Genomic DNA, 62,938 nt, shown 5'->3' with positions numbered 1-62,938 from the left:
CAAATCGAGAAATCGAATAAACTATAAAAAAAATATATAAATTTTAAACTAAATCGTAATTAATTTATTACTATTAATATATAAATATAATAAAATAGTATGATTATTTTATAATTTAATTTAAATTATATAATTTATTAGAATTTTAAATTTTATTATGGCATATTTAAGGTTTTTTATTATAGTGTATTTAAGGTTTAATACTAATTAGAATTTATTATTATATAAAAGATAAAATAATTTTTTATGGTATTTATTGAAATATAAAATAAATACAAATTAATACAAATTAATATTTTAATTATTTTATTATTTTATTTTATTTTATTTTATTTTATTTTTTGAAATAAAATTTGTTAATAACAATCATAAGTGAAATGTTATGTGTGCTTACATCCTTGAGATTCAATTCAAAAGTTTATATTTTTTAAAGTAAATATTGGTGGATTCTAGTCGCATCAAACCGTTCGATCGAAACTGGATCAATCAGATCACATTTAATCAAATCAGTTTGAACGGTTTTGAAGACCATGTTCAGTGAGGGACATGGCATGTGTACACAGTCTGAAGACCTATTGGGTATGGCAGCGAAGTGTTGGGTAAGACCATATGTTGAGGTCCTCAAAAGACTAATGTAGTAGGAAGATGAATTATTTTAGAATATATATTGAAGAGGAAAGACAAAATAAATAAATAAATATGATATTATGATATTGGGATAAATTGGAGACTCCTAAGTATTGATTATGATCTTTCTATTTCACGCTCGATGCCGATTGAGGTCGTCTAAGGGTCGGGTGTGACACTCATCCCGGATCAAGCCCCCTACACATGCTTTGTCAGGGTTCCCTTTACACGCTCTATCTGAGTTAAGTTTAACCCACCCCGAATCTGACGGCTTCCAACTAACCCAGATAACTTGCTTCGAGGTGAGAGAATTAGTATGTGGATTGTTGAAGGCATTGTGACACTCCATAAACTTCTCTCGAAGGAACAACACTTTATCCCTACCAAATCGAATGTCGTTGAATACGAAGTCATTTCGCCATTTCCATATCCACCACAACGTAATGGCAAAACAAAGAGTTCAATCAAAACTATTATACCTTGAGCCAATATGAAGGTTAATGTCGATCCAAAGTTCCCAGTTCATGGTAAAGAAAGGCTGCTGGAAAGTTTGAGGGATAATCTGACACCACACTTCCACTGTGTTTTGATTGTTACGGAGAACATGTGAGATTGATTCAACCCTTCCACATATGACATATGTAGCAGGATTGCTCAAATGATGTGCAACCCTTAATTTATTGCAAAGGATCCGGTTATGATTTGCTAACCAGGGAAAAAAGCGAATTCGTTCAGGCACTTTAATTTTCCAGATGGTGGACCAAATCTTTTGAGCAGCACCAAGCTGTTCGAATAAGAGCAGCTCATATCCTGACGCAATTGTAGACGAACTTGGGGCAGATTTCATCCAAAAAACTGAATCTGATTCATCACTATCTGGAAATAGGATAAATGTTGTCATGCGAAAAATACATTCTTGAGGTAGCAGCGAAGCTAACTCATTCCATTTCCAACCACCCTCCGAATTCCAGTAGTCCGCAACTGAGCTCTGAATATTCATGTCGAGTGAACGTGAGATCATATGCCAATGCAAAGGATCCTCCCCACACCAGCGATCCAACCAGAATTTGGTTTGCTACCCATTAGTAACCAAGTTACCCAGTCCTTGATGCAACACATGGCTCCCCTTCACTATACTTTTCCAAGTCGAAGAGTTGTCATTCGAATAGTGAAAAATGTCCAAGCCTTGTTGCTTTCTCCCATATTTCTCTTTGAAAACCCGAGCCCAAAGAGTTTCTGGTTCCACCAGTATTCGCCAGACAAGTTTGGCTAAAAACGCCTCATTCATCTCCTTAATTCGTTTGACACCAAGCCCCCCACGCTCTTTTGGTGAACAAACCTTATTCCAATTGACATAGTATATTCTTCTTGCGGTAGTGGTGGGACCCCATAAAAAAATCCTGATTACATGCTTCAATTTTTTTGCAAATGGAGATAAGGAGCATGACCGACTGCATTACATAACTGGAGATTGTTGAAGTTACCACTTTAACTAAGGTTAGTCTTCCCACTGTGAAGAGGCTTGAATTTGTTTTTCTTTGTTTTGTAAGTATAGTGTGGTTTTAAATATTTGAACCCAAAAATTTGATATAAATTTGGTATAGTTTTATATAAAAAGTTAACATTAATATTATGCAAAAAAAAAAAAAAAAATATTGATAAAATATATGAAAAATATTTATTTTCAAATTACTAATAAAATATATATAAAAAGTTAACGGTAATATTATATAAAAAATAATAAATTTCAATCATTCTTAATATTATTCAAATGGATTTTCATGATAAATACAATTAATATTATTTTTACGTTGTAAATTTTTAAAATACCGATAATACAAATCCCGATCCCAGATTTTTATAATTTTTAAAATTATCTAATCCAACTTATTTCACATAATTTTCAATATGACCCTCATAGATTTTTTATTCAATTAATATTGTTATTACAAAATAGGTTAATTGATTAAAAGTAAAGAAATAACAATATTATATGATGTATGAGACCCATTAAATAGTATGATTTGACTAACCACTATAGATGATTTTTTGGTGTGAGCGACTATATACCGCCCCCTAATTCTGTTTTACCGCACCCTGTTCACCATATTGCCCTTCTCATTATTTCAAACAAGAAATTTGAAAATTCCAAATCCTCTCTACTTTCTTTCCGTTTTCAAAAAACCGACCTAAAACGACATGGCACCAAAAGTAGGCAAGGGCAAAGGATACATGGGTATTACGGTAAGTTTTTCCGTTCAAATAATTAACGAATTCATGATTTTTGGCTCCGAAATCGGAAAAAAAAAAAACCAGAAATCGCACCAGGCGGGTGCGATTTACTTGTTCCGCCTACGGTGGAACGCACGAACTGTGCGTTCCACCGTAGGTGGAACAAGTACGCGTCGCGCGATCCACCTTATGGTGGAGCGCGCGGCGCACGCGCTCCACCGTAAGGAGGATCGCGCGGCGCACGCGTTCCACCTACGGTGGAACGCATATGAGCCGCGCCCGTTTGGCCTACGGGCCAAACGTTTACGGCGCACCAGTTTGGCCCGTAGGCCAGGTGGTGTAAGCCACCCGCCCAGGCCAAAAAGGGCCAAATTTTGTTTTTTTTAAAAAAAAATTGTACGGACCGGGCGTAGGCAGACCCGAACACATAAAAAATAAAAAAAATTATGGTAAATTGAATATAATAAATAAATAATATTACAGGATGAGGCGGGATCTGACCCCAGACACACGTCTTCACGTCCTGTTACTACATCTGCTCGGAGGGAGCGGACGGAGCAGCAGCGGTTCATGGCGGACGCCCAGAGGGCACATGCAGCACAAGCGGAGCATGCTGAGGGACAGAATGAGGCGGCTGATATAGAGATGGACGGAGATGACTCTATGCCTCGTCCTAGTTCTGATACTATCCCCATACATCGTGGCGTCGTGACGAGGGGTCGAGACGGACGATTTTCTTCTATCGCAGGATCGTCTTCTAGTAAGAGAAATTTAAAAATCTGCTTATTTTTATTTGTTTTAATCGTGATTATTGGAAAATATACCAAAAATTTAATGTAAACCGTTCACTGTAATTTCAGGTAGCAGCAAGCGATCGAGGAGTGCTACAGAGGATGACTGGGTTGTGAAGGACCCCGTACCCGGGGGTCCATTTGATGGTGCTGTGATCCCGAGCTTTTTGGGACATGTTGCATGTGCTATCTGGGCCGGTCAGGATAGGGGCGTCCTTAGGTGTCATACCAGATCAGGGTATTGCTCGAAGCTGAGATTATGGTACAGTGGTTCTTCCAGGACGATTCAGTCGCGTATCAAGTCATCTGGCATGTTCCATTTACCTGGTATTATGCACAGTCACATAGATGCTGCTCTGATCACGGCATTTGTAGAGCGGTGGCAGCCAGACACGTCATCATTTCACATGCCGTTTGGCGAGATGACCATTTTGATGCATGATGTGTGGGAGATATTGCGCATCCCCGTAGATGGTGCCATGGTGACTGCTGATGCGAGTATTGATGAGCTTAAGGAGTGCGTCATCGATTTGTTTGGGATGACTCGGGTTGAGTTAGATGCCCGTCACTATTCTTCTGGTGGTATACGAGCCGCTTCCGTCATGGAGCACTATAGAGGTGATCGGATTCCTGAGACCCAGGCTATAGCTTGGACGTGGCTGATGCTCGGTTCCACCTTGTTCGTAGATAAGAGTGGTGACCGCATCCGACCTTCTTGTCTGTTAGAGGTGCAGGACTCGGTAGCTGGAGCCGTTGGACTTTCTTGGGGACATGTGCAAACCATTCCTAGACCGATATTGCAGCCTTCTAAGGTTGTGCGTCCGTGGACTAGTTTGAAGTATCGTGTAGAGGTGCCAGCTGTGATTCAATCTGCTTGTGAACCTTCTGCCATACCGTGTTAAGGGAGCCAGTTGCCGTATTGAGCCATTGCTTTAGACTAGCATGTTCGCTCTCCACTGGACAAGTAGTTGTGTTGCCAAAATGTAGGAACTCCTTTGTCCAAGCAACAACAAACTTCTCCTTATGCACCAACCACGTTTCCTCAACATACGAGATAATATTTTTGTACCTGCTCATCTTATCCTTGATCATCATAAGATTGGTCTCGTACTCCTCAATGGTTAATGATTGTAATATTGTTCTCTATCTGCCATTCTTGAATTTAGAGGCAAGGCCTTTATCTCCCAAAATTCTATACACACGATCTTCCACATCCTTATTTATATGCCAAGTGCATAGCAAGTGCGCTGCTTGTGGAAAAACTTCTTGGATCGGCTTTAATAACCCAAGCTCCATGTCACTAACAACAACGGTCGGGTTAAGATCATCCACAATCAAAATCTTCAGCCTTTGCAAAATCCAACGATAGCTCCCTTCGGTCTCGTCTTTAACAATAGCATACGCTATCTTGAAGTTATTATTGCATGGCGTCATCCCCACAATCTCAACAAACGGCATTTTGTACTTGTTTGTTTTGTACATTGAATCAATGTCGATGTACCAGTGGTAAGTCCTGAACATATCAACTGACTCTGGATGTGCCATGAACACATGCGTTATCACACCTGAATCAGCCTGTGTGTAATTGACATATTTGTTCTCCACAGCAATATGGTAGAATTGACTAGTCAGGTCTCTACCTTCAAACCCGTCCCTCCTCATTTTGTCCCTGTAATTATATATGTGTTTAATTACTGAGTTGTCCTCTGTGTGTTTTTCTTTAACTGCTGCTAAAATAGCACAAGGCTTTGCTTGAGCTGAAGTCATATCACGCACAATTTGTTTAGATGCGATACTGAGTCCGCTCATTTACCGACTTCCCTCTGGATACATACGCATTGTATGGTTATGCATTCCAGTTAACCCAGCCTTAGCCTGTATCCCCCATCCAGAAAGGTCTGCATGTTGATAGGCTTTAATCTGAAATTTACAGCGGCACGCTTTAGTTTTACTTTTCCTAATTGCAGGATCTTCATCAATTTTCACAACACCTCTATATCGTTCACCCCGTGAACATCGCAACAGCTTCTGTTTTCCCCCATGTTTGTGCGAAGATATTACAATCTCAAACCCATTCTGAATAGCTATCTTTTTTGCCCAATCAATAGCATCCTGACTTGAGGGGAAAACGGTATCCGTTATGAAACGCGAACTATAATCAATGTTATCGGGGTTCCAATCTTCTATCGGTACCTGAATATACGAAAAATTGACATTAAAATTAAAAAAAAAATACTTCGGGGCTATTTTTCCCGTGCAAAAATAGTTCGGGGCAATTTCTGCCCAATTTTGCCTGAACGGGCAGGCTGCCCGTTTCACCATAGGTGGAAACGGGCAGCGCGTACTGCCCGTTCTGTAGGTGGAACGGGCAGCGCGTACCACCCGTTCCATGGGTGGAGCGGGTGGCGCATACCACCCGTTCCATGGGTGGAGCGGGTGGCGCATACCACCCATTCCGTAGGCCGAACGGGTAGTTCATCCGTTCGGCCTAGGGAACGGGTGGTATGCGCCACCCGCCCAGGCAAAAACCAAAAAAAAAAATTCGTAAATACCTAAATAACGTTTTTAATAATCGTAATATTACCTCGTGTTCGAACTCATTATCTTCGGGAATGCTTTGATCCATTTTTGTAAAATCCGGGATTTGTGCTCGGGAGAGAAAAGTAGAGAGAGTTTTTAAGGTTTTGGAAAAAAAATGAGAAGGGCAATATGGTCAAAAGGGTGCGGTGAACCGGAATTTAGGGGTGGTATATAGCAATGCCCTTTTTTTGGTAGAGGGTGTTTTGGAGTAAATTACACCAATAGTACCTGAATTTTACCCTAATTCACACTTTGGTACCTAGATTACATTTTGTCCCGAAAATATACCTGAACTAACGATGACCGGACAATTTAGTACATTTTACCGGTTAATAACCGGTCAATGCGGGTTTGATGAGTAAATACACTAATGGTACCTAAACTTTATCCTAATTCACACTTTGGTACCTAAATTTCATTTTGTCCAAAAAATACACTTCAAGTAAAGATGAATCGATAATTTAGTATATCTGACCAGTCAACGTGAGTTTAACCATTTTAAATTAGAAATTTAGACCCATCATACACTCAATTAACATATACAATACTACTCTTTAGCTCTACATATATATTAAATGGTAGTATTATAATTTTATGTTAATTGAGTGAATTGTAGGTCCTAATTTTTAATTCAAAATGGTCAAACTCTCGTTGATTGGTCACTAACCGATCAGATGTACTAAATTATCCGGCCACCTTCACTTGAGTTATATTTTTAGGATAAAAAAATCCAGGTACCAAAGTGTGAATTAGGAAAAGTTCAAGTACCATTGATGTAATTTATTCAGTCAAACTTGCATTGACCGGTAATTTACCGGTAAAATTTACTAAACTGTCCGGTCATCGTTACTTCGGGTATATTTTTGGGACAAAATATAATCTATATACCAAAGTGTAAAATAGGTAAAGTTCAGGTACTATTGGTGTAAGTTATCCGGGTGTTTTGAGAAGAGAGTTGTTAGAAATGAGTGATATGGAATGGTTGGAGGGTGTGCAACCCTCCAACCATTAGAGTTGCTTTTATGGAGAGTGTTTGTGAAAAGTGTTTGGTGATATGGAAGGTACTTGGATGAGTGCCTTGCATTTGGAGAGAGCCTTGCTTATTTTTTTATGGTAATATTTGGCACCCTTGCTATCTTATTTTTTTTATAAAAAAATATATAATTAAACATTAAATTTTCTACTATTATTTTACGTAGTGACAACTTTTTTTAAGTTGCTTAGCATTAGAGAATTTTTTTTACAAAAAAATGTCAAAAATGATGTGGATGAGAGAGAAAATAAAAATTATATTAAAATAATGTGTTAAGTTTTCACAACTTTTTGAGTTGCTTCTAGGGGTGCAAGCGAGCCTTGGTAGTTCGTAAACTATTCGAACTCGGCTCGGTGAAAACTCGATCAAAGCTCGGCTCGATATGGCTCGACTCGAGTTTGGGATCGGCTTGAGCACTAACGAGCTAAGTCCGAGCTTCCTCAAGTTCGGCTTGAAAGCTCGCGAGCAGGCTCGATTATTTTTAATTACTATATATATTTCATTATATATATTTAATATATATTTCATTAGTTATTATTAGTTTTCATCACAATTCACAAATCAAATAAGATTTTACCCATACAAAAAGTGACACAAAAAAAAAACTTAGACATTTGAGTCTTTAGCGAGACAATTAGGTTTTGATAAGGAATAAAATACATTACAAAGTTTTATATATATGTCATTGTTTGAAATTTTTCTTCTAACTTGTGTTTTCCGATCACAAGTACCATATACTGTTTTGGAATCTCGACAATAACATGCTTGTTTTTCTTTATAAATATTTTAAACTCATATGGAGTATGTTATAAGGCTTTTCTATTTTTTACGCTACTTATTCTATGCATGTATGATGAATTTGGTTAAAGCTCGTTAGAAGCTCGATAAAAGCTCGGCTCGGTCAGTCAGATTCGGTCAAAGCTCGGCTCGGTCAAAGCTCGTCAAAGCTCAATTCGAGAGGGCTCGGCTCGAGATATTAACGAGCCAATACCGAGCCTACCTAGGGTTCGGCTACGTTCGGCTCGGTTGCACCCCTAGTTGCTTCCATAGAGATGCTCTTATCCGTTGAAAATGTGACAAAGAGACCATAAGGCATCTTCAATTGAAATTGATTTAAAAAATGTTAAAACTTAACACATAATACTAAAATAATAATATTTTATTTCCTCACTTATCTATATCATTTTTTTTACAACTTTTGTTAAAAAATGCTCCAATAATAAGTAACTTCAAAAGTTGACATAATGACCTATAAATCATTACTTTATATATTATTATTTTTTAATTATAAATATTGTTATAAATGTGTACCAATAATAAACAAATAAAATCATTTTTTTATATTAAAAAAATTTGATAACCTTTATGTAATAAGTGGCAACATTGTTTAAAAAATTTAAACAAATCACTCTCAAAATTTCAAAATTGCCAATGTCATTGACTCTGCTTGGTAAAGAACTTTTTAGAGGTAAAAGTAGAGATTTGAGTCACTTTATCAGCTTTTTCAATTAGCTTTTTGCTCAATCTATTTTGAGTGACTTTTTTACCTTTAATTACTACTCTTTAACCTCAAATAAAGGCTTTATCATGTTCTTATTTGTCATTTTACAAAAACATCTATTAACAATCAGCTAAGTTTTACTAAACAAGTTTACATAATCAGCTAACAGTTACAAATTGTCATCTCACCAAGCATTCAATTAAGTACTTTCTAATAGAGATGCTCTCCAATGCAAGCAATCTTAAAAATTGTCAAAACTTAACACATCGTCTAAACGTATAATATTTTGTTTTCTCTCTCATGCACATCACTTTTGACAAAAAAAAAATTAAAAATGCTCCAAATGCTAAGTAACTCAAAAAAAAAATTGTCACTATGATCTCACAAATTATTGAATAATAGAATATTTTAATGTTTAATTGTAACTTTTTATTAAAAAAAAGATAGCAAGAGTTTCAAAGATGTGCCAAATAGTGGCGACATTGCCATAAAAAGGAAAGCAACTATTATCGTTTTAATGTAAGTCACTTTTCTAAGCACCCTCTATTTTATCGGCACTCTTCCAAGCACTTCCGTTAAAGATAGGGGTGTGCATAGATTCAGTTTAAACCGTATATCGAACAAACCCGATTAAATTCGGCTTTTGGTTGGATTTTTTGACATTTCGGTTTGGTATTGGTTTTATTTTTAGGTGTATTTCATTATTCGGTTTGGTTTGGCCAACAAATGTAAAAAACCAAACCGCACCAAATTACACATATTACACATCATTATATATATATATATATATATTTGATTGTACAATTTTTTTTATAGTTGATGAGATAATAAATCAACAGTAGTTTTCACCTGGTCAGTGACTGACCAAGTGAATTTAGTCAGTCACCGTTAGATCTAGGCTTGTTAAAATCATAAGGTGGAGATTAAAACAATCGTATGGCTTAAATTTAACAAGCCTAGATCTAACGGTGACTGACCAAATTCACTTAGTCAGTCACTGACCAGGTAAAAATCACTGATAAACCAATATAAATCCGTTTTGAAAGTATTTCAAATTGTTTTTATTGTTGATATAAATTTAATGAAGAAACATAGTGATTTTTATTTTTTTAACTAAATTCGGTTTTTCGGTTTAAAACCAAACCACGTCTGTTAGTTTGCCGCTGTCCGGAACTATCTCTAATGTCAAAAGTCTGAAAAATACAAATTTAACGTCAAAACAATAATATCGGTCGTCAAAACAAAAATCATGCAAAAAAAATTGCACATGGCCTCCTGTAAAGGGAGGCGGGAGTTTCACCCACATGCCCCATATATGAGCAGGCGATGAACTACCCGCTTGCCCTTTGGGCGGGCGGGTGAACATCCCGCCCGCCCTATGGGAAGGCGGATGAACTATGGGCGGGCGGGTCTTCATCAGCCTTCCCTTCGGGCAAGTGGGTGATGCACTCGTCCAGGCAAAATTTAACGAGTTTCGTCCCCAATTAGAAGACGGAACTCGTGTTTTCAATTAATATTTAGCAAAAAAGACTTACCATTGGGACCATTAGTCCTTTTCCTGACCGCCAACCATGATTGTTTTCGTGTTTGTGATTTTTGAAGAAATTAGGGAGAGAATAAGAATTTTTGTTAGAAATAAATTACAATGAAAAAAAATCCAAAAGGGAACGGTATTTAGCAATCCACTAAATTATAACTCGAATTTAAGCAAATCTAATTTTATTTAGAATAATAGGAATATATCTTAAGTAAAATTCATGTCAAATTAAAATTATACATTAGTTCTAGTAAATTATATTTTGAATATAATTCGACATTTCATATGGATACCCATCAAAGTACGATAAACCAGTTTTAATGGCACAATTATTCTCAAAAAATCATTTCCGAAATAACATCATGTATCCCAAATAATTTATGAATCATTTGAATATTGAGTAAAATTGGTTAAAATTTAAAAATTGGCTGACAAAATGAGGATCTACACTAGGTCTAAACTTTCCACTACTACTAGAATAAGTTCTATTGATGTAAATCTCAAAACGGGAGAGAAAAGGTTTCCTCGAAATATGAAATTTGTTTTAAGAGTCGTAATATGAATTTTTATAAGTTAAAGCATATGTTATTCTCCTTTTTTTACAAGAGAAATTGTAGGTCTCCAAGCTCTAGGTCGAATGGATCTAGCTAGTTCTTCTTTGGTATTAAGAACCAATTTTTAAGTATTAATGTAGTCTTTTTTTTTTTTTTGTATATATACGTGTTATAATTTGAATGGTCAGGAACCAATTTTTAAGTATTAATGTATAATTTCTCAAAATTAAACTAAATTTCGTTTAAGAGTCCTAACATGTAAAAAAATGGATTTAGAGAGGGCTGAACAGGTAAAAAAATTAAAAATTTTGATTTGAGAGGGCCTACCAGGCCAAAAAAATTAATAATTTGGATTTAAGGAGAGCCTAACAGGCCAAAAAAATAGAAATTTGGATTTAGGGAGGTTTAACATGTAAAAAAAATAGAAATTTAGATTTAGAGAGACCTAACAGACCCAAAAAAATAGAAATTTGGATTTAGAGAGACCTAACATGCTCAAAAAAATTAGAAATTTAGATTTAGGAAGTACCTAATAGGTCCAAAATATTGAAATTTTGAATTTTGGACAAGTCTAACACTTAATAGGCTATTTTAGGAAGCTAATTCAACACTCCGATATTTTTTTTAAGACGGGGATGCCGAAACTACCCGGGATCAAGGTGGTTCCTGCGGCCGGGGCCCCAGGCCCCTCTGTCTACGCCCCTGGACACATGCCCGAGAATTTATCATCTTCATTGTCTTAGCCCACCTTTTGACGTATGTGAATTTTATATCCTCTCTCACATATCCAATTTTTCTATTATTTACGTAAAGGTTCTGATATCCGTCATGTTTTTTTTATGAAGTCGGTTCCTGCCAGTAATTGGAATGCCAAATTTGTTCTCAAGTTGATGATGTTTTAACTCCTTCAATTAGCTTCGGATAGAGCATGAACTTGATTCTCTCTAGATTGGTATTCGCAAATTCGGGCAGGGCAATTGGGAAGAAATGCTAAAAGCACTTCTCTTTGTATTTCTCGAAGCTTAAAACTAAAGAAGATTTGGTACAAAGGTGGAAGATGGAGAGACTCAAAATCGTCGACTCATCAGAAGATAACTTTGTTTCTACTAAAGTGAGATTGAACTCTATGCCTTCTTTTGAGGATCAGCTGCTAGCTAGGGGTGTGTATCGGTTCGGTTTAAACCGCATACCGAATCGAACCAAGTGAATTCGGTTTTTTGGTTTGGTTTTTTTAACAATTCAGTTCGACATCGGTTTTAATTTTAAGTGTATTTCAGTATTTGGTTTGGTTCGGTTCGGTTTGACAGAAAATGTAAAAAACCGAACCGCACCGAATTACACATATTTTACATTTATATATATATATATATATATATATATATATATATATACACATATATTTGATTATGCAAGTTTAATTTTTTATTATTATTGTTGAGATAATAACCCAATATAGATATATTTTGGAAAATTTTCAATTTTTTTTATTATTGTAGAGGTAAATTTAATGAGAAAAATAATGTGATTTTTATTTGTTATTTTTAACTTAATTCGGTTTGTTCGGTTTAAACCAAACCGAACCGTATATTTTGGTACGGTTTTAATTCGGTTTTACCTATTATTCGGTTCGGTATCGGTGTGAATTATTTTGATCATTTCGGTATTCGGTTTTTTCGGTTCGGTCTGGTTTTGTACCGATGCACACCCCTACTGCCAGCAACCCAACACCTTCTCGGTGGGCAGATCGACATTCGCAAGCTGAATATAATGAAGAAGTAATCCCACTTTATCTTTTGTGCCTTTTTAAAATTTATGTATTTTTTTAAGTAAACATGTCTAAAATCAAACCGGACTAAACCGTTTAACCAGCACTAGGTCAACTGATTCGCCGTTGAACCAGTCGGTTTGAGTGATTCAGACAGTTTTCAAAGATTTAAAAACCAGACAACATTCGGTCCGAAACTGTGATCGGTTCTTATCGAACTTGATTGAACCAACCAGTCCGGTCTGGATTTGATAACCTTTGTAATAAACACCGTATGCTTATTGTCACAAGCCACTATAGAGGTAATTTTCATTTGTTGTCCCTAAATTATGCATTAAGTAACAATATTGTCTTAAAATCTTCATATTTAAAAAAAAGATATTTTATTTCTTATTCTGCACCAACTGCACATGTGTTGATTGTAATAAAAATTCATATTTTTTTTATGATTTAATAATAGAATTGAAAATTAAAATTTTTAAATTAGGTGAAATATTTGAATTTTTTGTCCATCTCATACAAAATGCAGTATATTTTTTTATTTTATTTTTTTCTCGTTTAATCATATGTTTGTAACTTGTTACTAATTATTGATAAAATGACGAACATGTGAACTGTAGATGATAAAATTCATGACCGAAAAAGACAATTTGATGAATTATTTCTTAAATTTATCTAACGTGTCAATATTAGAAGTAAAATTGCTCTTGGCTACCCACGGTAGGAGTAAAATTGCATCATTTTAAACATTAGGAGTAAAATTGCTCCTATCAATAAACATTAGGAGTATTTTTATACCTCATCCCATTGTATTTTAAACAAGCTGAAAAGACTATCAAAACATTTTAAACAAGTTGAGAAAATTATCGTAACACCTTAAAAAAGATCAAAGGTTTCAAATTATGGACCCTAACTATTAACACATACAACAAAATTGAGAATCACGAAGGAGAACTCTGCCACCAAATATCAGAAATCACAAGAAAAAAAAAATCCAAATCTTATTGCTCTATAATTATGAATTCCAAATCCCTAAACTATATTAATGGTAAGAGATTAAATGCAATGTCGGTCACTAAACTTTCATGGTTGTATTAAAATAGTCACTCAATTTTAATTTGTTTCAATAATATCATTCAATCTCTACTTTTGTCTCAATAAAATTACTTTGGCATCTTCAAACAGTGAAAAGACACGGAAAAATAACGTAATTATCACATCAGCAATAGTCAACTTTCACCGCTAAACGAAACATGTGGCAGCCACCAAGCTTATTGAAACAACACATGTCACCTAGCAGTGTTCGCTAACCGAAACGACACGTAACTACCACCTATGTCGTAATGCCTTGAACCAGAATAACACACCGACAGGAAGCAACGAGGGACATCGTGGGTTCCAAGTCGGATTAGGTTAGATTGAGTACTATAAATACTCTATTGTGCAAACCTAATTTGTAATCTGTTTTTTTTGCCTCCTTAATAAAACTATTCTCCTTCTACCCGTGGACTAGCCAACACAACGTTGGTGAACCACGTAAATCTGTGTTATCGATTTCCGTTTATTTATCTTTCGTTAAATCCGCACAACAACCTAGATGACACATGGCTGCCACGTAACTTACTGAAACAACATGTGTCACTTAGGTGACAGCCAAGCGGCGTTTCGGTCTGCTAAGTTGCAGCCAAGTACTGTTTCGGTCAACAGTGAAAGTTGACTAGTACTTACGTGGAAACAATGTCATATTTCCGGTGTTTTTTTGTTCTTGAAGTCGCCAGAGTTATTTTATTGAAACAAAATTCAAAGTTGAATGATTGTATAAAGACAAATTGAAATTGCGTTACCATTTGAGATAATCACGAAAGTCGAGCGAATGATGGTGCATTTAACCCTTAACTTTGCCAATTTTCTGAAGAAAAACTGCTGTTGGTGCTGCTGCTATCAGTATGAGACCAGTATTCTTTTACAAGCTGCCCAAATATAGATCCTTCTGTACTCATCAGCTTCAATGGCTCATCATACTCTGCTAATTTCCCTGATAATGCAACCAAAAACTGTTATTAGGATATCTTAATTATTGCCTCTACAAAATTGAGAGATTGTGAAACACCGGGTATAGAATTCTTAAGAAAAAGTTTCGGGTTTGTGCGTCTTGGTTGATTCGATGGATAAAACTTCTCATCTCATGTGGACGTAGACAATGACGGGGAATAACGTAAACTCATTTTAATATGTGTTGAAATTAAATCAACAAATAGGATTGCTAGGAATCGAACTTGTGATCACTTGGTTATAGCTTAATACATCATTTGGCCCCTGAATTTGTCCAAAAAGTTTGGTTGGCCCCTGAACTTTCAAAGTGTCTCGATAGTCCCCTCAACTTGCATAAAATGTTCAGTTAGCCCCTGAACTTGCATAAAATGTAATTAATCACTCGGCTGCATAAAATGCTGAAGATGTATTCCCCGAATCTTAGAATGTTATTACATAATTCAAAAATATATTAAAAAGGAAGTTATTACTTGCTCAACTATAAAACTTGTCTTCTCTAATATTAGAACCGCATACCCGATCTTGGTCGTTACCCCGATCTTGGTCGTTTTACTTTTTTTTTTAAGACGCGTGCAATACATCTTCCACATTTAACTTACTTTTTTGCAACCGAGTGATCAATTGATTACAGTTTATGCAAGTTCAGAAGGCTAACTGGACATTTTATGCAAGTTGAGGGGGCTATCAAGACACTTTGAAAGTTCAGGGGGCCAATCAAACTTTTTGGAAAAGTTCAAGGGGCAAATGATGTATTAAGCCCTTGATTAAAGAGACTCTGATACCATATCATGGAATGAACTGATTGTAGTTCAAGGCTCAATTCATATTAAAATCTAACATACCCCTTCTTACCATGTGAATTAAATCACAAATGGGGCTGACGGATAGATCGCAAACTATTCGAGGTCGATTGGGTAAAAACTCGACTCGAGAGGACTCGACTCAAGATATTAACGAGCTGAGTGTGAGCTTCTTTAAACTTGGTTCGAAAGCTTGAGAACCGACTCGATTATTTTTTAATTACTATATATTTCATTAGTTTTTACAAAATAAATTTGTTGTGAACTGCATATTAAAATTTGTTTTTTCTATGTTTAAAGTAGGTGTTGCTGAAATTAAATAACAAAATGTTAAAAGCATACACATTTAAGTGCAAATTTGAGCTTAATATCATTCTTGAGCGTGTTTTTTTGTTTTTGTTGAGGTCTATCTTGTAGAGGTACTCAAATCGGATGAGTGATCGATTTCTAGATTTCGTCATAAATCTAACTGGTTACTTCCAATTATGTAAATCAATAGTTCAAACCGCACTCAAAGCTAGGGCATTTCTCGTTTACTTATGTTTTCTCATACAGATTTAGCTCTAACGTATAAAATGGTTCAAATTTAACCCTAACGTTTCCAACAAAGATCAATTTTAATCCTACGTTACCAAAACGTTAAAAAAGTTGGTTTGATGTTTGGAAATCAAACCAGTCTTTTCAAATTTTCGGTAACGTATCGCTAAAATTGATCTTACTTGGAAACGTTAGAGTTAAATTTGGACGATTTCATACATTAGGATCAAATCTACACTTTTCACCGAAAATGTTAGGGTCAAATTTGGCCTTTATCCCTTTCTCACATGAATCTCCTGTTTCCAGCTATTGGAGATCCCATTTCCATACTCAAACTGAGCCATTCTTGAGCCCAAACCTCTGTTTGGTTCTCTCCAGCTCGAGCCAAGCCCAAATTTTCGTGCTCGGCCCGACCTCGACCTTACCCATTTTCAACTCGTTAACACCCCCTACCCATACCCTCTTCTCTGGCTCTGCTACTACACGCACATTGACGGGACGCTTAAAGGGGATAAACCCCTTCGGTAGGAGTTGGCTGGCCGAGACTTGGGGAAGTCTTTGGCGCCGCACGGGGTTTTGACCAAGCTCAGACCCAGCCCTGTGACATTTGATATCAATGCCTAAACTTAGCAAAGCCCTTGTGAGAGTGGGCGGTAATGCCGTAAGGAAGCAAGCTCTTTGCGAAGTGGGCGAACGAGCTTTAACGAAACGAGTTCTTTGTGGTTTGAGCGTGTCAAGCTTTAACTAACCGAGTTCTTCGTATCGTTTACTTATTTTTCTCATATGAATCTCCTGTCTCCAGCTATTGGAGATCCAATTTCCATACTCAAACCGAGCCATTCTTGAGCCCAAACCTCTGTTTGGTTCTCTCCAGCTCGAGCCAAGCCCAAATTTTCGTGCTCGGCCCGAGCTCGACCATATCCATTTTCAACTCATTAACACCTCTACCCACACCCTCTTCTCTGGCTCTGTTACTAGACGTAGTTATGAACTGGCTGAACCGCGTTTAACTTTTAAATTGTTGATCAATTCACAAAACACAAACAGGACATAAAAAGACTAAATTGTGGAGTATTGAGTCAGAAGGATAGCTATAAACTTACCATCACTAATGGCAAGAACCATAGTGCAATTCACCACAGTTAGGATTCTGTGGCCACAGTTATTACGATGCAGTCTACAAATTCTATTGAGGCCTATCCTGTAGAGGTGATCTAGGTTTCGTCGTAAACCTAATTCCAATTAGGTAAATCAATAGTTCAAACCGCACTTAAAGCTAGGGCCATTTTCTCGTTTACTTATGCTTTTTTTCATATGAATCTCATATCTCCAACTATTGGAGATTCCATCTCGATACTCGAACCGAGCCATTCTCGAGCCCAAACACGTGTTTGGTTCTCTCAAGCTCGAGCCAAGCCCAAATTTTTTTACTTGACCGGAGCTCGACCTTACCCATTTTCAACTCGTTACCACCCTACCCACACCCTCTTCTCTGGCTCTGCTACTAGACATAGTCTCATTTACTTATGTTTTCTCATATGAATCTCCTATCTCCAGCTATTGGAAATCCCATTTCCATACTCAAACCGAGCAATTCTCGAGCCCAAGCATGTGTTTGGTTCTCTCGAGCTCAAGCCAAGCCCAAATTTTCATGCTAGACCTTACCCATTTTCAACTCGTTAACACCCCTACCACACCTTTTCTCCGGCTGTGCTACTAGACGACTAGACGTAGTTATCAATTGGCCGAACCACGTTTAACTTTTGAGTTGTTGATCAATTCACATGACACTAACAGGACATAAAAATAATAAATTGTCTAAGTATTGAGTCAGAATGATAGCTACAACTTACCATCACTAATGGCAAGAACCATAGTGCAATTCACCACAGTTGGGATTCTGTGAGCCACGGTTATTACGGTGCAGTCTGCAAACTCTGTTCTTATGGTTTTCTGGATCACGGAATCTGTAGCATTGTCTATGGAAGCAGTAGCTTCATCCAGTACTAATATTTTGCTTCTCTTTAGTAATGCTCGTCCTAGACACAACAGTTGTCGCTGTCCCATACTCCAGTTTGATCCATCTTGTGTGACTGCATTTGTAAATGTTAGTGTGAAAAATAAAAGGTAAATAATTTATTAGCCTCTACATTTTTATCTAACACACTGTTTAGTGTATTATAATAATACACTGTTTAGTGTACTATAATAATACACAGTTATTTTAACTTTTATTCTACTCAACAGTTGGGATTAAATTGTTTAATAATTCTAATACTTAAGGGTATAAACTGTTGAATAGAAAAAAATTTAAGAACTAATTAGTGTATTATTATAAGGATAAAAAATTTATTAGTCCTCCTAACACACTGTTTAGTTCCCGATTTTGAAAAACACATTATAAGGTCCCTATATTTTGTTAATATTAACCATTTGGTCCTTCTGTCAAGTCTTTTTAGATTTTTAACCGAACATATCTTAACTTTCAGGACAGCCAGAGTAGATACAAAATAACCATATTACTCTATTATTTTCTGTCTGTCTGTTTATCCAAATATAACGGTTAAAAATCTAAAAAAAAAAAGATGGAAGGACAAAAGGGTTAATATTGACAAAAGATAAGGATCTTATAATGTGTTTTTCAAAATAGAGGAACTAAACAGTGTGTTAGGTAAAAAAGAGAACTAATAAATTATTTACCCTTATTAAAATACGAGAGTCCGTCTATTTTAATAACGCATTGTTTAGTCTTTTAACTTTTGTTCTACTCAACAGTTTAGGAACTAGACTATTTAAGAATTCAAATATTTAAGGACTAAACCATTGAATAGAAAGAAAAAAAAGTTCAGTACTTAACAGTGCTTTAAGTAAAAATGTAAGGACTAATAAATTATTTACCCAAAAATAAAAGGTCTTGCATGAATTGCATTTTGAAAGAGTAAAATATATCCATGGCTCGTGTTGTTAATATCGTGGTCTCTACAATCTAATTAATTATCAATTTGGCTCCTGAAATTGGCTAGTAAGATCAATTTAGTTCAAAATTGAGTATCAATTTGGCCCTTTAAGTTGGCATCTAAGATCAAATCAGTCCAAAATGACATGTGTAAGCATATGATTGGAAGTTATTGGACACGCGTCATTTTCTCATGCTCACACATTTCATTTTGAACTAATTTGATCCCAAATGCCAAAATAAAGGGCAGTTTAAAACCCTAACAAGTTAAGGTATCAATGTGGCCAAATTGATCCATAATACCATAAACATCTTTACATTATCGTAACATTAAAGTATGTCAGAGATTAATATAATATCTATGATTTAACCTTAACTATCAGCTTGAGCTTTTAGTTCAATTGATTCCATAATTAGACTTTTAGTTCAATCGGTTCTTGACAAAAGTACAATACCACGAAGAAAATCTATTAAAAATTTAACAGGATACTGAATTGGATAACTTTAACCACATTATTGACTATTTTTGTCTATATCACCATAAATTTTGACTAAATACCTATTTTACCCTCATGTAATTCAGTTTGTACACCTTGAGTTCTCTTAGATATTTAACTATAATTTACGGTGGTATAGATAAATAAATAATCAATGATGTGGTAAAAGTTTTTCAAGATAGCATTCAGTTAAATTTCTAACGGATTTTCATTGAACTCAATCTTAACCTTACAATAATGTAAAGTTCGGGGACTTTAATATCAAGAAATGAGGTTGTAGAACTACGCTCTTAATAGCACTATAATTCAGGAGCTATAGGTGTATTTTACCTCATTTTGTTCGTAATAAAATTTCTCACCTGGAGAATCTAGACCGTCTTCCTTTTCTTGAATGTCTGCTTGAAGATGACATTTCTCTACAACCTATAATTCTCACATTGAAATGAAGGAATTCAAGACATTTTACAGCATACACGGTACTAGAAGTGTCAAAATGAATTATCGTGTCATATTCATGTTATGTAATCTATATATATTCTACATGATTATATATGATATAAAATGCAATAAAAATGATAAACTGGTCGTGTCATGCGGGTTGTTTCTATAAAACATATTGTCGTGCCAGAAATTGAAAGCCGTACATGATATCACTATCCATAGTTGTTAAGGGCGCACCTTGGGCAAGGCTCAAGGTAGTGACCCTTGATTGCACAAGGCAAGTTGCAGTTTAAAAGGCTCTCGCCTTGTGCGCGTAGCCTGGCTTTCAGAGCCTGAGTTAAGGCACACCTCAGTAACACATACTGTTTTCACTAGGGTTCTTTTTTTACTGTTTTGTGTAAACAAATGGTTGATTAATCTCAACCACTAATCTAATTTAAATAAACTTAACCTTAACCCTTGATCTAAATAAAAATATCAAGAGACGTAAATATAGAAAGACTAGAGAGGGAATAAGAGCAAAGCACGTAAAGAATAGTCTCCACTCAAACAGAAACTGCGACACACAGAAACAGAAGAAATTGCGACACACCGAAGAACCAACAGAAAACGTGCAGACTGGAATTGTGTTAAGACATTAAGTATATGTTAATATCTCTAGGAAGTATGAACTTAACTTGGTGTTTTGACATTTAGTGTTGTGTTTTTATGTGGTTTTGTCTTGTTTGTGTGGTTGTAAGTGTGTTTTTTTGTTTATGCTTTAACTAATAATAGAGTATTAGTGATATTGATATGCTTTAACTAGTACCTTAGTGTGCCTTGCGCTTTTAACAACTATGTCACTATCAGAAAAGCAAACATGAGGAGTTGTCAAAATGGAATTTCACCTGCCATATTTCTTCGTCTGTATGGTCTGAAAAGGGGTCCAAGTTGTACCGGACAGAGCCAACAAAAAGAGTTGGTTCCTGTGGGATGATTGCCAAATGTGATCTTAGATCATTAAGCCCAATTGTGGAAATATCCATGCCATCTATAACTATTTTTCCTTCTGCAGGCTCAACCAGACGAAACAAGGCACTAACGAGAGTTGTTTTTCCACTTCCAGTTCTTCCAACTATCCCAATTTTATGTCCTCCTTCAAAGGTGCAACTTATTCCATCAAGAACTAGTGGAGCATTGGGTCTATATCGTACCTGTTTGATATTATAAGATGTAATGTTACTAATGTAGCAGCCATACATAACAAGGGTCTATATCATTTCAAACAACTGTGTTTGAAATTTTACTTTTTACAGTTTGAATTAAGGGTTTTTGCAGTTTCCCTATAGCCACATTACACGTATCAAACACTGTTTTCAAACTGTGAAAATACAAATTTCGAATGCAGATGAAATCAATAACACTCTCTTAACCGGCTTTTTTGGTCATCACGGGCTTAATATGACCAAAAATAAAAGATTAGAGGCTTAATCTATCTAAATAAAATATGAAGGGCTTAATGAACCAATAAATGAAACATCAGGGGCCTCATGATGCTTTTTGCCATTTTATTACATGGAGCACCATGTCATCCGTGGCACACCACGTTATCCATACGCCGGCCAAAATTTGATGTCACAATACACTTTAACCAATAATTATTAACACTGTAAGATATTTTTCAGTTATTTATTTATATGAAAATTCTAGATCCTAAATATAAATCCTACATCCTAAACTATAGACCTTAGATTCTGAAATATGTGGCATCAAATTATTCGCAATACACACGGATGACGTGGTGCATCGGGTGTATAAAATTTCTTTCTAAACTTGTTTAAAGTGATATGATTAACCCCTTCAGTCCTACTTGGCTGAGCAAGTGGAGATTTGAACAAGTTGAAGAGCATGTCACTTAAAGCAAGTTCATGGCACCACACTTTAAGCAAGTTTAAGAGGTCAATAGGTTACTTTAAGCAAGTTCAAGAGGCAATAGGTCACGTTAAGCAAGTTTAAGGAGTCGAGCCGACAATCGGCTTTTGCACCCAACTTGGAGGGGTTGTGTATGTATTAGGCCTATATATATAGAGAGAGAGAGAGTTATTGATGTCGTGAATAGACAGAACAAGATATACATATTTTGCACTTTACCTTCAGATTACATATTTCCACTTTACCTACAGCAGGCCAATTGGGCTCAGGTCTATTACCCTCTATCACTTCTGGAGCTTCACTAGGAATAAGCAGGTATTGTTCTAGTCTTTCTACAGATATGATTGAACTTGATAGCAAGCACTGGAACTGGATCGAACCAACGAGAAACGTGTTCAATGAAAGGCCATAAGATAGCTCCATTCCAATGAATCCTGACATCAAATTGTATCCAAAATAGTTCTTTTAACAAGTTATATGCAGAAAAATGGGATCAAAAGCATCCACGGTCATTTAAGTAGAGGACATTTGCATCCATAGTCACTAAAGTCGTTTTTGAGACAATAAAGTCACTAAAGTAGCACATGTATGTCAATAAAGTCACTATGGCCAGATCCCATAACTTGCTCCACCAGACTGCGGGTGTAAGTGACACCTCATCAAAATGTAAGAAACTAACTTGAAGGGGACATCCAAATGGCAGCTATGTGTCACTCCAGTGGAGCAAGTCGTTGGATCCGGCCACAGTGACTTTATTGGCACAATTGTGCTACTTTAATGACTTTTTTTGTCTCAAAACGACTATAGTGACGATCGGTGCAAAAAATAACCTCTATCTTAGTGACAGTGGGTGCTTTTAACCCCAGAAAATGGTGCTGGAAAACTTGACAATCAACTATAACTGACCAGGGGAATAATCTCCAAGCTTGAGCAATACCATGGCAAGTGTTGTGGAAGAGAGAACAATTGCACACAGTATTTCGAGACGTTGAATCAACCACTCGTTCGCAGTGAAATAGTGGAAGTATGAACTTGCATTTCTGTCAATGAGACCTAGATTCTTTGAAAAGAATTGGTCTTCCTGCTTAAAAGCTCTAATTACCATGGCTCCTGCAATTGATTCAGCAAACTGGCTTGCAGCTGAAGACTTGCTTGTGCCATTGATCCGCATCAACTCTTTCGTAGACGCATAGTAGTATGTCTACATGTATGAAAGCAAGTCATGAAAAGCATTAAATCAGAAGCACAATCAAATAAAGGAATGGCCACAAATAGATGATTCTGGTACCTGCAATTGTGAACTTATGTAAACCATGGGAATAATTACAAACAAGACTGGCCAAGTAAGAAAAGCAAGTACTGCAAAATTTGAGTACGAGGTGATGACTATGCCTATAGATATCATTCTGTAAGCAACTTCAATGTCAATGATGCTCAAATCGGATGACACCTGCAGAAAAAAAAAAAAAAAAAAAAAAAGGGTGAAGTTTTGGCTTCAAAACATAGGAATGAAAAATTATATTTTCTTACTCTGCTGAGTATTCTTCCAATAGGTGTGGAGTCATAAAAGGACACTGGTGCACGAAAAAGAGATGCTGACAAAGTAGAAAATATAGATCTCGACGCGCCACATCCGAGTGGAACTATACATAAGGATCTCAGGAGCACAAAGAACGCCACGGTAAGACCTGTCGTAGTGTAAATTGTGAACAAGAAAGTTCGGCTCATGTGAAAGTTCTCGATGTTCGCAGCCAACCAATAGTTCTGAATCAGTTGGCCAATTAAAAACATGACATGGAATATGGTTCCCACGGAGAAGTATAAAAAGCCTTTGCCATGCCTCAAGTACTGCATATAAGGCTTGAAACCAGTGTCTCCTACTTCTCTTTCTTCTTCTTTGATTAATTGATCCGCCATAGGTTCTCTTAATTGTTCTTTATTATAATCTGTCTGGATTTCATCTTCGTAAGCTTCGGTTCTTTCTCTGGAAGGAATATCATTTTGCCCTTCACTAGAACCAGCCGTGTTCTTGTGTGCATTTACAAGGTCTTGAAATTCCTGACTGGAAGCCATCAACTCTTCATAAGTAGCTTGTCTTATTATTTCCCCACCAGACATCAACTGTTAGAAAATCAGATTTATATGAGTTGATTTGCTATATATTGTTTAAAGTAACATTCAAATGGAAATGTCAGCCTATAGCTTGAAATTGGGGGAAGCTAACCATTATAGAATAGAAAGCTGGAAGAAAGTCGACTTGGTGTGTGACAAGTAGCACTGTCTTCCCTGACAAAGCTCTGAGGACGTATTCCTGCAACAATCCAAGCTTTCTTACATGAAGAACACATTTCCAGTAAATCAGATTACTCACAGAAGGATGTACTATACAATACATTAAATAGGAAGGCTGCTGTATGTGCATCCACTGCACTGAACGGATCATCCAAGAGATATACATCAGCATCCTGATACAATGCACGCGCAAGTTGGATGCGTTGTTTCTGTCCACCACTCAAATTGACTCCTTTTTCCCCAATCTGAGTGAGGTCCCCAAATTGAAACATTTCAAGATCTTTCGCCAGGCAACATCTCTCAATCACCTCCTGATATCTAACTTCATCCAGTTTAGACCCAAATAGAATATTTTCTTGTATTGTCCCTGTTTGGATCCATGCAACTTGAGGAACATATGCTATATTTCCATCAACATGAACCTGTACAACAAAGTTTATATTTTATTAGCAGAAATTGCCTTATAAAAACATCGAATATAGAGAAAATGCAAGTGAAAGCTTTTATCATAACTTACTGTTCCATTAATTTTAGGAACTTCTCCAAGCAAAGCAGCTAAGAGGGTTGATTTTCCGGAACCAACTTCTCCGCAGACAGCCACCATCTCTCCTTCTTCAATTGCCAAGTATATGTTCCTTAATGTAGCTCTTGTTGAGGAATTAGCATCCCAAAAAATTTCACTTGCGCTGATGAAAATGGATTTGTTGATCTCTTTGTTGCTGCTGTCCTGCAGAAAATTTCTTTTCTGTAATTCTGGCTCTTCAAGGAACCTTTGAATTCGATCTAGTGAAACCTTTGCTTCAATGAATATGGCCAAAACTTCTGGGATATACCTAACTGGGTCTTGGCCAAGGCGCAAAGTGGCAAGGAATGTGAATACACTACTCGCAGAAAGCGGAATTCTGAGGAGATAGCATGTCCAAAATGTAACTGCTGGTATCAGAATAGGACATGACCAAAATAAAACCAGATTGTATGCTTTTTGTAGTAGTACTTTTGATATGAAATAAATTTCTTCTTCTCTTATCTTGTCTATAAGTTTCTTGAAATGTGTCTCCCAAGCATACAACTTCAAGACCTTCATATTAGAAAGTGCCTCCGTAATGGCCTTAAGCCTCTCATCTTGTTTTTCCAACAGCTTTCTTTGATATTTAAGCTGTGTTTTAACCAGCGGAGAACTTGCAAGCACAGTCAGAACAATGGCGATAAAAGCTGCAATAGCTGCCAGCCCAACCGTATAATAAACGATAGCTAAGGCAAGACATAGTTGAATGCTTGTTGTCCATATCTGATGAAACCAGTATGGGAACTCTCCAATTCTATAAGCATCAGAAGCCACGTAGTTAACTATCTCACCAGGAGAATGTGCTGTCTTAGCAGCATTTGAGAGTTTTAGTTGCTTTTGGAAGATTGCAGCAGATAACATAGATCTCACTTGAAGTCCAACCAGTCGTGTTCGAAAAAACCATTGCCTTTCTGATAGAGACTCCAAGCATTTTGCAAGAAGAAGCCCAACTGTCAATGCATAACCTTCATATTTGAAAGCTTCTTTACCTTCAGCAACGTCAATGAAAGCTTTTAAAAATAGAGGGCCAGAAGATGTAGTGAGTACCTTAATCAATGCGTAAACACCAGAGATTAAAATTTGTTTCCAATGCAAAGAAATGATCACTGATATCATAGAGGGTGAATCAGATGATCCTTTCTGATTCTGTTTCTGTTTTCTTACTTTCTCCATGTAAGCTAAGTAACAAGTCTTTGCTCGATCTTCCTTTCTTAGTAGTGGTATATCTTCATCCTCAAGTATTTTATCCTTACCCTTCTTCATTAATGGATTCAACCACCAAAATGACATTTTACTGAAAACCCCAGCTCTGGCGAAAGGTGTAGCATTTTCTTTCTCACTTGCCAGTGGTACATACAGACCATGATTTTCAATTGAGATGTGCCTCTTGAAACAACAGGAGAGAAGAAGAACAGCTCCAGGAAAGGTTAAAGCATTCAAAATCATCTGAAATGACACAACTGTATCGAGAAAAGCTACCAAAACAGATGAAATGCAGAGGAATCCAGCAAGCAAGAAGGTGAAAACAGAACAAACTTTTATTGCTGAAATGTATGGAAGCAATAGTTTCGGCAAGCATAGTATAAAATTCACAGCCAACCATGTGAATCCTTGCAATAAATTTACCGCCCATCTGTACATTGGCAAGACAGCATGATCTCTCTTAAATTTCTCGGCAAGAATCCACCCCCCCAAGGCTAGGTAAGCCAAACCTAAAATGGCATTGAAAATGGATGAAATACATAACAATGGTGAGAAATAACGAGATGCTGCTTCTATAGGCTTCCTTGATACTGATTTATGTATGGAGATAGAAAATATAATCAGTAAAAGCAGAATATCAGCAGAAACTATCACAATCATATTGCTAGTCGAATATGGACCAATTAAGGAAGAAAAGCCTGAGCTGCAACATTTATTGACAGAATCAGTAGAACACTCAGAATCATCACAGAACATGCTCCAAAAGCTCTCCTTCATGTTGATTACTTATGCCTTAACAAATCTGCAAATTCAAAATTTTGTTAGAAAGGGAAATTGACACATTTGTGATTAATTCTCAAAGAATATCTTCATTTAAAACTAGTTCTATGTTTGTGGTGATTTTGGTTCACTCGGCCAGTCAGGAAGGCGACCAACATCAGTCCGCCTGTATTTGACAATTCTTTGGATTATTTCTAATCCAAACAATTGTGAATTTGGATTCCTTGGCTGTGTCAATTTGTAATGTGCGACATCAGAAAACTGGAATCAGAAAATTTGCTTATATTCTTGCTGGAATTAGAAAATTCTGCAACAGATATCAGAGTTCTATTTCAATACATCAAGAAGATTAAAAAATTTAGTGTTGGACAAGAATTGAAATGGCATAGTTTCACTTTGTGCATAAGAACAACAAAAACAGAAATAGAATGCGGTTTAGGATCAGAAACTTACTCAGAGGCAGCTAGATTAGTCTTCTTTCTTCCTTGCTGTGAGAAATTTTATGAAAAAGAGAAAAGATTTTCTAGTTCTAAAAGCAGAATGAAGAACTTTAGCAACACTGGCTTTCAAGCTTAAACTTTTGAATGATTTAGGAGTGGCATAATGAACTGAATTGAGTTCAACCCATAAATGAACATATGAACATGTAGTTATAGCAGGAGAAGCTTTAATGATGAGCAATTATTCTTCAGGAAAAAAGAATCAATCAGTGGGCCCAACATTTTTCCCAATCTAGCTTTTTTGGGGTTATGTAACACATGTATCCGTACTCATGTTCAAAGCATAATCACAACTAAGTTTTGATTCTGCATTTTAGTTGTTGCTATTGCAGGGAGAAAGGGACAATCACCCTGGATGGAAGGGTTGTCCAGGGCTCGGATTATTTTCATTATTTAGGGTCTATTATTCAAACTGATGGAGATGTTGCCCATAGGATTAAATCTGGTTGGTCGAAGTGGAAGAATGCTACGGGTTTCTTTTGTGACCCCGCATGCTTAATAGATTGAAGGAAAATTCTAGGGCACCGCAATTTAGAGGTGGCAAAATGACACACGACCCGATTACACGACACGGATTTTTAGTGTTAGTGTTGAGCTTAATAGGTAATGGGTCATTTTTGGGTTGACACGAAATTGACACGCTAATTTTTGGGTTGGGTTAGTGTTGATATGTGAACCCAAAAACGACACTTAATGACACGGATATTGAAAATTATTGTTATATTCTCTCGTGTTTTTTATGTTATTTTATTAATAAAGATAATAAAATTATAATTATTAATTGTAAATATTGATTTGAATTTCTTAAATGGTTATAAACACATTACATGACCCTCTAACATGATATTATCGAACTTTTCGATAATTATTGTTAACATACTAATATAAAAATGATATAAAATGTTTAAAAACAGTACCATATCTTCTTATATTTTTAAGAGTTATTATTAATATATATGCATAACAAAATTACATGTAACCCGAAAACACGACACGAAATCGACACTAACCCGAATAGGTTAACACGACTTTGACACGAAAGTTTTTGGGTTGGGTTTGGGTTTACTCTTTTTGACACGAACCCGAAATGACACGACACGAACACGACTCGAACACGACAATTGCCAGGTCTACCGCAATTAGACCTGCATTATTGTATGGTATGGAATGTTGGGTAGAAATACTGTCTATTTGGGCGGTGAAGATGCTTATATTGCTATGGATGTGTGATCATACAATGAAAGATAAGAGTGATATAAGTTTATCAGGATGCAACGGTGAGACGACTTGATTTTATGGTTTCATGACAGTTCATGTTAGCCGACCCGCCGAATCATTTCGAGACCAAGGGTTTGTTGTTGTAGTATAAGTATCTAATAAAGCTTATTATAGCTCCTGAACTACAAATCAGCATATAAAAAACAGCATTTCGAAGATTACCAAACTTAGTCGGATTGTTTCTTCCATTTTGTCTTTTTCTTCATCAACACATAAATATCTCCTGGCTTGCTCAACTAACATGAAAAGGAAATGAAAAATATATAAACAAGAAAAGAAGAAAAAAGGAAAAAGAAAAGACGAATAGAGATGGAGGACCTTTTCCTTTGAGATATCTGCGACAATCTTCGCGTGTGGGTTGAGAAATGTCTTTTCAGTAAGCTGAGTGAGGGGTTTGTCGGGTATAGACCCAGCAGACTTAACACCGGCGTCCATGAGTAAGATTCCGGCGACGTTTGGCCGGAGAGGTAAAAGCTACAGTTTGGTGGTTGAACGGTGAAATTGCTTTTTCGATTTGAGGTGAAATTAGGGGCGCCAAATAAAATGATTAAGGATCACATGTTCAACTAGGGCGGTAAATATGAGCCGCTCTCGGCTCGATAAAAATCTGGCTCGGTTCGGCTTGATTCATAAACAAGCCGTTCGTAAATACAATTTATAGGTCCGATTTGTAAACGAGCCGAATTTGAGTATGATAAAACTCGATTCAATTATAAATTCGTGAATAAGTTCGATTATAATCAATGTTATCAAAACCGGACCGGACATCAAACCGGATTGGTGACTGGGTCACGGGTCACTTGGTCGGACCAGATGGTTCGGATTGGTCGAACCGGATGACGTAATAAATAAATAAATAATATTTATATATATTAAATATATATAATTAATTTAAAATTATTTTTATAAATTATATATATCCAAAAAAAAATCATAAACAACTTTTGATTTGTTATTTTTTGTCAACTTGAGACTTAAATATATAACGGATAAATAGAATTTAGAATAACTTGAAATATGTAAATGTATTTTATGACATGCGATCTTTTTAACGGTATATTATAAATTCAAAACGGACAAGTGATGAATGAGAAATTAACGCTTAAAGTGAACTACTTGAAATGCTTTATAATAAACTAAGCATTATTATCCCACATAGGAAAGAAATAAGAATGTTAACTAGTTTATAAGTAAATGGTCTTCACAAGCCTTTAAGTAATTACTAAGGGAAATGCTCTCTCACGCGCAGGGGGTGCAGTCGTTCAATCATTGGGTTAGGGGCGCACCCACACGACGTGGGCGACGCGAATGCCATCCCGAAATAGGTACTCTTAGCCCACCCTCCTTTTGCTAAATTTTTTCTTAATTCATTGCATAAAACAAACCAGTTTTTTAATTTTTTTTCATCCATCCCGCCTAAAAAACTGCCCAGCCCAAAATTTATCCCGCCTAAATCCCGCCCAGCCAAATATTTCAACCCGCCTAAAGTCCCGCCCAGCCAAAAAATAACCGTTGTTATAGACCCGGGGTCACACCGGTTTCCGGCCGGACCGCCGGGTCCCGGTCCAATCCCGGGTCTCGCCGGTTTTTGGCGCCTTCAAAAAACCGCACAGGCTCGGACCGGCTTCCTCGCCGGTTCCCGGTTAGACCGGTTAGACCGGCCGGTCCGATCCGAGCCTGATAACATTGATTATAATATTTACAGACATCCTCGTGAACAAGCTCGATAGAAGTTTATAAATAATATCGAATATTATTTATATTTAATCATTATAATCCACATGTACATTCCAAAACTTTTTTATATTATAATAAAATATAAATTAGATTATGATGATAGAGAAAGGATTTAGGGTTTCTTTTTCTTAAATTATTATTGGCTTCATCATATTTAGCTCTATTCCTCTTGTTCCTCTTTTCATTTTCGCCTACCGCTCCTCACACTAATTTTTATTAAAAGACTAAAAGGATATTTTTAATGTTTTATGCATGTAAAATTGTATTATCTCATTTGCTAAACATGCTATTATTTTATTTGATATTATTTCGTTAGCGAACACAGTAAACGAGTTCGTTCATAAACAAGTTTAACGAGCTTCTCGTGAGCAAAGCTCATAAACAAAATGATGCGGACATCTCTAACAACCATGTGACAAAAGGGACCCGAAACTGTAATTGGGACAGAAGCAGCGTGGCACGCCGAGCCACATACCACATGGCATGCGCAGAAGGGGAAACTGTCCAGAAGCAGTTTGGCACATCGTGCGATACTTCACACGGTGTGCCACTCGATGTGTTGGGCGCTCGTCGTGCGTTGGAGAAGCGCAGAATTTAAAGAATCCAAGATCCTAATCACACGTCGTGTGAGATTATGTGGCTCGGCGTGCCAGTCCTTTTAAGTTGTCTTCCTTGCCAAGTTCATTAAGGAGGAGACAAGATGTGCCACCATTTAATTAATGTTTTGCCACCCAACTTATTACTGTTTTGTCATTCTACTTATTTACACCTCTTAACTTGTATAAAATATTCAATTTCAGCAATAAATATAATCATTTAATCACTCAGTTGCAAAAAAAGTAAATTGCATCCGAAAGATGTGTTGCACGCGCCTTAAAATGTTATTACATAATTCACATATGATAGATTAAAAAGAAAGTTCTTACTTGTTTAACTGTAAAACTTGTATTCTCTAATATTAGAACTATATACCCAACGTTGGTCGTTTTACTTTTTTTTAAGACGCGTGTAATATATCTTTCGTATTTAACTTATTTTTTTGCAACTAAATGATTAATTGATTGCATTTTACGTAAGTTCAAGAGCTAACTAGATATTTTATATAAATTAAGGGACTATCAAGATATTTTAAAGTTCAAGGACCAATCAACCTTTTTGATAAGTTCATGAGGCAAATTATGTATTAAGCCAACAAAAAATAAGGTACCAAAATGGTGTATCATTTTTTAGAAAACTTTCAATTTAGTTCCAAAATGCAAAACTTTCAATTTAGTTTCAAAATCGGGGAAAAAAATTTTTGAGAGAAAATTCTAAATTTGGCCTAAACGGATGCGGCATACTGCCCGACCCATGGCGGGAACGGATGCCGCATCCGTTCCCCGCCATGGGTCGGACGGTATGCCGCATCCGTTTAGGCCAAATTTTAAAATATGTAAAATCGTAAAAATTTTAGTGACGAAAAATACTAAATCATTCAATTTTTTGTGACGAAAAATGAAAAATTCTCCTATTTTTTCTGTCGAAAAATGTAAAATCGTCATGAAAAATATGTATTATTTTCATGAGTTCTTTGATAAAAAGATGTAAATCTTAATGTTTCCGACTTGTAATCATCCATTTTCGGGGTTCGGATTGTCACACATTAATTATTTTTATAATTTCAATTATTGTTGTTCGGGTTTATGATTCTGGAGAGAGAATTTTCAGTTTTTGATCAAAATTATGAGAAAGGCAAAAAAAATCCAAAAGGAGCGGTGATAAGTAATTTAGGGGCGGTATTTAACAGTTCACTTATTTTAGCTTCAATATATGTGGAATGTACTAATTTATCCCGGGTAATGTAACTTGGAGATAAATTGTCAGATAAAAAAACCTCTCATGGTCATTCAAGTTTGACAATTATCACAGTATGATCATTAAACTTTAAAATAAAACAATAAAGTCACTAAAGTTTTGCTCCGGCTATAATAAAATTACAATGACTAGTTATAGTCATTATGATGCCGGAATGATAAAGTGGACGATCCATGAAATCAATTTTACTATATGTACTTGCGATTTTTATAATCGGTAGAATTAGATGGGTGAAACCACATTTACTTTTTTTTCTTTTTGTTTAAGTTCATAGTTAAAGTTCATTTTATTTTATAATTCATTGTCATGTGGCAGATACGTGTTTGCCCATGTGGAAATCTTTTTTATGCGTGGTTGACACGTGATTTCGAACTCCCTTGTAAATTGTTTACGTCATCATTTTGGTATCACGTGGACACTAAACTAGTCATCGTGACTTTATTGTCCTATTTTAAAATTTCATGATCATAATATGATAATGGTCACACTTAATAGACCATGAGTGTTTTTCACCCGTAAATTGGTACATTTTACAAATGTTGAGGCGTCAAGTTCTGTCACACGGAACTAAATTAATACTTCACAAACGTTGAAGTTAAAATAATGCTATTTTTTTATACGTTGGAGTTAGATTGGTATTTTCTAAAATAATTAAAGCTATTTTAGTACCTTATAAAATAATATACCGCTGGTCGCTGAACTTTCATAGTTGTCTCAAAATGATCATTCAATTTCAATTTACTTTAAAAAGTCATTCAATTTTGAATTTTATCTCAATAAAATAATCTCAGCAACTTCAAAAGCAAAAAGACACTAAAAAGTAATTTGACTGTCACATTAGCAGTAGTTAACTTTCACTGCTGACTGATTCTCACCTAGATGACATCTTGCTGCCACGTGTCAATGATTTTTATTAAAAAATATTGATATATTCAGTTGTTGGATTTTCACTGCATATGATACTGCCACGTGTCGGCCACATCAGCAATCCAATTTGAGTGCAGCTGACGTGAAAACCATGTTATATTTTTTATGTATTTTTATTTTTGAAATTACCAGAGTGTTTTTATTGAGATAAAATTCAAAATTAAATAATTTTACTAAGACGAACTAAAGTTGAGTGACCATTTTAAAACAACATAAAAAAGTTCAATGATTAACAGTACATTTAACTTGAAAAAATGACTATAAATGATGGGGGTTACTGTTTACCGCTCCCAAATTACTTATCACCGCTTCCATTTGGACAATTTTACCCTTTTCATAAAAAATTTCAAAACTGATTTTTTTTATAGAATTGGCCAAAATTTGGCGTAGGCGGATGCCACATTCGCCCGTACCATGGGCCGGGCGGATCCGCCATCCGCCTAGGTCAAATTTTGGCCGTTGCAAAATCGTAAAAATTTTAGTGACTAAAAATACTAAATTGTTTAATTTTTTGTGACGAAAAATGAAAAATCGTCATAAAAAATACGCATTATTTTCCTGAATTCTTTAATAAAAAAACGTAAATTTTAATGGTTCCGACTCGTAATCATTCATTTTCGGGCTTCGGGTTGTTACATATCAATTATTTTCATAATTTCAATTATTGTTGTTTAGATTTATGATTTTGAAGGGAGATTTTTCAGTTTTTAATCAAAATTATAAAAAGGTAAAAAAAAAAAAAAAAAAAAAAAAGTCCAAATAAAGACGGTAACTGATAAAAAAATACTGTATTTAACAACCCACTAAATATGAATACTTGAAAATGATGGTGAGTGCCGACATTCTCTAAAGGTCACTATTTCCATAACAATTAATTCACTGGATACTTTCTTAAAGAAAAAAATAAATTATTGGATACTTTTGTTTCTTATTTTTGAAAAAGAAAATTAAATCAAGAGAAAGAAAGAAAAGTAAATAAAATCATTATTACTGTACATACTTTTTTTCCCATCAGTAAAGTAGGGTAAAATTCTGTTAAAAAGAAAAACAGGGTAAAATTTTCTGAAAAGAATAAATAAAGTAGGGATAGTACCTATCATCTATCCACTTTTATGAGTTTTAAACTCAAATATAAAAGTCTTTAGATTATCAATATAAAAGTTTACTAACTTTTGACCACTGTGTAATAATGTAGATAACCCTTAATTATATAGGGGCTTAATAGGCACCTAATCCCCTAAACTTGTAACTTTTTTTCACCTGACCCTCTCAACTTAGGGGACAATCTCTCAACCCCTTCAACTCTCCAAAAACATCAGATACAGCCCCTTACACCCCTATGTTCGGTCAAAATATTGACCCATGTAAAAAACGCGTTTGACTATTGACCACACCAATACCACGTGTCACTTTTTTATTAAAATTTTCCAAGTGATTTCACCTCGACGACCCCTACCGCCAACCTCAGCACCTCGATAAGGCTACGACGACAAACAGCGACAACACCTCGCATACAATAATCACTTGGAAAAATTTAATAAAAAAAATGACATGTGGCATTGGTGTGGTCAACAGTCAAACGTGTTTTCTACACGGGTCAGTATTTTGACCAAACATAGAGGTGTAAGAGGCTGTATGTGATGTTTTTGGAAAGTTGAGGGAGTTGAGAGGTTGTCCCCTAAGTTGAGGGAGTCTGATGAAAAAAAGTTATAAAATTAAGGGGTTAGGTGTCTATTAAGCCTTATATAGGTGATAGAAATAAGAGAACACACCTTTTTACGTAATACATTGTTTAATCTTTCTATTAAAAAAATACATTATAAAGTTTCTATTTTTTTTTATCAATATTAACCATTTGGTCATTTTATTTATATTTTTTAGTTTTCTAACCGGGCATATCTTAGCTTTCAAGACTATAAATTGACCATGTTACTCTGTTATTTTATTTATATTTGTTTATGCCAAAAAATAATGGTTAAAAATCTAAAAAAATAGATAGAATGACCAAACGGTTAATATTGACAAAAAATATAGACCTTATAATATTATTTTCAAAATAAAAAGACTAAATAATGTATTAGATAAATACAACGAGCCTAATAAATTATTTAACCTAGAAATAATAATTTACTCCCTTCCTTCAATCTCAAATATACATGCTTTAATGTTTTTATCCAAATCAATAAAATTAAAAATATTAATTAGACTATTAAAATTATTTATTTATTTTCAATATTTCTTCTTATAAATTTCTATTTTCTATTTAAAAATTCACTTTCTTCATCATCCAAATAGATGCATGATTATTCCTGAAACGTATAAAAAGAATTTAACATCTCAATTTCAACCGCGTATGAGTATATGCTTACAACGTTAAATAAGTCACTCAAGCGGATAGTGCATCCCAATTTGACCTGTCATAAAATGTAAACCCAAAATCGAATTCAACTCAACAATCACTTTCCTAAAACCACGATCCCAAACTGATTTAAGACCAAAGTAAAGCCGCCAAAACTCAAATATCATATTTATTTATATATACTACTTGTGCAAATACTATTGTAACTTACGCGATCGGTGTGAAGTCATCAATACAAGTACAAGGTATGAGTAAAAGAATACCTCTAAATGATAATGATACATAAAACACAACTAAATCTTAAATAAAAAAAAAATAAAAATAGAATTGACGTTGATGCAATTCTCCTCTTTCCATAGACAGATACGGTTTGATTAATCAGTCCATTAAATATTGTTAAACCAAATCGGACCTATCAATCGGTTTTTAATCTATTAAAACCGAAACTAATCCATTAATATCTGTTAAACAATACTTTGCTTAGAAGTTTTGCTTAACGATTTTTATCCATTTTCTCACAATAATTTTTGTAATATTTTGTTATACGATTCAAACAAATCTCAAACTTTATATTTAATTTGAAAAATAATACGTCATAGAAGAAATAATACGTCTTTAGTCTTATGTATTTATCTAAAAAAAATATTCTCTTATACTTTTGAAATTTTTCTATTAATCCCTTAAACTTGTTTAAAATGATCAATTGATTATTTGAAAGTAGACTTGTTCATTACTGGATTAGGCTTATTGGGGCTTGGCAATAATACCTTCAATCCAGACTTAACATAGCCTGCAACTTTTAAAGTACGGACTCGAACTGGACTCGAGCGAAAAATACAAATCCCAAACTCAACCCAGCCTACCCACATTATTTCAAAAAATAAATCTATATTCAGAATCTTCCTTATTTTATATTCAGAATCTATGCAAATCCTTAGTATCCAGAATCTTCCTTATTTTATTTCTTTATATCTAAATCTAAGTATTAATTAATTAATAACAAATTACAGTGAGTTTTATATCTTCCTTTCTATTTGAAATCTCTCTGTTAAATCATGGATTTAGATTTTTGTGTATAAGAAATTTAAAATTTATTTTTGGAATATAAAATTTATAATTAAAATTTCAGACCTGACTGGACTGGGCTAGGTTTTGAGATAAATCTCATACCCAACTCACTCCATATTCGGACCTAAACGAGCTTGGGTCAGCCAGACTTATTACGAAATATATATGTCCAAACTCAATCTTTGAAAAACGAGTCTAGGCAAGACAATGAACATATCTATTTGACAGGAATTTATTATCCCCGAACTTGTTAAAAGTGATCTATTGGTCTCTTAAATTTACTAAAAGTGTACAGATTTCAATTTTTCCAAAAATTTCTTTACTCCGCTATCTAAATTTTAGGGATTAGTAGATCATTTTAAACAAATCCAGAGAATAAATTTAAAATTTAAAATATAAGAGACATTTGATTTTTTTAGATAAATATAGGGAATAAAAATGTATTAATCCTTCGTTTAACCAACTCACCTTCTCAATTCGGTTCATTCGGATCAATCCCTAATAAGCTCCTTCACTTTTTCAATATTATTATTAAAGGAGTAAAAAATGACCCGATTATACGATACGAAATCAATACACAATTTTAGTGTTTGGGTTTAGCTTAATATGTAATGTATTATTTTTGGGGTGATACGAAACTGACACGCAGATTTTTTGGTTGGGGTTAGAGTTGATATGTTAATCCGAAAACGACACGAAATAACACAATTATTTAAAATTATTGTTATATTCTCTTGTGTTTTTATATGTCACTTTATTAATAAATATAATAAAATTCTAATTAGCGGGCTTTTCAATTGTTAGTGTTAACATATTAATCTAAAATGACATAAAGTATTTAAAAATAGTACCATATCTTCTTATATTTTTAAAAGTTATCATTAATTTATATAGATAACAAAATTACATTTAACCCGACATGACACAAAATCGACACTAACCTGAACAGGTTAACACGATTGTGACACAAAAGTTTTTAGGTTGGGTTTCGATTTACTCTTTTTAACACGAACCCAAAATAACAAGACACGAACACGACTCAAACACGATAATTATCGGGTCTAATTATTATACTGATTCAATTATTTTCTTTTCCTTTTTGATGTTTTGAACGAATTAATGTTTAAATTAATAAAAGAGATTGAGAAAGTTTTTTTCATATAAGGCCTACATGAATGTGAACGTAATCAAATCTTGACATAAATAAATGGATTTATTTTAATTATTTTCATGTTTGACTTTCAGTATATTTGTATCTCCTTTTATTATTAATCAGGCATAAAAATAATTCCAGCTCTGGTTAGGGTTTCACATTTCATACTTTTGATATAAATTAGTATAATATATAATAATACTTTATATTTTTATATATTTTTTTAAGAAAAAAGAAAATTTCATTAATGAAATTCAGAATACAATACACAATAAATAAAATCAGAAGGTCTTAAAAATCATTTCATCAGTCCTGCCATAAAATAGGCAGCCCAAACAAGCTCATGAGCTACACTATTCGTAGAACGGCTAACGAAATTGATACTAACGTCATTTAAAGAACTTAACAGAAATTTACACTCTTTTAATATAAAACTATAAAAGGTTAGGGAAGTGATTATAATATATAATCATACTTTACATATTCATATATTAAAATACTAAAGTTATTAATTTTCTATAATATCTGATATATTTATAAAATATATAAATATAAATATAACGGTCGGTTAACTGCAATTGAAAACGATAAAAAATTTTATTTATTAAGGTCCGTTTGATTTACCTGTTGTTTGTTGTTGTTGTTTACTGTTGTTGTTAGAAAAACATAGATTTCCTACTTTTGTAAAAAAAAGCTACTTTTCATATATGAAAAGGCAAACAAAAGCTCTTAACCGAACACTTAAGACTCTCTTTTTCAATATGAAAAGAGAAATATGAGGTGGAAATTAGGGGTGCAACCGAGCCGAACCGAGCCGAACCCTAGGTAGGCTCGGTATTGGCTTGTTAATATCTCGAGTCGAGCCCTCTCGAATCGAGCTTTGATGAGCTTTGACCGAGCCGAGCGTTGACCGAATCTGACCGAGCTTTGACTGAGCCGAGCTTTTATCGAGCTTCTAATGAGCTTTAACCAAATCCATCATACATGTATAGAATAAGTAGCGTAAAAAATAGAAAAGCCTTATAACACACTCCATATGAGTTTAAAATATTTATAAAGAAAAACAAGCATATTATTGTCGAGATTCCAAAACAATATATGGTACTTGTGATCGGAAAACACAAGCTCGGAGAAAAATTTCAAACAATGACATATATATTAAACTTTGTAATGTATTTTATTCCTTATCAAAACATAATTGTCTTGCTAAATACTTAAATGTCTAAGCTTTTTTTTGTGTCATTTTTTGTATGGGTTAAATCTTATTTGATTTGTGAATTGTGATGAAAACTAATAATAACTAATAAAATATATATTAAATATATATAATGAAATATATATAGTAATTAAAAATAATCGAACCTGCTCGCGAGCTTTCGAACCGAACCTAAGGAAGCTCGGACTCAGCTCGTTAGTGCTCGAACCGATCTCGAACTCGAGTCGAGCCATATCGAGCCGAGCTTTGATCGAGCTTTCACCGAGCCGAGCTCGAATAGTTTGCGAACTACCAAGGCTCGTTTGCACCCCTAGTGGAAATGGAGTAAACAAACACTCCCTTAAACTGAAATAGTTGGTTCTATTAATTGGTATTCCAGTTAGTTTTCAGGTTCGATTACCAGTTCTACCAAGTTTTTAACCGACCCTTATCACCTTTAGACAATGGTGTTGGAAAACTTAAGAGGGGTCTCTTGGGATGTACCCTACAATAAATAGAAAGATGGGTTAAAGTAGGGCTGGAACCGACGATCCCACTATGATGCATAAATTAGCAGAGTTTTGGAAATGAAGATGAGAATAGTGAAATTTTAGTGGATTAAGAGACGAAATACCTTGGATGTTCATCATCATTTTTTATTCATAAGGTTCTAGAAGTATTTCAAGGAAATACTGGTTTTTGTGCTCTAGATGACATCTGGGAGACATGTGAGAGCAACGGTGGAAGTATATCCTCTAGTGGGATCACACCGATTTGAGACGTACCAACTGTAAGCTGTAATGGAAACTTTTAAGGGATAGTGTGCTCATGTGATAGTCCATGTATCTAAAGTGATTATCCTTTATCATTGCTTCTACTCAGTACGTGTTCATTTATTTAAAGCTTTAACAAAGAAAGCCATTTAATGAAATCGAATTAAAATAGTCATGCAATGGTACGTCGCTGGAGGACATCATGAAGGTCTGTACTAAATCTCTGAGCCTTGATAGCCCCTACAAAACGTGTCATGAAAAAGTCTTTGAGATGTTGAAATGAGTCAATGGACCATGCGACTAATTTTCACCTAAATACGTTCCATGCACACCAGCAAATAAGGGTGTCTGAGGTTCAACATTGGAGAAATTATATTATGGATCGGGTCCTCCATGTTAAATAGGTATGGCAACGGGTACAGTTTTCACGGGTATCCGGTACTACCAAGCTCTAACGGGTTTACCTGAACTCCATATAAAAAGATATGAGATGGGTATAGGATCCAAAAAATTACCCATGACGAAAACGAGTCAGAGTATGAGATTACCCCTCGGGGTACCTGGTACCCGATACCCGCCATATATTTAGATACATAAATTTTATTCTCTTGAATGTTGATAAATGTGGACACCAAATGGAGAAAAATAAATAAAGATTATTATTGTATCAAAATAAACTTTAATTTTTATTTTTAGTGTATTTTTTTTTTGAATCATTTTTAGTGTATTTTTAAATTCTTGATAATTTTAGTGATTTAGAATATTTGAATTTAGAATGTTTGTTAATTCGGACGATTTATTAAATTTGTGTTTTGTTAGATTTATAATTTGTTTATTTTGTGCGTTGATTTTTAACGGGTAACGGTACTTGCGATTTAATTGAGACGGGAATAAGATTTAAAAAGTATACTTGTTAGGATAATGAGACAGATACATATAATTAAAAAATAAACGGATAAGAGTTTGAGATTAGCACTACTAGGGGTGCAAACGAGCCTTGGTAGTTCGCAAACTATTCGAGCTCGGCTTGGTGAAAGCTCGATCAAAGCTCGGCTCGATAGGGCTCGACTCGAGTTCGGGATCGGCTCGAGCACTAACGAGATGAGTCCGAGCTTCCTCAAGTTCGGCTCGAAAGCTCGCGAGCAGGCTCGATTATTTTTAATTATTATATATATATATATATATTTCATTGGTTATAACTCAAATAAGATTTAACCCATACAAAAAAATAACACAAGTACCATATATTGTTCTGGAGTTTCGACAATAACATGATTGTTTTTCTTTATAAATATTTTAAACTCATATGGAGTATGTTATAAGGCTTTTCTATTTTTTTACGCCACTTATTCTATGTATTACGATTAATTTGGTTAAAGCGCGTTAGAAGCTCGATAAAAGCTCGGCTCGGTCAAAGCTCGGTCAAAGCTCGGCTCGGTCAAAGCTCGTCAAAACTCGATTTGAGAGAGCTCAGCTCGAGATATTGACGAGCCAATACCGAGCGTACCTAGGGTTCGGCTCGGTTTCACCCCTAAGCACTACCCGCTGATACGCTATCTGTTGTCATACCTAATATCAAATGGAGCACTCCACATACATTTTAACATGTGTATTAAATAATTCTTTATATTTCCTAAAAAAAAAAGTTGTTCATATCAATAATTACTACATATTTTATTAATTTAATACATATGTTAAAATGTGTATCAGAGATCCATTATTATGGTAAATCTGGTCACGAACCTCTAACCCACCCAAACCCGCTTCTAATGGATTAGATTTGGATATGTATATTTGAAAATTGACTAGGCCCAAGCCGAACCAATGGCTTTATCTTAAAACCTGAACTCAACCCAGTATGGCCCGTTGATGAGGGCATCTTGCTCTACGCGGAGCGTAACATAGAACACGCGGGGCGTAAATCCAGGATCACCGAGAAAAGAGGAAGACACGCGGAAGGGAGGTCACTAGCATTCCACGTGGAGCGTATTAGCCGGTGCATGGAGCATGGAGGATACTACTTCCGGAGGACAGCTCAAAAGCTCAGGCACGCGGAGCGTGCCTCTTCATACGCGGGGCGCAGATCAAGCATCCGGACAAGTTACACCCAGGAGGTCAACTACGCGGGGCGTAACACCAGGGATGCCACGCGTGAACTTCATCAACGAGATGCGTCAAGTCCAGGAACTTGATTACGCGGGGCGTAGCAAGACCCACGCAGGGCGTGTCCCGCCTGGAGTAAACTTCTTCACCAAGTTCTTCATGCTTGGGACCACTCCTTAATTACACCTTTGCCACTCCCTAATTACAACTCTACCACTCCTTATTTACAACCATGTCACCCCTTTACCATTAACCCAATTTACCCTTTAGTTTTGTATTCTAATTAGTTAGGTAATTTACCCTTTTTGTAATTTGGCAATTAGGTTTTTGAGATGATATAAATTCATCTCTTTCTCTTTGTAAACATAACTTTTTATCAATCAATATTATATCTTCTTCCTTGTGAAGTTTGTTAAGGTTTTCACCTTCAACAATGGGGATTTCACTATTCCTATGGATTTAGTCCATGAAACTTGGGATTCACTCCTTCTAGTTTAGCTAGAGAAGTTGGTATTCTTTGTAAGTTTACGATTAAAACTTTCAGATAAAACCGATCTGTATCAGTTGGTATCAGAGCCGATCGTTTTCCTTGAATGGAGACTTCTTTCGACTGTGGTTCAACCAAGTTTATCTCATGGATCCGATGAAGCCGCCATCAAGAGGGGGAGAGTTTTGCATCTTGGAGTAAAGGGCTTGAAGAGAGGTTTAGAGAAGGTAGCCGGAAGAGCGATGAGTCTTTGAGGAGATTCATAGCCGCTTGTGAAGGTCTTAGCCTAGAGATCCGAAAGATTGCCCAACCAACCTTGGAGATCCCTCCCAAGGATCCATCACCAATCCTTTCTCCATCACACATGGTAAAGGTAAATCCCAAACTTCCCATTTCTAATGTTGAAGTTATGGATAGTCCTATTGTTAGGAAGAAATTGGATTTTGGTGATGTTGTTTGTGATGATGAAGTGGATTTAGATTCTTCTTGTGAAATTATGGATAATGAAATTGTGGAGGAGGATTTAGATTCATTTGTGGATGAGGAGGAGAGGTTGTTTGTAGGTGAGGATGTTGGGGAAACCCATGTTGCAAGGGATGCTCCCCATGTGTTTGCTAAAATACCCCTTAATCATAACTTTACTTGTGTGTGTGAGGAAAATGGGGGTGTTACTCTTAAGGAAGGGGAGAGAGACCTTGGGCTTATTAATCTCTTTGAGGAGAATGAAGAAATCACATTATGTGTGGAGATTGATGGCTGCAGTGATGGGAGAGATGTTGGTGGTTCTACCATGTTGGGTGGTAGTAAGTCTTTTGAGTCAAGCGGCTTAGCACGTGAATTAGTCGATCGGCTTGAGCTATAGGGGGAAGCAAATGGAAACGATAGGTCATGGGAAGAGACGGATTGGGGACGAAGAGGGAAGTGAAATTGCATATGGTCAAGAAGAAGATGAGCTAAGAGAGGAGATTGATGGGGAAGGGAACTTCGACATTGAACTCGTTAACGATGATGAGCTTGACTATTATGAGCGAGAGTTCCGGAAGGGAATGGAGGAAAGTGGAGATGTGGGACCAACGTCCGAAGATGGGGAGTATGTGTCCTTCAACGGACAACCACGGGGCATTCTACCTTTGGGGGAGATACCACGTGACATTGCATGGGATCCCGGAGGTCGTATGCTACGTCTTCCTTATAGTCACTTGAGCTTAAAGAAAACGGATAAAGAGTACGTTGTGACGCCTCTAGGAAGAAATGAGATTCCTAGCACATGCACACTAGGAGTGAACCGAGCCTCCCACTTGGTAAATTCGGAACTTGTTATTTTGTTCTTGATTGAGATGCATGTGTTGGGGTATGTGTTGTGCTTGTTGAGGGAACATCAACCCTATGAGGAGTCGATGAGGAGTGATCTTATGGTGAAGAGAGTGAGCTACATAGAGTATTTGGTGAACGGGAATGGCCGTCCGGGTGATGTAGAGAGAATGGGAGAAATTCAAGAATGGCGGGATAGTGGCCAAGTTAGTGAAGAGGCGACCCGAGAAGCCGCGAGATTGTTAACCCAAGACCAAGAAGGAATCGATACAAGTGTTCTTGGGATCACTACGAAGTGGGTTGACAAGTGTCGTCGGGACATCCCATTTGATGTCGGCTATGAGCGGAATGAAATTGTGCTCAATGTCCATGTTCGTAAAGTGGAGATTGAGGAGGACCGGGGTTGGTCGGTTAGACATGTCGTGGGAGTGTGGAGGAGCTTCCAAGGCATTGTTGAGGATTGGTTTGATCAACTTCGCCGAGACATTCCATTCGATGTCGGTCGGATATTGAGGCGACATTACGGGGGATGAGCACCGGGAACAAGACACAAGTTGAGGTGTGGGGAGAGTTCATAGAGAAAAGGAGAAACCAACAACATATGGGGTGGATAGCACCTACCAAGCACCATTCTTATTCCATAGTTGAGTTGGGGACCAACTCTTTTGAAGAAGAGGAGTATGATGAGGGCATCTTGCTCTACGCGGAGTGTAACATAGAACACGCGGGGCATGAATCCGAGGCCACCGAGAAAAGGGGAAGACACGCGGAAGGGAGGTCACTAGCATTCCACGTGGAGCGTATTAGCCGGTGCACGGAGCATGGAGGATACTACTTCCGGAGGACAGCTCAAAAGCTCAGGCACGCGGAGCGTGCCTCTTCATACGCGGGGCGCAGATCAAGCATCCGGACAAGTTACACCCAGGAGGTCAACTACACGGGGCGTAACACCAGGGACGCCATGCGTGAACTTCATCAACGAGATGCGTCAAGTCCAGGAACTTGACTACGCGGGGCGTAGCAAGACCCACGCGGGGCGTAGCAAGACCCACGCGGGGCGTGTCCCGCTTGGAGTAAACTTCTTCACCAAGTTCTTCATGCTTGGGAACACTCCTTAATTACACCTTTGCCACTCCCTAATTACAATTCTACCACTCCTTATTTACAACCATGCCACCCCTTTACCATTAACCCAATTTACCCTTTAGTTTTGTATTCTAATTAGTTAGGTAATTTACCCTTTTTGTAATTTGGCAATTAGGTTTTTGAGATGATATAAATTCATCTCTTTCTCTTTGTAAACATAACTTTTTATCAATCAATATTATATCTTCTTCCTTGTGAAGTTTGTTAAGGTTTTCACCTTCAACAATGGGGATTTCACTATTCCTATGGATTTAGTCCATGAAACTTGGGATTCACTCCTTCTAGTTTAGCTAGAGAAGTTGGTATTCTTTGTAAGTTTACGATTAAAACTTTCAGATAAAACCGATCTGTATCACCCGTCCATATTATATATATTTTACATATGTTTTTATTAGAGGAAATTACATCAAACATCATGTTTGATATTAATTCTACAGTTAAGTATGTAATTTTTTTTTTATTATATCACTACATATTTTTTTTTAATTATTTTATCATAAATCCTAATATTTATTTTAATTTTGTCAAATATAGCCGTTATTCTCATTTCCTGTTTATAGTTTTTTTTTCATTATCTTATCACGTTTTTTTTAATGGATTAGCTTATGGGTTTTACACATTTAATGGTTTTTTTTCATGAAAACACATTAATGATTAGGATATTGGTTTATACGAAACTAAAATTAAAAGCATAAAGTTATAAGTCTATTAGTTAAATTTAATATTAGTTTTTTTTTCTAAGAAAAATTTAATATTAGTTTTTTTTATGAAAAAAAAATCTAATATTAGTTAAATCTAAAGAAAAGTGGTACATGTTAAAAGAAGAAAATGGATAAGGTGCAAAAAATACCTCTAACGTTTATATTCAGGAGCAATTTTACTCTTAATGTCTAAAATAGTGCAATTTTATCCCTAATGTTATCATTCAAAAGCAATATCCCTAATGTTGACAAATTTGATCAATTTCATACCTTATTATAAAACACAGATATTTTGTTCCTTATTCTGCACCAATTACACATCAGTTCGTTTAAAAAAAAATCATATTAAAACCATAATAATAATAAAATATTAGTAAAGGAAACTCTTTTTTATATTAATATAAATATACAAACTAAATAATTAATGTTAAACCGTTAAAAATTAATATGATTATCTCTTCTAAAAATTATGATTATCAAGGTAAAAAAATGTGATTATTCAAATTTAAATTATATTATATCATTTTTTACATATATCAATAGAGAAGTAAAAATGTGTGGTAGGTGAATTTATTTTTATGAATATATATTTTTTTTTCTAAAATTATTAGCAGATAAAAACCAACTTTTCTAAAAGAAAGAAAAAAAAAAGAAAAATCCAACTAAATTCAAGAGTTGTGTTCGTTATGACACAGTGAATATAGGATTTGGAGTGTTTGACATAAAAGGAATAAATATCACCCACTTTGATACATTTATATTTTTTCTTAATAAATATGAGTTTCATGTAGGTAACCCTTTTTATTACCTCTATTTTATTTTTATTACTTTGTTAAAAAAGGTTATTTTATATTTGTTGAATTTTTTGAATTAATTAACTTTTTTTTTTTTAATTTGTTGCATTTTTGTTATTAATATTTATAGTTTAATATAATTTTTATTTATTTTTTAATATAAATATATATTTGTTAGATGGACTGGACTACGTTTGGAAATCAATTTTTTTTATCTTGATTCAATCCAATCCAAACCCATTATAAATATATTCCGGGATGAGTTGAGCTTCGACAAAATAATTTAATACAAACCCAATTAGACCCGGCCTAAACCATGAAATATCTAATGGCTTTATTATTTTTTTTCAAAATTGACAAATTTAAATGTACGAATTGTCGACAAAAAGCGACAAAATTTAAATATATAACTATGTATTAAACTTTTTTAAACAGTTAAAACGTCGTTATCCTTCGAAATTAGTTGGTATAGCCAGATGCACCAGCAATTCCTTTAAATGATATATAATAATGATGAACAATTATATCTGCAACTCGGGCCATTAAAAATAAAAGTTATAACTTTATTTTTTTTTTAGTTCGTAAGTGTATTTACCGCCGATAGCAGTGACTATTCACTTTCGCATATGGTTTGCACCTCTATGAATGGGACTGCTGGCCACGGAAATTCTTTCCATTCCCAAAAGGTTATAACTTTATTTTGTTATATATATTTTTTTACTAAATATAGTAAAATTGAAATTATTAGTTAGTAATACTTCAATTTTATTTAAAATTAGTAATGTTCATGATGATTTTAATAAAAAAAATCCAATTGATTTGTGTATAAATACTCACTGAAATTTTAAGCATAACATAAAAATAAATAAATGATTATGTGTCAACTAAAGTATTGATTGTTAAAATGTACTGAATTTTAAGTTCGAGAAATTTTAGAAATAATATCCAAAAGTATTATGATTTTATATTATGTGTCAAATACTAAAATATATTTTTTAGTATTTTTTTTATATATTTCAGTAAATATTATTAAAAAGTTAATTTTTTTTTATAGAAATTGGGACGAGACAAAACTAGGGAGGGGTGAGCACCCATGGCCCAAGAACTGTCAAACCCGCAATATATTAAGGGTAATTAATTTATTAGTCCCTATATTTTGACAAAACACATTGTTTAGTCCCTGTATTTTAAAAAACACATGGTAAGGTCCCTATCATTTTTCTTAGTGAACTGTTTAGTCCTTCCGTTTGTTTGTTAGATTTTTTACCATTTATGACTTCGGAAATGACTAAATTACTCTTTACTATTTACCTTCAAACTTCAGAAGAGGAAATCCAATTTAGAAAAAGAAGCTATTTGTATGGAGAACAAGAAAAAGAACAGATCCAATGCTTACGAATTTGAACGATTAACAAAAAAATCAAGAAGAAGAACACTCAAAGTTGATTTCAGATGCATTAGAGTTTAAATGAAAGGAAAATAAAGGAAAAGAAGAATGCAAATTCAAATTGACTAACAGAATCTTCATGAGAGTCTAACGGCAAGGACTAAACAGTTCACCGAGAAAAATGTTAGGGACTAAACAGTTCACCGAGAAAAACGTTAAGGACTTTACCGTGTGTTTTTGAAAATACAGGGACTAAACAGTGTGTTTTGTCAAAATATAGGGACTAATAAATTAATTACCCATATATTAATAAAAGGAAAAAGTGAGTGTTTGAACAAGAGGAGATGAAAGAGAACAAACAAAAAGAAGGGGAGGAGAAAAGTTTAGAGAAAATTAAGATAAACGCAAGTATGAAATACTACAAATATCATCATTGATAAATCCGTGGCAAAAAACAGGAGCGGAAGGCCACCAATTGATCATTGAAGAAGAGACTCTAAATTTTGTCAAAGCATCAGCAACCATTCTTGTCGAATACTCCATGGAACATCCATTAAAAAGTTAATTTATTTTTATAATATAAACATGTTTATTCATATTTAAATTTTAAATATACATAAAGTAAAATTTAAAAATTTAATACATTTTATAATTTAAATTAAATTAAATATATATAGATGTTTATTGTGATTTATAGGTGCTAAATTGGTGTTTTTTTAGTGTTTTGAAACTTTATATATAAAAAAAAAGAAGAAAGTAAAACCCAAAATAAAGAGAAAAAGTAAAAATTGTAAAAGAAATATATGTGTGCAATTGTTGGATTAGATTAGACTACTAATAATTCTTAAAATCATTATAACATATGGTTACCTAATTGATTTTCAATGCAGTCTATTTGATTTTCAAAGTATTGTTTAAGGGGGATTATGAGCTTTATCCCTTATATATTTTTTCACTTTCCTTTGACAATCTGAACTTACATTTGAACTTTAATGATAAAAAAAACAAATAAAATTAACTAATAATTATTCTCGATGAAAATCTTTTACAACGATCCTTATGAAGGATATTCTGGAGGCCTGCAGGAGGCGCACCACACTCGTAATGATCCAGAGTAAGAGTACCTGCAAAATTCGTCATCCAGTCAGCTGCCTGACTCCCTTCTCTGTAGGTATGAATAAATCTGACTTCCCATCTTCTATCCCTGAGCTCTTGGCATTTGAGAATAACCCAGGCAACGGGGTGGTGAGCCCCTACCCCTAGTTGTTCATGAAAGACAGGACCGAGCTAGAATCCAATTCAACAATAACCCTTCGAAAACCTTTATCCCAAGCCACGGCGAGATAAAAAAAAATAGACTCCAAAGTTCTGCCATAAATGTCATACAAATTCTCAGGTTAACACCGAAGCCTGCAATCCAGATTCCATGAGTATTTCTGATCAAACCCCATGTTGAGGCTAAACTAGGGTTGCCTTTACTTGCACCATCTGTGTTCACTTTAACCCACCCAATATTCGGGGGTTTCCATTTTATCCAGGCTACTTTCTTACTCCTTAACTTGTTTCCCCTAAGCTTTTCAGCCGCGTTAAAGCTTTCCCGGGCTTTATTCAAAACAAAATCATAGCAGGATTGAGTAAATGTTTTACCCTCAAAGACCAATTGGTTTCTCCACTTCCAAACCCACCATAACCCCATAGGAAAAATGATAGACCATGGTATTCCATTGAACAGTTGCTTAGACTCAATATTAACTGCAAGCCATTCAGACCAGGGAAGAGAGAAAAAGTAGTCGTGAAACTGACCTGGTACGAGTTGTCGCCACATAATTTTGATTCGCGGACAGTGTCCGAAGACATGAAGGGGGGATTCATCCTTCCCACATTGGATGCAGCGTACATTCGAAGTGAAATGGCGTCTGTGTCTAACAACATTACACATTACCGCTTGTCGAGCTGCTAACCATAGGAAAACTCGCACACTCTTCGGGACAGCATGGCCCCAAATCGTCGCCTCGTGTTGAATAGTCGATAGTAGCGCTTGTCCAGAAGCCAACTTGTAATTGCCAGTATTAGAGAATCTCTAGTACTAGGTATCCGATTTCCCCTCATTGAGGTCCAGAGTAAATGAGGCCAAGCAGTAGCCGGTAAAAAGTTTCCTAATCGCAACTCTAGCAACTAAATTAGTTATTTCTTAACATTTAATTAAATTAAAATTTTATTATTCATTTTAATCTGCGTCTAAAATTATAATTTTATAGATATTTTTACAATCTTTATAACCAATTAAATATATATAAAAAAACTGCCAATCAAATGAAATCCCATTCTAGGTAGATATATACTATGATTATTTTGTTTTTTGTTTTTTTTTTTTTTTTACAAAGTATATTACTTTGGTTTTTTAAAGCTCAAGAGTAGTTTTTTTATAAAACTGATAATCTTGCTTTAAAAAAAACAATATTTTTTAATAGCAAACACTAAACTGTAACAGCAAATAGTAAACAACGATAAGGGTGTAGATAGGGGGGCTGGAGAGATCCGGCCCCTCCGACCGCCGAAACCACCTTGACTCAAGATAGTTTCGGCCCCCTATCTCAAAAAATATATATTGGGATGTTGAATTAACCCTCCAGAATGACCCATTAAATGTTAGGTTTGTCCAAAATTCAATATTTCAATATTTTGGGGGCTATTAGGTACTCCTAAATCCAAATTTCTAATTTTTTTTATCTATTAGGTTTCTCTAAATCCAAATTTGTAAGTTTTGAACCTGTTAACCTCTCTAAATCCAAATTTCTAATTTTTTGGTCTATTAGACCATCCTTAGATCCAAATTATTTATTTTTTTTTTGGGTCTGGTAGACCCTCTCAAATCAAAATTTTTAATTTTTTTACTTGTTCAGCCCTCCCTAAATCCAAATTTTTTTTACATGTTAAGACTATTAAATGAAATCTAGCTTAATTTTGAGAAATTGTACATTAATACTTAAAAATTGATTCTTGACCATTCAAATTATAACACGCATACATATACAAAAAAAAATGACCAAGTTCAATTTAGCAAAAAAATTTTTTTTTACGAACGTACATATAAAATCGACCCCTCCAACCGAGTAATCCTGTATTCGCCACTAAACAGTGGACAACAAAGAACTGATAAACTAAACAGGACATCAATGTGTCAAATCAAATTAAAAGATCAACCACTTAATCAACAACATAAATCAATAAGATCATAGCCCTCAATTTTTTTTTTCCCAAAAGTAATCCATATGGTAAACTGTAAGTTATACATTATTACAAGGAATATATCCTTCTTTTCTCTGTTGTTTTGGTTAATATTTAGTAAGTTCATCAGATCTTACAATCAAAATTAAATCAATTCCTAACTTCTAATTCTATTTCATCAACTCCAGCTTTCTTGGAAAGGGAAAATTACCTCTCCAGAATGCATATCTCAAAGGACAAAACAGAAAACCTCAACGTTGTACAAAATTTCGCTTATAAATTATACTCGAGTCCAGTGACGGATCCAAAACTGAGAGGGGGTGCTTATCGTGATTTATGGGTGCTAAATTGATATTTTTCTTTGAGTGTTTTGACATAAAAAAAAATTTAAAACCTCGTTCACAGTTTCTATAGAATTTTTGGTGTTTTCTGATAACTAGTGGGTGCTAAAACTCCTCCTTTGGATCCGTCCCTCGGGCTTCCTAACTACCTGAATGATCAGCATTCAATTCGAACAGCACCACTCTCGGTCGAAATGAACTTAGGCTTCCTAACTACTTGCTCCAAACACTGGACAACATCTCCGATTCGGAAATCATCGAACTCGTTTATCACGAGTCCGCATTCATTCCCTTTCCCTACTCTATCCACGTCTTGTTTCTCCCTCTTGAGAGATGTACAAGATCCTTCAAACACAACTTCCCCACTTCTCAGTAGCCTGAACGTCGCCGATTTGCTAACCTGACCCTCCATCACTCTGCAGCCAGCAATCTTTACATCACCGCCGACCGACTTGCTCCTTCCTTTAAGCTCGAAGATGTTCAACACTTCAGCCTGCCCAGCTACTTGTGTCTCAGAAGTTCCGGGGGCCTTATGGACTATCAGGTTTCCGACTTCCTCCAATAAGTGATAGATCACGCGATGCATCATTATCTACAGCCAACCAACAAAAAAAAGTCCGAATAAATAGTTTTCCTCACAGCTGTTTTTTCGCTTAGCTCGTGAAAATAATGCTAAAGAATAGGAATAAGGTGCAAAAATACCCCTAACGTTTACAGCCAGTAGCAATTTTACCCCTAACATTTATGGCCAGTAGCAATTTTACCCCTAACGTCTAAAATGGTGCAATTTTACCCCTAACGTTGGCAAGTTGGGTCAATTTCCGTCATTATTATAAAACACATATATTTTGTTCTTTATTCTACAATTGCATATCAACTGGTTCAAAAAAAAAAATCATATTATTTGTGATTTAATAATAGAATTGAAGATTAATATTTATAAATAGCAAAAAGTATGATTAGGCTCCTTATCTTTTCATTTTTTGGTTCATTAAGCCCTTGATCTTTTATTTAGATACATTAAGCCCCTCATCTTTTATTTTTGGTCTCATTAAGCGATTGATGATCAAATTAGTAAGTTGTGAATATGTAATTCTGTTAAAAAGACATTATTAACTTCATATGTATTTGAAATTATTTAAAAAAATATTTTTTACAGTTTGAATTAAAGTTTATACAGTTTTCTTATAGCCACATTGTACATCCAAAACTGTTTTCAAACAGTAAAAACATACAAATTCTGAATGTAGGTGCAATGAATAATAGTCTGTTAACTGAATTTTATATTCAAAATTACGTTTTTTAGTTATCAAGGGCTTAATGAGACCCAAAATAAAAGATCAGGAAAAGATCAAGGGCTTAATGAACCAAAAAATGAAAGATCCGGGGCCTAATCATGCTTTTTGCCTTTATAAATTCAGCAAAATATTTGAATTTTTTTTGTCCAACTCGTAGAAAAGACTATATTTTTTAATTTATTTCACTTCTAAAGAGTAATAAAATGCAGCACATGTGAAGTGTAAATGACAAAATTCATTTAGGCTTAGGGGTAAACTTGCTCTTGGCTATTGCTTCTCGCTATAAGGGGTATTTTTGCACCTTATCCCTAAAAAATAATACTACAAAATCGCAGATCAGTACCTTTATCTTGGCTTGAGTTGCAGACAAAGTGATAGATTTAGGTGGAGAATTCACATTGAATCCAATTATGCAAGCACCACATGCCTTTGCCAAGTCCACATCAGACTGTGAAATCGAACCGACACCGACATGGACAACGTTCACGAAAACCTGTTGGCATTATATAAGAACATTATATATAGATATTCAACCGTAATCAAGGAGCAGTTCACAAAAGACATAATTCAAAAGCAAAAGTTAACAAGCCTAATATGCAATAATAAGAAACCGAAAAATAGTATTTCCCGGATCACTGACAAATTTATTCATCGAACATATCGCTTTTCTTACTTCGAATGTCTAAGAGCATATTTTTTTTGTAGTTTTAAGCTATGTTGCACGGAAACTCTTCTTCAGTAGAGTTTCCACATTTCGTGTCCTTTTTGGTTTGGGTTTCTTTTCCATTTCCTTTTCTTAGCTAAATTTTTATAGAAATAACATTTCCAGGTGTGCATTTCCGTTTCAGTTTCCATTTCCGTGCAACATAGGTTTTAAATCTACCATGATAATGATCATTGCTAAAACCGACAATCAACTGACTGTTATAAAATTAAACTCGTGCAAACATAATCACAAGTTTGAGTGTGTGTGAGAGAGAGACAAGCGATAATAAGTAGATTTTAGGCACAGCTATACCATTAGACAAACCTGAGGACTGTTTAAAGTCTTGAGTGCATCCGTGACAGCTTGGACAGTCCCCTGAACATCCGCTTTTACAACTACTGGCATTTCGACTCTTTTTGGCACATCGACGTCATCTGATGGTTCCGAGGTTTCTTCAGTCCTTTCATCAAGCATCCTCCTAAGTCTATCTTTCTCAAATTTCCTTTTCCTCCCTTCACTAAGCATCCGAGCTCTTTCTTCCGATTCGACAACAACAATATCGTCACCAGCCATCGGAATCCCCTTGAGCCCCTCAATCTCAACCGGCATTGCAGGTTTCGCCTGGTCCGTCGGCTTCCCCGCTGTATCCCTAATGGCCCTTATTCTCCCCCATTCACAACCCACTACAACATACTTTCCACAAACCAAAGTCCCCGCTTTTACTATTGCAGTAGCTAACGGACCACGTCCTTTGTCAAGTCTTGCCTCTACCACGTACGCCTGAGCAGGGCCATCGATGCGTGCTTTAAGGTCCATAATCTCTGCCTGAAGAAGTAAAGTTTCCTCCAAGTCACCCAATCCGGTTTTCTTAACGGCTGAAACTTCCACAGCCTGAACATCACCACCCATCTCCTCCAACTGCAGGCCCTCTGATGCAAGCTGGATTTTGACTCTCTCCGGATTCGCTGCTGGTTTGTCACATTTGTTAATCGCGACAACAATGGGTACATTTGCTGCTTTTGCATGGGCCATGGCTTCAAGAGTTTGAGGCATCACCCCATCATCGGCAGCCACAACAAGCACAACTACATCCGTCACTGCTGCACCTCTAGCCCGCATTGCACTGAATGCCGCATGACCAGGAGTATCGAGGAATGTGATGGATGACCCAGATGGCATACTCACCACAAAAGCACCAAGATGCTGAGTTATGCCTCCAGCTTCCTTGGCTGCCACTGACGTTTGACGAAGAGCATCTAAAAGAGAAGTTTTACCATGATCAACATGGCCCATGACTGTCACAACAGGAGGCCGGGGAACAATTTCAGCACCTTCAGTGGAGTGTTGCCTTCTAACATTAACCCCGACTTCCTGCATATAAAGAAGAATCCTTTTGAGTTTACAAATCAATCAAAACACAAATGAACAGGGTGGTCTCAGGAATTTGAGTAGAGGGCATGAGAGGCCACAGAGACCTAAACCCCGGATCAAAATCCAGGAAAAATAATAGGATCATAGTTAGCATCAGAAAGAAAAGACGAATATCCTTGTTTACAGCCCTCCAACTATAGCACCATTTTGCTTTATTTTATTGCCAAATTGCCTACTGGTTATTTGTCAAACGAGGATACTGAATTCAACAAATACTTCCTTCGGCAACGTATAACGACCATAAATTTCTTTATTAACAACATAAAGGAGCACCGAGCACTGCATATATAATGAGACTCTCCCAATATGTAATTATTTTAATGTAAATACAAAGAAGAATATGATCCTTTCAGTAGGACAAGTAAATACCATTCCAACAAGCTCTGCAACATCAAGGCTGAGAGGATCAAATTCCGAGCTAACTTTTTCCCCAACATTAACCAGAATATCCAGCAACGAGGCAATGGATGCACCAGTGCGTTTAGCAAGCTCAAGAACAGTCATACCTTCAAATATCTCAACCGTTTTCTCTTGCGAAGATTTGGTATTTCTTTTAAGTTTAGGGGCCACATATGGAGCTTCAACAGGCGGTTGTGTTTTGCTACGATCCTTTTTCTTGAACTTTCCCTTCGCTTGAACCTTCAAACCAACTGGTTGATCGTTATTTCTTTTTTTAGCTAACAGTTCCGGTGTGGCATGAAAACATCTGAGCATGATAAGAAAATCATTATTTCATTTACACATTCAAGGAGCAAATATCCCAATTCAAAAGGTCCAACATGATGGTCCACAGAAAAATATCATATAAAAACGGCTTAATACATTATCCGCCCCCTGAACTTGTCTAAAAAGCTCGATTTCCCCCTGAACTTTCAAAGTGTTCCAAGCCCTCTCAACTTGCTTAACATGTCTCGATAGCCCCCTCAACTAGCTTAAAATGTAGTCAAAGTCAATTAACCCCTCGGTTGCAAAAAAGTAAACGGCACGTGGAAGGTGTATTGCACGAGCCTTGGAAAATTTAAATGAATTGACATGTAAACGACACGTCAGACTAGGACTGACACACAGGAAAAAAGAAAGGGGGTCAATTAATTTTTGTTCACTGTGAAATCTAATACCTCATGTTACTTGAGCAAAAAAAATTACTTTGTAACAACTCTTTCTCTCAGTGTACCAGACTATTAAACACAAGCAAATGTGAACAATGTTATTACATAATTCACAAAGTTAAGGCTTTCACGGTGAAAAAATAATAATTAACCCCCTTCCTTTTTTCATGCGTGTAAGTCCAAGTCTAACATGTCGTTTAACTACATCTTAAGCGAATTGAGGGGGGCTATCGGGACACTTTAAGCAAGTTGAGGGGGCTATTAGGACACTTTGAAAGTTCAGGGGCCAATCAAGCTTTTTGAACAAGTTTAGGAGGCAAATAATGTATTAAGCCTATAAAAAAAAAAATCAGATTTTGAAACAATATAGTTAACTAACATCACAGCTAAATCCCAATTAAGTTAGACTATCAAATAGTTAACATAGTTTCCATTTTACTTCAAAAAGTTAAGTTTCCCCAAAAGATAATATGTCAATAAGATACACTGACTGCCGAACACCAACCAGGAATGCGGGAAGACAAATAACAGCTATGTGCACAGACAATCAACACGCATGTATGCATATGGATGGATGTCAAGAATTTCACAAAAGAAAAAGAAATAATCATATATAGGGATAAGGTGCAAAAATACCCCTAACAGCCAGGAGAAAATTTACTCCTAACATCTAAAATGGTGCAATTTTACCGTTAACGTTGGTGGCCAAGAGCAAATTTATCACTAACGTTGGCAAGTTGGATCAATTTCAGACAAGACAGATATTTTGTTCCTTATTCTCCACAAATTGCATATCAATTGGTTCTTAAAAAAATTCACATTTTTTTTTGTGATTTAATAATAGAATTGGAGATTAATATTTTTAAATTTGACGAAATATTTGTATTTTTTTGTCCAAGTCGTACAAAATGCAGTATAATTTTTAAAAAATATCACATCTACTTATATGAGTGATAAAATGATGCCATTGGGAAGTGTAAATGACATGATTCATGACTGAGAAGACAGTTTGATGAATTATTTCTCAAATTGACCCACCTTAGGGGTAAATTTGCTCTTTGCTGCATTCTAGACGTTAGGGGTAAAATTGCTGCTGATTGTCAACTTTAGGGATATTTTTGCACCTTATCCCATATATATATATATATATATATATATGACAATTTTATCATTTCTATCAAATCTATATATTTGTACTTCTTATTCTAATGGGGACAGAAGTTGCAAAATGTAAATAGCATATATTCTCGTAAGTAAACTGTGTATTGCCTAGTGTAAATTCTAAGGGACCTCAAAGAAAAAAGTAACTCAACTCAACTTTGTTGGCATGGTTGTTAACAGCGATGTCATGCCATGACAACGCCATGGCACAAGGCTCAAAGCCGTGCGCCTTAGCACCCCCTTAGGTGAACAATGTTGGACTAAACAAAAAAACAACAACAAACAAATCAAAGCCAGAGAAACAGATAGCAACGTACCGTGTAGAGGATCCTTTTGTACAAAATATATAGTGACCCTGTACAAATGACCTGAAAGAAAAATCTGCAGCACAAAATTATGGGATGTTATTGAAACGAAGATCGAAAATTTCGAACAAATATATTATCCAAACAAAACCATGAAATATCCACACAACACAATAGCAATGGATTTGATGAGCTGAATCAACAGAAGGATGTCGAGTAAAAGCAGAAGTAAATTTTCAATATACCATGTATGTATCTAACTGAGGATGAAAAAGATTTCACTGCAACCTCAACATCAATTTTTGAGGTTGATCTAGTTAAGGCTTTAAGGAGACCAACATGAACACCCTGCAAAATAGACAGTGGAATAAAACTCAAGCATAAGCAATGAAAGACAATAATGGGACTAAAAGAATGTTGCTGAATGTGGAAGATAGAAGTCCAAAATTATTTAATTTTGCTAATATTCAGTTGATAAGATTATGCTCGCTTTTTTCTTTTTCGGTATAAGGTACAAAAATACCCCTAACGTTAATAGTCAAGACTAATTTTACCCCTAACGTCATAAATTGTGTAATTTTGCTCTACTGTTGGCAAGTTTGGCCAATTTTCAGACATCATCATTGATGGAACCTTCATCTTAGTCATGAATCATGTTATCTCCGGTGCACAAGTGCTTCATATTATCACTCATCAATAACAGATCACAAACATATGTATACATGTGAAAAGAAAAATTTTACAAATTTATCTCAGTGTAATAAAATGGAAAATCCAAATATTTCGTCGAACTTAAAGGTATTTCTATCTCCAAATCTATCCTGATATGCAATTGGTGCAAAACACAAGAACTTAATATCTGTGATTTCTTTAATGATGTATGAAATTTGCCCAATTTGCCAAAATTATGATAAAATTGCTCTTGGTTGCCAATGTTAGGAGTATTGTTGCTACAATGTTGAGCATGACTCTAAGGGCATCATAATGTCCCAAAATAAATAATAAAAACAGCATTAGTCATAATCTGAACTTGATAACAGGGCAATACCAAGAACTGCTATAATTTCAACTATTCCACAATCACTCATTTAAATAAAAAAAGTGGCACTTTTATCTCCAAATATTATACACGAATGAGGCATCCCTTGAGATTAGGGCTGTCAATTTCTGACACGACAACAAAGATTTATAGAGATAACCCACCTAACACGGCCGTTTCACACTATTATTATCACCTTTGTTGCATTTACATCATATTAATCAAGTGGAATCTATGTTGCACGGAAACAGAAACCGGGAAACGTTATTTCTAAAAGAATATAGCTAGGAGACGGTAATGGAAAAGGAAAAGAAACGGAAGAGAAACGGGGAAAAGCTATTGAAGAAGAGTTTTCGTGCAACATAGAGGGGAATATATAGATGCATAACACAATTATGACACGACAACCAGTGTTGACACCGCTACTACCTTTAACTTCTTACTCAATGGAATTCCTAAGAGCTCAAACACAGCAAGGGGAAAAATCAAAAAGCAAAATCTTAACTTACCTGTTTTTGAGCTGCTCTCCAAGCCATTCATATGCCTCTTTAATCTCTAGAAAACCCAATAAAATCTTAAGAGAAAAAGAAAGAATTAGCAAACTAAGAGACAGATCAAAAGAAAGGTTAAAAACAATAAAGCAATGCACTAAAAAATCATATTCCTTTTTAAATGAGTAGCATAAAAACGGTGTCATTCATTATCATAACTTAAAAGAACAAGGACCAAATTTGATCCTAACGTTTTCGGTGAAGTGTAGATTTGGCCCTAACGCAAAAAATGTCCAAATTTAACCCTAAAATTTGCAAGCAAGATCAATTTTAGCCTACATTGCCGAAAATTAGAAAAGGCTAGTTTGGCTATTTTTTAACCTTCATATCAGACCTTCCAAACATCATTTATGTCTAAATATTTAATGTGTTACTAAAGCTGTTACAAAAAAAACTATTAAAATCCTAACAATAAAGTTTGACACATAAGTTAATCACATAAAATCTTGTAAAAGTGTCTAAAATGTTTAATGTGTTACTAATATAGTTAGTAACAACCAATGAAAAAATAATGTACAAACTACATTTTATTGACAAACTTGTTTGGAATGCAGCAGTCAAACCAGTTTTTTCAAATTCTTGATCTTGGTTGTAAAAGTTGGAATTAAATTTGATAAATCTGCCCTTTTAAATTTCATCCTTATCCCTAACTTAAATAAACCAACACTAGTAGAATCCTATAAACTATGCCTATCTAAAATCACTAATTATTGAAAACTCAAAATTCCCCATTGAATCAAAATTCACAATTAGCAGAGCTAACCTTCTTCCTTCAGATTAAAAATTGAAAAGAATTACCCAGTATCTACTCCAAATGCGAAAACATAAAATAGAGACTTCGACAGTTTAGAAAGAATCAAAAAATTATCAAGCAACAAATTCAAAACCTAGAAATCAATTGAAACTACGGAAGTAAATTGAACACTTACCAATCAGAATACTCGCATAAAGCAATGGCAATTCATAGGTGAATGCGCCCTGAAATTGAATAAGCTATCGAAAAGAGAGGCTATGCCGAAGATAATTATAAATTAAGAGACTGTAAATCGTTGATTTGAAACTTTATGAGCTGAAAACTTTTTCTCTTGCAGAGAAATCGCTCGGCTCGGGGTTTTGAGCTTGGATAATATGAGGTTCAATTGTCCAAAGGGGGGTTTAGTTTTGCCCTATTTTATATTAATTATGTTTCCACCCCTGATTTTGCGTTTGTTTCTAAAAGAACCCTTGACGTTAGTTGAATTAATGAATAACATCCAATCAAATAGGGAGTTCTCTAGTATGTTATATATTTTTTTTTTTTTTTTTTTTTGAAAAGAATGAAAGAATCTTATAAATCAGAAATAAGAGCCGTACAGATACAGTGGGAGGTTCTGATAACCAGACCATCCTATCAGTGTCAGATGTAACTGCACGAGCTAAATAATGAACAGCCAAATTAGTTATTTTACGAATAAAAGACAGGGACACATTTTCGATATCCTTCAATAGGAGTTTGCAGTCCTCGATAATCAGATCAATAGCCGAATTACCGCTAGTTTCTCGCTGTATGGCATACACTAGCAATTGGGAATCAAATTCTATCAGCACGTTCCGTCTACCCGAGTCTTTTAACCAACTCAACGCCTCGCGACAAGACATCGCTTCCACTAGAAAAGGGTCCAGCCGACAATACAGAGTGTCGTTTCCAGCTGCTATAAACTCACCCACACTCTCCCTTAAGACGAACCCGTAGCCTGCATAGCCCCTGTCAGCGAATACTGCACCATCAACGTTCAGCTTTATCATCCCGTGCGGAGGTCTGTGCCATTTCTGCTGGGCCGACGACTCCATAGCTTCAGAACCGAGTCGATGTTTTTGAGCCGCTCGCCATCCCAAGAGGTACTGAACCGCAGATGAGAGAAGAACAGTAGGTGTCGACCTTTTTTGGGACCATACCTGATTATTGCGATTAATCCACAAAAACTAGCAAATCGTCACAGCTGTGTCCGCTTCTCCCGACTGTAATAACATTATATTTCTCCAAAAATCCGAGAAGGAAGAACAGCCATCAACCAGACCAGAAAATCCCGTCAGACACCATACAAGTCGAGCATTTCGACATTTAATTAGCGCGTGAACATCATCTTCCTCCTCTAGTATGTTATATTTATAAAAGGGATAAGGTGAAAAACAACCTAATCTTTATGGTCAGAAGCAACATCGGCAAGTTGGGTAAATTTTAGAAATTATTACAAAACACATATATTTTGTTCCTCGTACCAATTGCATATTACTTTATTTAAAAAAAATCATATTTTATATGATTTAATAATAGAATTGGAGATTAGTGTTTATAAATTTGGTAAAATATTTTAAATTTTTTTTGTCCAACTCGTACAATAGACAGTATATTTAAAAAAAATTCACGTCTAATCATATGTTTATGATATGTTACTTTTTTTTATCTTAATGGAGGGGACAAAACCCCGGAGCACAACAAAAAATAAGCTAAGTGATACTAGTGATCCTAGGAAGACAAGTACCACAAATATCAGAAAATAAGATATCCAGGATGCCTGCAGGGGGCACCTCACACTCGTGAAGACCCAGGGGTAAACTTCATGCGTAATTCGCCATCCAGTCCACGGCACGGTTACCTTCGCGGAGAACATGAATCAACCTAACCTCTTCCCAATCCTGTCTTAACAATCTTTGACACTCATCAATCAGCCAAAAGAACCTATGTCTATGATCCTTACCATTCTTCACCAAATCCACAACCACAAGCGAGTCCATTTCGACTACAACTCTACGGAAATGTCTAGCTCAAACAAACTTCAACCCGAAGTACAGACCCCATAGCTCCGCAAGCACATCACTACAAATACCTAAGTTAACAACGAACCCTCCTACCCAAACTCCATTGTCATTCTGAGTTATGCCCCCTGCAGCCGCCAGACCCGGGGCTCCCTTACAAGCACCATCACTATTCACCTTGATCCAGCCCTTCGACGGGGGCTTCCAACTAACCATGACAGTCCTTCTACTCCTATTTCTCATGTGCTGCTCATCTAAAAAGGCTTTCTGACATTCCCCAGCTTTACCATATACAAATTCCAGCTTATTTCGACAAACAGCAGTATCCGGATCGAACACCGCCGAGCATCTCCACCGCCACAACCACCAGATGGTGTAGACAAACACGGTACTCCAGCCTATACCACGCCAATTCCCCTTTTTACTGAGACCAGCTAACACCCAAGAACTAAGATCAGCGCGGCAAAACTCAATCCAATCCGCAGCAGGTATCAGGATCCGCCAAAGCCCCACAGCCTCACTGCAGTCCCTCAAAACGTGCAATAATGACTCCGACAAACCGCACGCTAAGCACACATCAGACTCGCTCAGATGTCTCGCCATCCGAACCGTATTAACCAAAACAGCTTCATACATTAGTAACCAAATAAAGTATTTCAATCTCTCCGGGATTTGCAAATTCCAAATCATCTTCCAATTGTTAGTATGCATCAAATCCCTCCCCTGGACTTGGGTTAAACTAAACGCAGATTTGACGCTAAACATACCTGAACTTGTGAGCCGCCACCTCTAGGAATCTTGTTGCTCGTCGCCAGGAAAAACGACCATTGATGCTAGATGAAGCAAAGTAGAGCTCGGAATCAGACCATGAAGCATCTCCCAATCCCAGCCCCCTTCCCTCCTCCAATAGGAAGCTATAGATCTACCTCTAATAGTCTCAGGAATCACTGAAATACAATTTTCCTCAAGAGTGCTATCCCCCACCCATCTATCAGTCCAGAATTTCGTTGAAGTACCATTCCCGACGAGCCTTTCAAGCCCATGATTCAATAAAACTGAACCCTGCACAATGCTCTTCCAAACATGACTAGAATTTTGCTTAGCACGAATCTCCTTAAGATCAGACGTACCTCTCATATACATGTTCCTCAAAACTTGAACCCAAAGGGTCGAATCTTCAGTGATTAACCTCCAACCAAGCTTTGCCACCATAGCCAAATTAAACTCCCGCGTGGGGCGAATTCCCAGGCCACCCCAACATCTTGGCCGACACACAATGTCCCATCGGACAAGGTGAATTTTACGCCGGCTACCCACACTACCCCATAAAATTGACGATTCAAACGATCCAAAAGGCGACACACATTTATCGGCATAATCGTCGTCTGCATAATGTAAGAAGGAATAGAGGAGGCAACAGAGCGAATCAGGGTGGTTCTACCAGCAAGGGATAGGCAATGACTCTTCCACCCATTCAGCATGTTCTGCACTCTATCCACTACATGCTGGAAGTCACTGCGATCCACTCGTTTATGGAAGAGAAACA

General features: G+C 35.6%; 1 protein-coding gene across 4 annotated transcripts; it reads right to left on the bottom strand.

Moving 5' to 3' along the window:
* Window positions 1-13,341: 13,341 nt before the first annotated feature.
* On the bottom strand, window positions 13,342-28,960 carry LOC136211094 (ABC transporter C family member 10-like). Of its 4 annotated transcripts, none has more exons than XM_066002618.1 (13): window positions 28,751-28,960; window positions 27,108-28,668; window positions 24,624-26,676; window positions 24,208-24,528; window positions 24,039-24,125; window positions 23,345-23,935; window positions 23,103-23,264; window positions 22,721-23,015; window positions 22,034-22,248; window positions 20,791-21,096; window positions 19,822-19,885; window positions 17,863-18,102; window positions 13,342-14,655 (listed from the first exon to the last, which is right to left on the bottom strand). In XM_066002618.1, the coding sequence occupies exons 3-13, from the start codon at window positions 26,649-26,651 to the stop codon at window positions 14,513-14,515; spliced, it is 4,452 nt and encodes a 1,483-aa protein (XP_065858690.1). In that variant the 5' UTR covers window positions 26,652-26,676; window positions 27,108-28,668; window positions 28,751-28,960; the 3' UTR covers window positions 13,342-14,512. The 4 variants fall into 4 exon arrangements, with proteins under 4 accessions (XP_065858690.1, XP_065858691.1, XP_065858692.1 ...); XM_066002619.1 differs by having other exon boundaries at window positions 28,595-28,668; XM_066002620.1 differs by lacking the exons at window positions 27,108-28,668; window positions 28,751-28,960 and having other exon boundaries at window positions 24,624-25,636; window positions 25,719-25,857.
* Window positions 28,961-62,938: the final 33,978 nt, after the last annotated feature.

Source organism: Euphorbia lathyris, chromosome 1 (genome assembly GCF_963576675.1).
Source record: "Euphorbia lathyris chromosome 1, ddEupLath1.1, whole genome shotgun sequence".
Taxonomy (NCBI): Eukaryota; Viridiplantae; Streptophyta; class Magnoliopsida; order Malpighiales; family Euphorbiaceae; genus Euphorbia; species Euphorbia lathyris.
Note: the sequence above shows the minus strand (reverse complement) of the source record. Positions and strands in the feature narration are given on the sequence as shown.

Excerpts from the sequence above, each read along its gene's own strand:
- LOC136211094 (XM_066002618.1), bottom strand. The coding sequence starts at position 26,651 with ATGAAGGAGAGCTTTTGGAGCATGTTCTGTGATGATTCTGAGTGTTCT. Across the intron at positions 24,126-24,207 it reads CAGCAGCCTTCCTATTTAAT|GAATACGTCCTCAGAGCTTT; the intron begins GTATTGTATAGT and ends GGATTGTTGCAG. Across the intron at positions 23,936-24,038 it reads CAGCTTTCTATTCTATAATG|TTGATGTCTGGTGGGGAAAT; the intron begins GTTAGCTTCCCC and ends ATTTTCTAACAG.